Source organism: Lactuca serriola, chromosome 7 (assembly GCF_051521515.1).
Source record: "Lactuca serriola cultivar US96UC23 chromosome 7, Lser_US96UC23_V15, whole genome shotgun sequence".
NCBI lineage: Eukaryota > Viridiplantae > Streptophyta > Magnoliopsida > Asterales > Asteraceae > Lactuca > Lactuca serriola.
The window spans coordinates 150,828,965-150,899,567 of NC_136414.1; the positions used below are offsets into that span (position 1 = coordinate 150,828,965).

Genomic DNA, 70,603 nt, shown 5'->3' on the forward strand with positions numbered 1-70,603 from the left:
AAGGCATTTGTTGTTTTCTCTGAAAGTCATTGTTTCTTGTTACATGGCTTTTCTCAGAAGAGATCTCCGGTTCTTGGTAGACATCATGATGAATTTTACTTCATTCATTCACAACAACATCACAAGAATTCCACTGTTTTGGTTGTTTCCACCACAACTCCTTTATCTTCTTCAGCTATGGTTACTATTTCCCTTTGTAATGTTGTATCCAATGATACACATGTTTCTTTGTGGCATAAGAGACTTGGGAATTTGCCAATGTACATGCTTAAAACTTTTGATTTTGTGAATAAAGGGAATGTTGATAAAGATTTTGTTTGTGATGTTTGTCCCATGGCTAGACAGAAAAAATTACCCTTTGGTTATAGTTCAGTTAATACTACCTCTTCTTTTGATATGATTCATGTTGACACATGGGGTCCATATCATGTTCCAACTTATGATGGTTATTCTTACCTTTTAACCATTCCGGATGATTTTACTAGATAAACCTATACCCATTTATTGAGCACTAAAATAAATGTTTTCCAAGTTTTAAAAAGGATTTATTTCTATGGTGGAAACAAAATTTCATAAAAATATTAAGGTGATCAGATCTGATAATGCAATTGAGTTAGGCTCAAGTAAAGAAGCTTCTTCTTATATTCAAAATAAAGGAATTCTTCATTAAACAAGTTTCAGAGCCACTCCTCAACAGAATGGAATAGTAGAGCGAAAACATAAACACCTTCTAGAAACAACTAGAGCCTTGATGTTTTAATGAAATTTTCCTCTCAAATCGTGGGGAGATTGTAACATATCTAAATAATAGATTTCCTACCAAAATTCTTAAAGGAAAAACTCATGTTTACATGCTTCATGGAACTAAACCAAATTATGAACATCTAAAGGCTTTTTAATGTCTGGCTTTGCAAGCACTTTGAAGGAAAATAGGGATAAATTTCAACCTAGAACTGCCCCTTAATTTTTTGTCGGATACCCTTTTGGAAAGAAAGCTTATAAGCTTTATGATATTAAAACACACAAAGTCATTTTTTCAAGAGATATTCATTTTGATGAAAAATATCTTTCCATTTCACTCATAAACATCTGACTATTTGTATTTGTTTCATATTCAATACATTTCTTGTGATCATGATTCAGATTCCCAAGTTACTCTCTAAAATTACTCAAATACCCCTTCTTTCAATAATCCAGAATCGCCCGATTCACAAGAAACCACTTCTTCACAACATTCCAATTCTTCAACTTAAAATGTTAATCAACCCATTTGACAAGGTCTGAAAGGGTTCATGGCCCTCCTGCTCATCTTCAAGATTTTATCTGTAATAGTGTTGTTTCAGTTGGATGTTTTCATACAGTTACTTCTATCTTACCAACCAATCATATTTGCTTAAATGCTCTCTCAATTCAAAGTAAGACTCTTATCACATCTGTTGACAAATTGAGTGAGCCATCTAGTTATGCATAAGCAATGAAGTTTCCAGAATTGAGAGAAGTTATGGCTAAAGAGTTTGATGCTCTTGAAGCTAATAATACTTGGATAATTACATATTTACCTCCAAGAAAGAAACCTATAAGTTTCAAATGGGTTTACAAGGTTAAATACAAAGCAAATGGTCAAGTTGAAAGATGCAAAGGACGACTCATTGTCAAAGGATGTACACAAAAGGCAGGAATTGATTTTACATAAATTTTTTCACCTGTTGTTAAAATGACCATAATAAAATCTTTAATTGCTACTTTTGTAAAAAGGGGGTGGAGTTTACATCAATTAGATGCCAATAATACATTTTTTCCATGGAGATCTTAATGAAGAAATTTACATGTCACCACCTCCTGGTCTCAAACTTGACAAACCTAATCAAGTTTGTAAGTTGCAGAAATCCTTATATGGTTTAAAGCAGGCCTCTAGACCGTGGTATGCAAAGTTGTCATCAACTCTTAAAGAAAAAGGTTATCAACACCCAAAGAATGATTATTTTCTTTTTCATAGAATATTGATAAATTATGTCACATATGTTGTTGTGTATTTGGATGACATAGTGGTCATTGGAAATAATCATGAAGAAGTTGAGCAATTGAAAAGCTTTCTTGATAACAAGTTGATGATAAAAGATTTAGGACTTCTGAATTTCTTTTTAGGAATTGAAGTTCTTTATTTTTCTTCAAGGGTAATTTTGACACAAAGGAAATTTACTTATGACATGTTGAAATAATTTCAATGTCATGGTAAAGCTATTTATCCATTACCCTCAAATTCAAAATTACTTCTTAGTGATGGAGAAGATTTGAGAATCCAGAGATGTATATAAAGCTTGTTGGAAAACTTAATTTTGTCACTAACACCAGATCTGATTTGGCTTTCACTGTTCAGTACCTAAGTCAATTCACGGCAGATCCTGGATTGCCTCATTTTGAAGCTGCAATGCATACTCTAAGACATGTAAAGGTATTGTCTTTAATAAGAAGGAAGATTTTAACCTCCAAGCTTATTATGATTCGGATTGGGCAACATGTCCTCAATCCAGAAGAAGCATTAGTGGATTCTTTGTACTTTTAGGAGGTAGTCCTATTTCTTGGAAGTAAAAGAAACAAGTATTTCTTTGTCTTCTACAAAAGTAGAATATAAAAGTATAAGAAGAATTACTATAAAATTAGCTTGGCTTTTAAGGTTATTAAATGAGTTATATGTTCCTAAAGTAACACTTATTCTAGTGAAGTGTGACAGCCAAGCAACCATTTACATTGTAAAGAACCCGATCTTCCATGAAAGAACTAAACACGTGGAAATCGACTGCCATTTCGTTTGGGAAATACTACAGGAAAGATGATTTCACTTTCATATGTTCCAATAAAGTTGCAATTGGCAAATCTCTTTACAATGAACTTATCAAGCAAGGCACATTATCGGTTGTTACGCAAATTGGGTGTTTCTTACCCTCTAATTTGAGAGGGGGGGGGGGGGGGGTTGGTATTATTTATAAGTTAGTTAGCTTACGTCATTTAGTTTGTTAGATAGTTGATGTCATCGAAGTTAGTTACAAGTTGTTAGTTGTTAGAGCCTTGTATATATTATGCATTCTACTGTGATCAATAATCAATGAAATATATTCAGAAACATTTCTCTCTTTCTTTCTTTCTTTCTCTCTCTCTCTCTCTCTCTCAATTCATAACATTTCGTCACATTATCAATTAGATGGTTTTTTACTTTACTTTTGTAATTGATGTCGACATTCGTTGTTTTGGATCTTCTGCAGTAAACGTAAATGCCTTCAACTGGTATGGGAGGAAAGCTTGCATATATTGATTTCCTTAGAAATAACCAGTTGGTAGTTAGGTAGTTAAACCTCCAACATGTTCCTTCTTTTTGCTGAACCTTAAAGTTTTCATAATCATATCGGATTTAAGTTAAGGTTTATTGATATATAGTGGAAACAAACAAGGTGTGGTGACTTATGTCGAGCAGGTTCTCTTATGATGTTAATGTCACCTCCTTCCCAAGCAGTAGATTCCGTTTGAATAGGGATAGTTGAATTTTTGCTCAACCCAAAAGATAATCATATTTAAGTTAAAAGATTATTAATTTCATACATAAAAGTTAAAATTTGGACAATTTATAAAGGCAACACTTGTTTCTTTCTTTGGACTATATGAACTGTTTCGACCAAATGACCAATTTACCCCTTTTTCATTTATGTTTGCTTAACGTTTAATTGAATTCATGTAATCATGATTTATGTAATTATGAAGGACTGGAGAAAAAGAATGACACTAAAAGGGTAAAATCCAACTTATTGACTTATATACCCTTTTGTTGAAAAGTTATAACAAAGCCAAACAAAAGTATATTTTGTAATCTTATTTATACATTATTAAATGAATTGTAATATAAAGTGATACATGACATTTTCTTCTTCACTTTTGTTTGTTTTATACATACATGTTTGAAAAATATTCCTTTGTTTGCATGTATTGTTGTGTTATTTTTTTTCAAGTAAAGTGGTTATAACATCAACACGAGATTCAGAATCATAGTTAGACATCATATAGAAATTCGGACCAAAATACCCCTATAAATGGATGATGTTGTATCATTAACAACTCACTTTATATTTAGATATTTCGTAAAGTATTATCATTTATAGCAGTGAAAATAGCTTTGCATTTGGATAACATTGCTACAATTAGATAGAGTTTTGAAAGTACACTGCTATAACCAAAATAGAAAAAAACTAAAGTAGGATGCTATAATAGAAAACAAATAAAAGTAGGCTGTTATTTTGCACCTTTTGTATGGTATGAATCTTACCTTACATGTTTGGTATTGAAACATGCATTGAAGAAACCCGAAAGGAGATTCAAAGTCCAATTGAAGTGGATGTTGAACTCAAGCGGAGACTCGGCCAGTTGACCGATCATTTGATTAAGAAACAAGCTCAGATCAGTGCAACGAGCTTTTAGCTGCTTTTTTTTAATAAGTGATGTCTGGATAAGTGGCTCTTAAAAATATTCAGGAAAATGAAGACTTAATTTGGCAAAATGGAAAAATAGTTGAGGACAAATTCGTAAAACGTTAAGACTTAATTTAATTTATTTATTTTTCTAGATATTTTTCAACATATACTTTGTACATGTCTATAAAACCATATGTGATATTGTTTTCTTTATTTAGGTGATGGGCCAAGAAGTGTAATTCCTTCGTCTGTCTTTCCAATACTGAACCATCAAGAATAAATTGCACATCAATACAAACCATATAAAATGGTAGGGACAAAAAAAGTGAAAACGTCCAAAATATTGTCTTCAAATTAAGAAAAAAGTAACCCATGATCTACCGATCACCCACTACTTAATTAATAATATAACATAAATACAAGGTTATGGTATTTTGATATTTTACATTTAACATCCAATTTTTAATGGAGTTACTCATAAAGAGATAACTATACTTGATTTTATATATCATTAACCAAAGTTATCCTTAATATGCATTTTTAAAAACAACATGGACCAATCTTGGAATTATTTCAAAATTAAATATTCAATCTAATATGAATAGGCCCAACCCGGACAAAAAGGGCACTGAAGATATATAAATAAAAGCCCAACTCCTTCTTCAACAAGTTTCGCGGTACTAATTTTGCCCCTTTCTACATCCTGCAACTTTGAAATTGAATTGAAAGCGGACATGGCGAAATCCGAACAATCATCATCATCATCATCATCTTCGATGGTAGATTCAGCTCCGCGGCCATGGGAGTCTTATAACACTGTTTATACTAACGCCAAAGCAGGTATTTCACCTCTCATCTTTCAATTATCCATAATTTCTCTTTGTATTCTAAATGCTTAAATCAATCTCTGCCAAAACCACTGAAATTACCTCCAATTAATTGAATTTCATCGCTGAATATTGAAGTTTTCATCAAGCTTCTAATTTATTTGTTATTGCGTAAACGTCTGAGCAGTCATGACAGTGCATCTTTCGCTAACTGAACTTTCATATTGATAGGTATGGAAGGAGTCGATAAGGAAAAAGTGCAAAGAATAGTGTATGAAATGAGCAAAGGTTCAAAGTATTTTGAGAATGAAGAAAGAAAAGAAGCTTATATGAAACAGAAGATCGAGAACATGCGTAATCATCTTGCAAATCTAAAAGCTACTGATATATCTCATTATCAGAGGGTAACTAACTGCAACAAAAACATTATCATACTGTATGCTCCTCTTTTATTCAAGAAGATGCATCGAACAAAACATTTTTGTATGAATTAAAGTAATCTCCTCCATGATTATGATAGGTTGCTGATAAACGGATTGCAGAATTAGATACTACACGTGATCTGTCAAGAATCTGGTTGCATGTAGACATGGATGCTTTTTATGCAGCTGTTGAGACCTTAAGCAACCCTTCATTAAAAGGAAAACCAATGGCTGTTGGCAGCATGTCCATGATCTCTACAGCTAATTACGAGGTTCCAAAACTCAAAAATTCCTTTTTCTTTTCATAATAAAATCCCCTCTTTCAAAACCCTAATTTCCACATTTTTCAGGCACGAAAGTTTGGTGTTCGAGCTGCAATGCCTGGTTTCATTGCAAGTAAATTATGTCCAGACTTGATATTTGTGCCTACAGATTTCAAGAAATACACATATTACAGTGACTTAACTAGAAAAGGTAACAATTCCATTGATTCATTATTTCATTTCACTCTAAATACTTTTCTTTCATGAAATATTTTATAAATTCTCCTCTGAAATCATCAGTCTATCATGAATATGATCCAAATTTCACTGCTGCAAGTCTTGATGAAGCATACTTAGATATCACAAAAGTCTGCAAGGAAAGGGATTTATCAGGTGGAGAAGTAAGTCAAATTTTTTTTCTTTCTTTTCATATATATTGAAAAAAAATACAAATTGTAAGTCTTTTTTTAATTTTCATATTTATAAAAAGGTTGCTGAAGAGCTTAGAGAAAATGTGTATAAAGCTACTGGATTAACATGTAGTGCTGGAGTTGCTCCAAATCGGTTACTTGCAAAAGTTTGCTCAGATATAAACAAACCAAACGGGCAGTTTGTTTTACCTAATGATCGGGTTGCTATAATGACATTTATATCCTCACTTCCTATACGAAAGGTACTGCATAATTACTTATATACCCTTTTACCCTAATTTCACTTTTTTTCTTACTTTGATTGGATCTTTAATCTTTTAGATTGGGGGAATTGGTAAAGTGACAGAAACTATCTTAAAAGATGTATTTGAGATCAAGACATGTGAAGATTTGTTGCAGAAAAGCTCCTTACTTTTTGCACTATTCTCTCCTTCATCTGCAGGTATTGTGTTTTTGAAGTTTTAATTTTTGTTGGTAAAAAGACGATACTACCCCTGATGGTTTTTGTACAATGTAGAGTTTTTTGTGTCTGTAGGGTTAGGACTTGGGGGAACAGAAGCACCGAATGTTAGATCACGAAAAAGTATGAGCAATGAGAGAACATTTTCTGCAACTAAAGACGAGGCCTTTTTTAATCAGAAATTAGGTGATTTATCTTTTATTATATTATCATTTATGAGAGTTTATATTTTATATTTCTTTACAGAATTTTATATTTGTTAAAATTCAATTTGCAGTTGAACTTTCGGAGATGCTTTCTGCTGACATGGAGAAAGAAGATCTACATGGAAAGACACTGACACTCAAACTAAAAACCGCATCATTTGAGGTACACAGTTTCTTCCTTTTTTGATAGAAGGGCATTTTCGTCTTTTTCAGGATAAAAATTTTGAAAATTTTAGGTGAGAACTCGAGCGATGACTTTGCAAAGTTATATAAGGTCAAGTAAAGATATACTGAAACATGCTTCAAAGCTTCTCAAGGCTGAACTTCCTGTATCACTTAGATTAATCGGTAATGTTTATTGTGTGAAAATTAAATAATAATATTTATTATCGATAATAAAGAAAATGTTTTTTTTTTTTTGTAGGATTACGTATGTCTCATTTCAATGAAGATAAAGGTGGTAGTGGTGTATCTGATCCTACACAAAGAACTCTTTTGAATTTTATAAAATCTGGAGAATCTAACAAGGAAACTGTAGTTGATGAAGAGAATTCAGATCCATGTTTTGAGCATTTTTCTGAAATTGATGATCAGAATATTTGCAGTTTAAATGATGATCATGAGAATTTACAAGTTATAGAAACATGTTGTTCAGATAATAATAATGAAACAGGGCCTTCATCATCATCATCATTGATGTGGTTGGATGATTATAAGTGTTTGGTATGTGGGATTGAATTGCCTCCAAGTTTTGTGGAAGAAAGACAAGAGCATTCTGATTTTCATCTTGCTCAAAAACTTCAACAAGAAGAAGAATCAGAACAAACTTACAAAAATCTTTCATTCAAACATAGGTATATTATATGTTATATTGTTACACAGAACAAAACAGAACAGAACAGGTTGTACTGTGTTTAGCTGTAGTTTGTTTGACTTGTGTTGTGTGTCAGGATGATGAGTCAGAAAGATGGTGGTGTTGAGAAAGGAAAAGGAAAGAAGAAGCAAAAACATGCTGTTACAAATGGTGACCATATTCCCATTGATGCATTTTTTACAAAAAGGAGTTAGAATTTATAGTATTTTATTTTATATTTATATGTAAAATAATCCAACAATTAATAATTTAACATGTGTATATCTTGTTCATAGTTAATGATTGTGATCATTGTTCCAAAAAGCACATGAAAATTTATGGTTACCAAGAGGAATAGATTGTGTAAAATTTTAACTTATGTAAGTGTGTTCTTTTTTTGACTTGATATTAAAAGATCGACTATGATTTTTTTTTTCTCGTATTGACTAGTTGTTTCTATTTCTGTTATCTTAATTGGTCTCTATCAAAGTTTAGATGTTAATTTTATAAAATGATAAAATGATGTATATATCATTAATAATACTTTCTAAATTTCTGACAATAAACTATCACTTAAAGAATGATTTTCTATTTTGTTGCGAATATCAATCTTTATCAACTTCATTGTTGAAAACACATGTTCCACATTTGTTGTTGCAACATGCAAGAATAATACAAACTATAGGAAAGAGTACAAAGCAAAAGACAATGCAGCCACAACTTAAGTTGTTTTTTTTTTTTTTTATAATTATCTTGTCGCTTGTAGGGAGACCCAATAATGTTTCAAAATCAAGAAACTATACTTGGAAAAAGTTGAAGCGTCACTAGACGCAGTCAACTGAAACATTCAAACAAATACAATATTCTTTTTTTGTAAGGCAGTTTGTTTCTTAAAAACATATATGATTGACTTTGTTTGGTAATTTGGTTCATCAAATTTTAACATATTTGGACGACAATATTGTGTGGATTTTCAACTTTGTGAAGATTTAGTCTTGATTTCCTATTCCACACTTTGAATCCAGATTTCACCAGAGAATCCAATCCACCTTGATTTTATATATTAGATTTGAATAGATAACAACATAAGCGGCATTTTATTTTATACTATATTCTCATCAATATTTATTACATCAAACCAAGATAGATTAAATCTTCGAGTTTTACCTCCAAAATGACGTGGAAAATCATGGTTTTGGGGTTGACAATATCTTTTTTGCAAGTATGCTCTTCTAATTTCATTTCTTTGATTCACATGATAATATTTCATACTTGGTCGTTCTATAAGATCAACATGTAGTGAATTTAAATCAAATTTCATGTACTTATGTCAAAAATATAAAAGTATCAACTTCTCATTAAAAAACAAGATAAATCTCACTACACAGATCCTATTGTTCTATTATTCTACCCTAACAAAGATCAAGAACAAAAAAACCCTAACTAAGAGTTCTAAGAGATAAAAAAACAGACAGAGCATCAGATAGATAGAGATGACAATCTCAACCCGAACCTACCAACCCAATCTAAACCCAACCCAATAAATAACAGGATGGGTTGAGATTTTAAACCCGTTTAACTAAATGGGTCAATCCATCTAACCTGTTTAATTAAATGGGTTGGATTAGGGTTGAAATTCCTAACCCGTTTACAACCCGTTAACCCATTTAAAACTTTTAAATATTTTTTAATTTTTATTTATTTGGTATTATTATTTAGTTGATCATTATATTTTGATTATTTTTATTTATCAAAAACCATGGATCAATAACCGTTACTAGAATTTGAGTTGGTAAAAGTAATAATCAAGTTACGTAGAATTTAATAATTAAATATTTATAATGTTTTATGATTATAAACACTTGATTTTTATTTGTGTTATGGGGTTATAAACTTATTGTTGTATTATTTTCAAACTTAACAATTATTATATTTTTTATATTGTATGTAATTTTATTTGATGTACTATTTTATTTATAAGGAGTTTTTTGTGAACATTGAAACGAGTTAATCCAGGTTTAATCTGTGTAATAAATAGGTTGGGTTGAGAAAATAATATACAGGTCAACCCGATTTCAACCTATTTACTAAAAATGTTGGGTTGGGTTAAGTTGCGAATTCTCAACCGGTTTACTTAAACATGTTGGGTTGAGTAAGGATTTCAAACTCATTTAATTAAACAGGTCAACACGTTTATGACCCAACCCATTGCCACCCCTATAGATAGATAGTATGGAAAGTATATTATGAGATCAAAATGAAAACCAAACTCTTTTTACTATATAGCATCTATGAATACATTATGCCTCACTATACATATGATTACAATCGTATCATTTAAGCGGGAATAGAGATGTCAAAAAGTCGTGTGAGACTCCGATCTTGTATGGGAGATATTTGTTTAATAAACCAGGGACGGGGCGAGGTGGGGACAATGTTAATCTCCGTTTTATTTTCGGGGGCGGGGGCGGGGGTGCGCAGTTCCGTCCCAAACCCCCAATGGAGGGCCCGTTAATATATATATATATATATATATATATATATATATATATATATATATATATATATATATATATATATATATATATATATATATATATATATAATAGCAATAATTGTGAGCTTTCAAATTAAACAAAATACCATGTTTGTAAATTGTTAGTATAACGTTGTGAGATGTTACAATATTTTTGTTTTTAACATGGAAAATTATGGTTTATATAACTATTTTTTAACAAAAAAAATAGTTTCTTTTAACCCAAAAAAGACAACAAAACAGAGGGAGAGGGGAGGACAGAAATTTCATGGGCGAGGACGGGACAGGGGAATAGAAAAATTTTGGGGATGAGGACGGGGGATCTAACTTTAGCCTCGTTTGTCTCCGTTAATCTCTAAGAGGGATACAAGTTTTTAAAGTTGCATCTCTACTTTGACAAAAATACCCAGCAGCCCCTCAACCTTTAGTGCCAAGTTCCAAAAATGTGCAACATTAGTCCCCAACAAACTTGCACTAACAAGATTAAGTAGGTAACATCCACACTTGTTAGGTGATTAAGATTGTAAGGAAATAGACATTATTTCTAACATGCTCATCTTTCATATATTGTTTTTTTTTTTCATTCTTTTCTAAATCTTGAACAAAAACATTATGGATTCTGATTTTTGACACAATCAATTCTGATTTTTTTTGTAACAAAGGACAATTGACAAATCTACATTCGAAGTACCAAAGAACTAAAGAAGTATCATTGTTTCATTAGCAAACAAATGAACAATCATTCAATCAATATTTTTGTTATGATTTATAGGCCTCAAGAATCAAAGACAAAACAACAATCACAATTTTCACAATCAATCTTAGTTTTTGATTCTTAATTCTTAGTGAGGCTCAAGACAAAGTGATAATTGACAATGAAAAACTTAGAGGGTGGAGGCTTGAACCATAGCATGTGTGCAATGTCGAAGTTGGAACAGCCGAAGGGAAGTCAGAGTTTCGATTGGCATTTCAATAGATTATAAAATACTTGGATTTAATAACCGCATAAAAACACAAAAGATGTATAAGAAACATTAAAAATATATTTTTTGTTTACCTAAAAACCTTGGTGTCCAAAAAAGTTTAGGATAATCATATTGTAACACAGAAAAAAATTAACTTAACCGGTGAAACCTGTTAAACCCGATCATAAAGATATAAACAGAACAAAAAAAGTTTGTTCCTTACATTAATTATGTAATGTATTTTTTTTTTAAAGCGACGAAAAAACAAGGATTCTATCACATGTACAAAAAGTCAACAATTCGACGTGACCTCTCGTTAGTGGTATGGAATTTATCTATACTTCCCATTTGATCACATTTATTCATGAAATCAATAAATAAATTAAAAAACACGTATTTTTTGTTTGGTGAAACTTATTATTATTTGTTAATACTGACAAAACAGCATATGCTTCACGAGGCAATTATTTATCTTTATTCACCTTGATTTTGGGGTCCCAAAAAAAAAGTCTCAAAAAGATTCTATCACATTCACAATCACATGTGCTTAATAAGATAAGATCTAGAGTATAGACCCCCATTCACTTCTGGATCTTAAAAACCCAACACTCAATGAAGACACTCATTATAATCTTTCTTCTTCCATGCATTTTGCTACTCCTAGGTTACTATGTGTGTTTTTTACGTGTTTTTGTAGGTGTATTTGCTCATTTTATCGATCTATCTTTAAAATATTTTTATTTTATGCAGTTCATGCCCAAGTCAATGATGATAGCTTTGACCCGTATGCAACGTTATTCAGTCCTTATACTAAACAAGAATGGCGATCTTATCAAGAAAAGAAGATCAATGAGGTAAATTAGTCGTTTTAAATAATCTTATTGAACTTTGGTTAATTCAAAATTTGTTATTAGGGACGAAAAACAGAGTTAACTTTCGAGGTAAGTTATGTAAATGGAACAAAAGTCAGAGGGGCAAAACTGTACATAAAGCAACTCACCTCCGATTTCCACTGGGGTTGTGGAATGACTCATAGAATCCTCAACAACACTGCTTACAAAAAATGGTTTGCTTCAAGATTCACAGCTGCAGATTTCCACAATGAGCTCAAATGGTATTGGACTGAAGCAACTCAGGGACAAGAAAACTACGCAGATCCAGACGCCATGATCAAATTTGCAGATGAACACGGGATAATCGTGAGAGGGCATACGATCTTATGGGACGATGTGAAATACAACCAAAAATGGGTGAGAAAATTATCACCTGAACAATTGTTGGAAGCAGCAAACAGAAGAGTTGATTCGGTGGTGAATCGATATAAGGGAAGGTTGATTGGTTGGGATGTGATGAACGAGAATCTGCATCATAACTTCTTCGAGAAGAGACTCGGGAAGAACGCGTCGTCGTTGTTTTTCAATCGAGTTCATAAAATTGATCCGAATGCGGTTTTGTTCATGAATGAATTTAACACCACTGAACATGTGAACGATGAATACGCTCCTCCTGTGAAATACTTGAGAAGGATGAAGAAGATTCAGTCGTTTCCGGGGAATAGCGAGGTCAAAATGGGGATAGGGTTGGAATCGCATTATGGGGCTGAGCCGATTGATTTTCATTATGTGAGAAGCTCGCTTGACTCGTTGAGTCAAACGGGTTTACCGATATGGTTGACTGAACTGGATGTTAAAATGGATCCAAACCTTAAAAATTGGAGTGGATTACAGGTGATTTATCTGGAGGAGATACTTCGGGAGTCGTTTTCACATGAAGCTGTGAAGGCGATGATTATATGGACAGGTGCGTCGATTGATGGATGTGATGTGATGTGTATGGCTGATGAGAATTTGGTGAATACGCCAATTGGGGATTTGATTGATGGGTTAATGGAAGAATGGAGAACTGGGGAGATTGAAGCTATGGCGGATTTTAATGGAAGCTGTCAAGTTTCGGTGTTTAATGGTGGGTATGAAGTCAAGGTGGTGGATCCTGTGAGTAATGCTTCTAGTCGCGTGAGTTTGAAGGTGGATAAAGTTAGCATTCCGGATAAAATGGTTCATGTTCAAATTATGGGCTAATTGAGACTAGATTTAATGATGTTATTTAATTTGTTCCTTTGGTTTTCAATTTTGGAGCATTTTTTGTGACAAGCATGTGTCAAAAGTTGTATTAAGATTATCTTGATTTGAATGAGATGAACGAAGGTATTATTTGATAGCATAATTACTTTTGAAAAACTCAAATTATATATTTTTGACAAAACTACAAATTTGGTCCTTGTGGTTTGTAAAAATCTTTGGATAGGGTCCAAAAAGTTTTCGGTTTGCATAGAAGGTCCAAAATCAAGATTTTTCTGAGTTTTTAGTCCCAAACTTAGGAAATTTTTGTATTTTTGGTCCATAGGGCACTTGAATTGACTGTTTTGCCCTTTAAATTTCTTTTTTGTATTTTTTATATTTTCCCATCTCTCTCTCTCTCTCTCTCTCTCTCTCTCTCTCTCTCTCTCTCTCTCTCTCTCTCTCTCTCTCTCTCTCTCTCTCTCTCTCTCTCTCTCTAAACATAAACACGCCTGCAACTCCAAATACACACACACAAGGAACTCGAACACATACCAACATCAAACCCATCACAAAATCCATAATAAAAATGAAGCGTAAACATTGATTACTATAAAAAATAGCTCCAGTCTTTCAAAATTAGTATCGATGCTCCATCAAAACTTCATCTCAAATCAGAAACAAAATTATTTAACATACTAATTCAATCAAAAAATTGTTTAACATATTTAACCCACAACAATCCAACACAAATATCATCCGAACACATAATTAACTGAAATCTGAAAAAACCCAAGATCACTTCAATGGAGAAAATCTTAAAAATTGGAACAAACCATAAAAAATCGCAGAATCAAGAACTACTTCACTTAAAACACGTCAAAGTTTCAAGATTTCTAAAAAGTATTGTCATAAGTATCATTCTGATTACTTAGAAGAAGAAAACGACGAACCTGTAGGCGAAGAACTCTTGAACCTATTTGATTTCAAACTTCAACCCTAAGACAATAAGATTAAAGCAAGTTACAAGAGTTCTGATGCTGGATTCGATCGTATTATCATATAGGGTTTGGGAAATCAGGTTTGTTCTATGTACTCTAGCTTAGGGAGATGGAATTGATCATAAAATTGGGAAGGTAAGATGAGCAGGAGAAAGATGAGTTGATGCATGTTAATTGGGAACTGAGGATGAACAAGGAGCGAGTCGATGTGTTTTTTTCATCATGTGCGTGAGTGTGTGAGGGGTGGAGGGTTCTACTGACGATGGGTATAAATAGGGGGTTGTAGTGGTGGTGGTGAAATTAGGATGTCGAACTAGACTCCGGAGAGGCCGTTGTTTCCTTCGGCGATGTCGTTGTTTACTCCGACGAGTCTCCGACAGCTCCCGAGCTTACATGGGATTTTTCCGATGAGTTTGATGGAGATTAAAATCAAGTCTTGGAGGTTTTCAAGGTTGCCAATGGAAAACGAGATTGGGATGAGAAGTTCTTGGGGGGAGGGGGTCGTGTGTGTGTGAGAGAGAAAGAGAGGGTGGAGGTAAGTGGGTGGGGGATAATTACTTTCTTTTCTTTTTATTTTTAAATTAAAATAGTATTTTAATAATTATAAAAATACAAAAACGAAAATAAAATGGCATAACCATCTTTTTATGTTTTTTTGGATCAAAAACCCAAAAAAAACCTTGATTTTGGATCTTCTATGCAAGCTGAAAACTTTTTGGACCCTATCAAAAGATTTTTGCAAACCAGAAGAACCAAATTTGCAGTTTTGTCTATATTTTTATATATATTATCATTCCCTAGTATTTCTATATGGAATTTCTTATTAAACAAGAAGATAATTTTTTTAAGAACTAAAACACATAGAATCCTAACAATCAAACAAAGATAATTTCAAACATGATATTCTTAATGGGTGATGGAATAATAATAATACATGACAAAATTTATATACTTGTACAAGTCTATTCAACTAACTACATAAGCAACACGTGACACGTGGCAGTTTATGTAGTTAAAGATGAAGATCTTCAATGTCGGTTAATGTAGGAGGTTTCTTGTTGGGCAAATTAATGACAAGCTGTCCACATGCACCACTTATATCTTGTCCCATTTGCTTTCTAACAGTAGTTCGTATATTATAACTACTCCTTAAAATTGTTTGAAACTTTGTGACTTTTTCATCTCCACTAGTCCCAAATTTACTAAGTGTCCCAATTGGATTAAAAGGTATCAAATTTATCACCTACAAAAAAAACAATCTTTAAACTTGAAGTTGTCAAAGAGTAACAACATATAGAGTATATTACATTTATGGTCCCTAAATATAGCTGACTTTTTCAAATTGCGTCCTTATTTGACTTTTTTTTTAACTTTTTTGGTCCATGACTATACTTTGGAACCAAAATTAGTCATTTTACTCAAAACAATAAACCCAAAACGTTACAAGAACCTCGAATAATGACAGAGATAGCAAGAGAAACTTTTTGAGACCAAAATTACATTTTTGGTCCCTAAGTATATCTGATTTTTGCAACTTTGGTCCCAAAAAGTTGTGTTGTAACACTTTTCGCCCTTATTTGATGTTCTTGTAACATTTTAGTACATTTTTCTAGTAAAATGACTATTTTTGGGCCTTGAGTACATCTGATTTTCACAATTTTGGTTCTGAAAATATAGTTATTTTGCCTGAAACAGGGACCAAAAACGTTAAATAAGAACCAAAATTGCAAGAGAAAAAGTTTTTGGGGCCAAAATTGAAAAAATCAGCAACACTCAGGGACCAAAATTGTAATTTACTCAAAAATTAAATTTGAATCTCACCACTTCAAATGTGTCAAGCAATCTACCAAGCTGGTGGGCATGCTGCTCCTCATCATTCACACCATCCAGCATTATGTACTCAATGAAAATCTTTTGCTGACTATAAAAGTAAATACCAGAAGGGTATTTTAGTAATTTTACACTTTGAGGAAATTAAAAAAAAAGAGCTACCTTTTCTTTTGATATTCTGCTAGAGAATTCATTAGTTTTTCTAAAGGAAAAGCCCGAGCTGCAGGCATTATCTGGCACCGAATATCTTGAACTGGTGCATGAAGAGACACTGCTAGGTTTATATTTTGTAAGTCACCATGAAGCTTGTTTATTGCATGAATTATTCCAACCTACAAGAAATTATCAGAATGATAGATATGAATCAAGAAATGTTCTTAAAAAGACTATATATTGAAGATGTAAAATGGAGCAAACAAAACAAACCGTTGAGACAGTAATTTTCTTGGGTGAAAGCTGAAAAGGGAATGCTGTCATTACTCGAATAGCTTCAACTAAAGCATTGTAGTTGTTTAATGGCTCTCCCATTCCCTGAATGATGATAATATCAGTTGTAGTGACATAAATTTCAAGGAAATCAAGTTTTTTTTTGAGGTATTTACCATGAAAACAACATTGCGAATGGGTGATAATCTAGAAGCATGTACTAATTGTTCTACAATCTCTCCTGTTGAGAGGTTGCTCTTGAATCCCATACTTCCAGTTGCACAGAATGTGCAGCCCATTTTGCATCCAACCTGTAGAAGAGAATGATTTGTGTTGAAGAATCAAGAAATTAAGTTTATTACAGATAGATATACAGCAAAGTGTCGCTTGAATCTATCAACCGAAGAACTCAAATCAGGAAAGAATTTCAGTTTGGAAGGAATGGATGGGGTAATGGTTTACCTGTGAGGATATGCATAAGGTAGATCTTGGACCACCAGGACGAGGCTTGCCTCCATATTTCCCTAAACGAGTATCGTATCTCATAATCACAGCTTCTACCGATGCTCCATTCTAGAAAGAACAAAAAGCGGAAAGAAAATGGTGTGAAACCAATGAAACGAGATTATTTATCGCATATTTACACAGTTTAAGATGTACAAATGCAGAATGAGGGAACATACCTGCAACTTGATGAGGAGCTTGGTGGTGACTTGATCAATGGAGTCGAGAACGGAGTCGACGACAGAAGTGCAGGGTTTGAACTTGGAAGAAAGTAACGAGTAAGCTGCGGAAGGCAATGAAGGAATCTCTCGCCATTCACAATTAGGATTCTGTACGACATATCTACAGAAGTAATTAATTAACCTAACCAATATATTAACCAAAAAAGATGAACAAAATCCAGAATTCGTAGGGAAGATGAGAATTTACTTCCAAATTGAAGGGATGAACTGAGTATTGATTCCAGCTTGATCGAATTCAGTTCTAATGAAGGCAGCATCGAACACAGATCGAAACGTCATAGCGAACCTCTTTCTGATTAGAATCAATTCAAGTTTGTTTACAAATTAGGGTTCCTGAAGGACGTATCAGGACCAGGAAACCTGCCCCTTTAACTTTGGTATTAAACACTAAACTTTTATGTTTTCCTATTGGACAACAACTCTTTGATTTTATTTCAATTCGACAACTATAGTTACATCTTGTTGCATTTAAGAAAAGTGAAAAGGAGAATTTGAATTTTTGTGCTTTGTAATAGAAAGAAGGTGTAAATATACAACAAGTTGTAACCATATTATTACGATTTTTTTTAAGGGTATGTTCGGCAAAACTAACCGGTAGTTGTTAGCTGTTAGCGTTTTGTTAAACGCTACGTGAAATAACTTTTAGATTTAGAGTATTTTATTTAAACTAAACACTAAAAACTTATTGTTTCAAACGAGACACTTATTCATAATGATCACAAAATACCTTCCATCTAAACTCCTAATGCATAAAGTCGGCATCTTTATGCATTTACATGACCTAGTGAGACCCAATAACCATTTTAATCCATTAAAACTCAACAAGAACATGCATGGACCATATCTAAGCATCAAACAAGCATTTTTATGAACTTATAACCTTAAATCTGCCAAGAGTGGCAACTCAAATGTAACACCCCATTTCCAAGACAAACCAAAAATCTGAAGATGGGTGTTAAGCATTATTTTATTTCGATATATGTATATATTTAAATAAGAGTTTAGTAAAAAGTGTGTAATTGGCATTATAATTTGTTTGGAGGTTTAAAGAGTGCTTCCAGAGTTCGTAGTGGGAAGAATATTTGAACATATGGCTAAGGGATAATCAATTGGGCTCGTTTTGTACTTATATTGGAAATATTTCGTAGAGGAAGGGCTATTTGGTAAATTTGGAGATAATTTGAAAGAATAATGAAATAAGAGGGTCCTTTGATACATTTTAGAAACTTAGCTTGAATGGAATTTTGGGTAAAGGGGTTATATGTGTAAGGTGACCAAACATCAAGGACTATTTATGCCTATCTGCGAAAATTAAGCATTTGGTCCCCCTGTAAGCGACAGAGAGTGAGGGAGGGAGCTGTCTCCTGCTCTTGTTGCTTCACCTGCATCATCGAGTTATATAAGGAACAAACCCTTAGATAGAATGAAGAATATGTATGTTCATTGGCGGCGAGAGAGGGTGAGAGACATCGAAGTTGTGAAGGAATGAGGTGAAAGAAGAAGAACTGTGAGGAAGGAGCTGCCATCGTTGGGCTTCTTCGCCAGTCAGAACTCTCACTAGAGCATTAGTTGAGAGAGAGAGAGGTGGGTGATTGTTTAGCAAGAACGGGATCATTCCTTCAGCTCAAAATTTGCTCGATACCGTGAAACTGGTGGGGTTGTTGTTTGCGTTATTCTCCAACATTGCGTGGACCTCCGAAAAATCCCGTATGTTCTCCAAAGCAATGAAGGTAGGTAAGACTCAATTCATCCTTTGATTTCTTATCTCCCATTGGTGAATTCGATTAGAGAGAGATTAATTGATGGGTTTAATCCTGTTTTCTTGGCCTAATGACTTTCTGGCGACTGTCGTGGGACCTCCAGCAACACAGTAGGGGAGAGGCAAGGTGCTAGTCTTCGATACTTCGATGGCCAGAAAGAAGGTGAGGAATCAATAACGGTCAGGGTGTGGGTCTGTGCGATTCTTAACTTGGTTGTGGAGGTTGCGGTTCTGATGAACGAGGATTCAACCACAATTGAGGAACTTCTCATGTGCGCCGCCTGGAAGCTAGGTATGCTAATTGAACTCCTGATGGGCTTTAATGGGTTGATGAGTATCATGGGCTAATGGGTTGATGCGTATCATGGGCTGGTGGCATGTAATTGACTATGCGAATTGGGCTTATTGAAGAACATAATTAATCTAAATGGGATTATAATCTATGGCTGTGAAATTTATTTGTAATTTAATGGAATGATAATTTGAAATATATGGATTGAATAAATGATTAAATGAAACACGTTTATAGATGAGACTTGAATTAAGCTCTAGCAAAAGTACGTGGGCTCAAATTATATCTAAATTGGATCGATAAATTATTTAACTATTTATTAGCTAATGGTCATATGAACTAAATGTACACGAGAATATTTGATGGGATTTGGAAGGGGAAATCGATCAAGGCGTTATTTATTAATAATGCAAATAAGTATGATACTAAGTAATATTAAGGAATATTTTTGAAGCATAAGCTAAGTATAAAATATTGATGTGGGTTGTAGGTGTTTAGGGAGCTGGACAGTCCATCTCAATCAGTTCAGTGGTTATTCGACAATTTCTACTTTAGGTGAGTTACCTTCCAGTAGTGGTGGGTCTACGGCCACAATGTCGGCCCACCAGTAGGAGTTGTATGTTAGATGATTGTCTTTGTGATATCAACTAGGCTTGCTTCTAGGCTTGCTACTACCTGAAATGTTATATGCTGGCATGATATGTTATATGTGATAGTAGTAGAGTTCAGTTGTTAGGACCGAAGGGTAGTTCAGGCATCCCAGATATGTCTAACAGTATGTGATGATATGTTTGTATGCTGGCATGATATGTTATATGTGATAGTGGTAGTAGGAGGGGAATATTCCTCAAGTTCGGTTGCTAGGACCGAAGGGTAGTTCGGACACCCTAGATATGTCTGAAAGTATGTTTATGTTATGGTATATGTGATAGTAGCAGTAGGGGTGAAATAGTCCCCGAGGGTCGGTTGTTAGGACCGACGGGTAGGTCAGCACCCCAGAATGGCTTGACATGGGTAGGTCAGCACCCCAGAATGGCTTGACACGGGTAGGTCGGCACCCCAGAATGGCCGTACCAGGAGACGGACACCCCAGAACTGTCCGACAGTATGTATGCTATGTGATTGTATGGTATGTGGTATGATGGGGGAACTCACTAAGCTTCGTGCTTACAGTTTTCAATTTTGGTTTCAGGTACTTCGTGTTTAATGGAATGGAGCCGGCATGATCGTAGCGCATCACACTATGGTTTTCCGCACATGAGATCTTTGAGATTACACTCTGATATTGTTTTATGACAACATGTTTGATTATTTCTACTTTGGTTTTCGACATGACATGATATTACAAATGTTTTATTACACTGTTGTTTTTATAATGACGTGTTTAAAAATGAAATTTTTGGCCTGTATTTGTGGGATGTTACAAGTTGGTATCAGAGCCTTGGTTTGAGGGATTCGGGCACACTCTCGGGTGTGTCTGAACTCAAACTAAGGACTTGGTATGAAAATTTTCAAAAAAATAAAATCATTTTATAAAAGAAGTTTGAAAAGAGAAAAGAACTTTGAAGAGAACAAGGTGTGTGATGCGTGCAATCAGTCGAGCTCAAGTAAGTCTTCCCCAAGATATCCATACTTGTTATGAGATGTTATGATATGATATGATTATGAGAACTGCATGCTAGATTAGGGATAAGGATCTAAGGAGGATGCCTTATATGCCTATTGTATGTGTTTGTAGACTTGCATGTTAGTACTGATCAGTCAGTAATAGGATAGCCTATTTAGGTTATTCCTGATTGTATGATCCTTTGAATAGCATGTACAGATTCCTGATTAGAGGATAGAATGATTTGATTGGTATGATGGTTAGATTTTCCATTGTCGGAATGTTGCTTGCTTTGTGCTTTGTGGGACTCTTAGTCATGTGAGTTAGCTATTAAGTGAATATGCTAAGTCACATGTGGCACAGGCTGGATAATCTCAGAGTGATAGATTCGACCCTATTGCGCAGCTCTCGTTTGAGTCTAGCCGTTATAGGGATGAGTCTGATACTTGAAGAATTATCTGATCTCTGTTGCATATGACTATATTCATTAGGTAGCTATTTGACATTACTGGGGAATCTTTCAGCAGCTGAGGACTGGGTGAGTTCGGGAACCTAGGGAAGCCTAGGATATATTTCAGTGAGTTAGTAGTGAGGCTCAGTTAGACTTTGGTGTACCATTTGAGGAAGTGGCTCGGAGGATCCGGGAGGATTGCTGAGGAAAGTATGGATAGGTGTGGAAGGTAGTATTGGGCCCGTATTACTGAAAGCACATGATCCATACTCGAATTAGTGAGAGTCTTGGAGAATCTAAGAAGCTTCAGGGAAGAGTTTGTGACCCAGTTTGGGGACAGAGGATGTTCCAGTTGTTGCAGCTTAGCCATTGGCAAGCGAGCTAGTGAGCGTGACAGGGTGTCAGACCCTGAATGATATGATTTCCAAGAGTTGCAGATGCGGGATCGATTTGCGAGCACCCTGGAAAGAAAGGTGCATGCTAGGTGCGTATAGTAGAGGGTTCTGGGAAGAGACCCATAACTTCTGATCATCGGGTGAAAGGCCAGCAGGGCCTGAGTCCGTGTAGCATGTACGAGAAAGTACATGAGGGAGTTTGTCACTCCAAGGGTTTAGGCTGCTACAGGGTAGCAGGATTGGTCATGTCAGCAGAAGGGGGTCAGTATTCCTCCAGATGTTGCGGGTATGTCATCTTCTATGATATTAGGTGGATGTTTGGAATATGTACCGCTTTGGAATTGTGAGTGAGTTTGGATAAGTCAGATCTCGGGTCAGTTTCCTGCTAGTGTTTGGGTTATCAAGGATCATATATGCCATCCTTCATGCCGAAAAGTCCTTGATGAACCCATAGAGGGATGCATCTTGCGGAGCAAGTTCCGCGTGTACCGTTATCATCCGGATCTTTGTCGAGATCTATGCAGGAGTATTATTTAGAGGATACTCGATCAGGGTTGGAGTGATTGTTCTCCAATGAAGTCAGCGTTCAGAGGTTTTATCATTGTTCAGGTATGGTTGGTAATTGTTTATGGATGAACTTTGGAGTTCAAGGCACTACCGTTGCTAGGACATAACTGGTGACAGGAAGAGGGTAGTGTCAGTCGCAGGTGTTAGATGCATAAGTGGTTGGTCACTGAATGTTCAAGAGAATTGTGTTTTCGCATGGGCTGTGTTCGGTTAGAGTTCGGTAGTACTGCAAGATTGAAATGAGAACGAGGATTCGTCAGCCAGAGTGAAGATTGAGACCTTCAATTGACAACATGTTAGATGGATCGAGGTGTCAGACTGGATCAGATGTCAAGGGTACTCATCGAGATTTCCAAGGATGTGAGATCTCAAGGTTTAATCGGTGATTAAACGCTAGCATTGGCAGGCACATGTTGTCATCAGTGGGATATTAGCAAGCGAGAAGGATGGGAAATCCTTCAATTCTTGCGTGTAGTGAAGACTTAGTCGAATCTAAGTGGGGGAGAGACTTTTTATAAAGTCTCCAAATGTGAGTTCTGGTTGCGCGGGGTGCAATTTCTTGGGCACCTTGTCAACCAGAAGGGTATTCTAGTTGATCCAGCCAAGATAGAGGTCGTGATGCAGTGGGAGATTCCAAGGTCTCCATCTGAGATTTGGAGTATCCTGGGTCTAGCAGGTTACTACCGGAGACTTACATGGGACTTCTCCGAGATTGTGGTTCCTTTGACCCGACTGACCAAGAAATCGGTGGCCTTTCGCTGGGGGCCTGAGCAGCAGGTAGCCTTCGAGACTCTCAGAAAGCGGCTGTGCGGGGCACCGATTCTCACCCTGCCAGAGCGTGTAGATGATTTCATGGTTTGCTATGACGCTTTGATCACGAGCGTGGGTGCGGTACTGATACAGTGGGGTCACGTGATAACAGGTTTCGGGAACCAGGTTAGAGTTCCAGTTAGGATTCAAGTTTAGTTGTGTGTTAGGTCGAGTGCGTGTTCGACCGATATGGAAAGTGTTGTAAGACTACGGGGGTAGCCGTAGCATTCACTAGCAGTCAGATAGTTGGGAAAGTGTTGTAAGACTACGGGGGTAGCCGTAGCATTCACTAGCAGTCAGATAGTATGGAAAGTGTTGTAAGACTATGGGGGTAGCCGTAGCATTCACTAGTGGTCAGTTAGCATGGGAAGTGTTGTAAGACTGCGGGTGTAGCCGTAGCATTCACTAGCAGTCAGATAGTGATAGAGTGTTGTGAGACTGTGGGTGTAGCCGCATCATTCGCTAGGTTAGTGAATAAGTGTGATCGCGTTGTTAGGACGCAGAAGGAACAGTAGTACCCACCAGTTCGGGTGTGGCAATAAGGATAAGGAAATCCACGGATTGGATTTCGGAATTAGCCAGATGAATTAGATCTGGTTGAGCCAGTGATAGGACTGTAGGAGCGCCACTACAGTTATGGGATCAGGGATAGCAATGGACTGCTTAAGGACGTGTGAGATATGGCTATCATTGGTCAGGTAGCAACAACTTTTAGTCTGGGATTTGATGATGACGGGATTCGACGCATGGACCCGATCGGTTAGATCAGAAAGTAGTAGAGTCACAGTGGCATGACAACTAGTGGCAACTAGTTCCAAGAAGGATTTCGTTCAGGAGTCGTGTGAGGCGACTAAGTAGGGAGTCCGTTGGCTATGCAGCCGGGTGGAAACCCAGTATTTCAGAGGATTGGCAAGCGAATTAAGACCAGGAGGTCTTGGTAGCTTTTGGTAAGCAGTTATGTAGAAGCGTATACTGCTTTCAAGCAGTTTAGTGTTCGGGCAGTTTCAACGTTTGGGCAGTGATAGTATGAGTGTTTTATTTGCATATGCGCACGGAATAGCTGGTTTATTGGGGAGTGACAAGTTACCCACAACGGGAATAGCCGAGCCTTAACCGAGAATAAGTGATCTGCAGAGGTAATTGGGTTTGTGACCCAGGTTTATGGTGGGAACCACATGTTATCAGAAGTTAAGTAGTTAGTTGAGGGATGAACAGACTAGATTCATCAATAATGATGCAGTATGAGTGGTCTATCGGGGATCAAGCCATCTCAAGACAGCAGATTTCAGATGGAGTCAATGTGAATTTGTTGCGACGAATACGTTCACCTGTGGATTTTAGGGCATTTGTGAAGATTAGTCACGGTTACCCTGGGAGGGGCTAGGGTGTGCGCGGGATGGTGACCATGTTACTAGAAGTGGTTGGGTATATAAGGAATGGTAAGGAATGATTTCGAGGACGAAATCTAATTTAAGTGGGGGAGAGCTGTAACACCCCATTTCCAAGACAAACCAAAAATCTGAAGATGGGTGTTAAGCATTATTTTATTTCGATATATGTATATATTTAAATAAGAGTTTAGTAAAAAGTGTGTAATTGGCATTATAATTTGTTTGGAGGTCTAAAGAGTGCTTCCAGGGTTCGTAGTGGGAAGAATATTTAAACATATGGCTAAGGGATAATCAATTGGGCTCGTTTTGTACTTATATTGGAAATATTTCGTAGAGGAAGGGCTATTTGGTAAATTTGGAGATAATTTGAAAGAATTATGAAATAAGAGGGTCCTTTGATACATTTTAGAAACTTAGCAAAGGGGTTATATGTGTAAGGTGACCAAACATCAAGGACTATTTATGCCTATCTTCAAAAATTAAGCATTTGGTCCCCCTGTAAGCGACAGAGCGTGAGGGAGGGAGCTGTCTCCTGCTCTTGTTGCTTCACCTGCATCATCAAGTTATATAAGGAACAAACCCTTAGATAGAATGAAGAATATGTATGTTCACTGGCGGCGAGAGAGGGTGAGAGACATCGAAGTTGTGAAGGAATGAGGTGAAAGAAGAAGAACTGTGAGGAAGGAGCTGCCATCGTTGGGCTTCTTCGCCAGTCAGAACTCTCACTAGAGCATTAGTTGAGAGAGAGAGAGAGAGGTGGGTGATTGTTTAGCAAGAACGGGATCATTCCTTCAGCTCAAAATCTGCTCGATACCGTGAACCAGGTGGGGTTGTTGTTTGCGTTATTCTCCAACATTGCATGGACCTCCGACAAATCCCGTATGTTCTCCAAAGCAGTGAAGGTAGGTAAGACTCAATTTATCATTTGATTTCTTATCTCCCATTGGTGAATTCGATTAGAGAGAGATTAATTGATGGGTTTAATCCCGTTTTCTTGGCCTAATGACTTTCTGGCGACTGTCTTGGGACCTCCAGCAACACAGTAGAGGAGAGGCAAGGTGCTAGTCTTCGATACTTCGATGGCCAGAAAGAAGGTGAGGAATCAATAACGGTCAGGGTGTGGGTCTGTGCGATTCTTAACTTGGTTGTGGAGGTTGCGGTTCTGATGAACGAGGATTCAACCACAATTGAGGAACTTCTCTTGTACGCCGCCTGGAAGCTAGGTACGCTAATTGAACTCCTGATGGGCTTTAATGGGTTGATGAGTATCATGGGCTAATGGGTTGATGCGTATCATGGGCTGGTGGCGTGTAATTGACTATGCGAATTAGGCTTATTGAAGAACATAATTAATCTAAATGGGATTATAATCTATGGCTGTGAAATTTATTTGTAATTTAATGGAATGATAATTTAAAATATATGGATTGAATAAATGATTAAATGAAACACGTTTATAGATGAGACTTGAATTAAGCTCTAGCAAAAGTACGTGGGCTCAAATTATATCTAAATTGGATCGATAAATTATTTAACTATTTATTAGCTAATGGTCATATGAACTAAATGCACACGAGAATATTTGATGGGATTTGGAAGGGGAAGTCGATCAAGGCGTTATTTATTAATAATGCAAATAAGTATGATACTAAGTAATACTAAGGAATATTTTTGAAGAATAAGCTAAGTATAAAATATTGATGTGGGTTGTAGGTGTTTAGGGAGCTGGACAGTCCATCTCAATCAGTTCAGTGGTTATTCGGCAATTTCTACTTTAGGTGAGTTACCTTCCAGTAGTGGTGGGTCTACGGCCACAATGTCGGCCCACCAGTAGGAGTCGTATGTTAGATGATTTTCTTTGTGATATCATCTAGGCTTGCTTCTAGGCTTGCTACTACCTGATATGTTATATGTTGGCATGATATGTTATATGTGATAGTAGTAGAGTTCGGTTGTTAGGACCGAAGGGTAGTTCAGGCACCCCATATATGTCTAACAGTATGTGATGATATGTTTGTATGCTGGCATGATATGTTATATGTGATAATGGTAGTAGGAGGGGAATATTCCTCAAGTTCGGTTGCTAGGACCGAAGGGTAGTTCGGACACCCTAGATATGTCTGAAAGTATGTTTATGTTATGGTATATGTGATAGTAGCAGTAGGGGTGAAATTGTTGGATTAGTGTCTAAGTCCATAACTATTTTGGTATGTACTTGACCCGATGGAGCATGGTCCTTTTGGGTTGCCTTCACCAAAGCAACTTGATTGGAGAAATAAATAGAGAGAGAGAGAGAGGTTATTATGATTTATTAATATGTTATAAGAATAATATATTAAAGGAGAAATCATATTTGTTTAATTAATATTGGTCAATAATTAATTAAGAATTAATTTTGTGATCAAGTGTAATTAATTAAACTAGAGGGGCTGAATTGTAATTATGTGATAGTTACAAAATAAGGTAAGGATTATCTTAAATATAGGGTGAATGAATTTAAGGAGATAATGCCTTAGAATTCAACCAGGATAAGGGTTTCTAAGACTTATCTTATGGTTGCTTGGTGGGCAAGCAACTAGATAAGGATAAGGACTAAAACCCTAATCTTTACACCTATATAAACCCCCTAAGGCTCATGAATTCGTCTAACCCTTCCCAAGAAGTCCTAAGGACGAATTCCTACCTCTTTCCTCTCTCTTTATACCTTCTCCATTTGCTCTTGGTGTTTGTAAGCCATTAGAGGAGTGACACTTGTGACTCTAAGCATTCCAAAGTCAATTCAAAGAGGAATTGGGATTGCTATTACTACATAACAATCAAGGTAATATCATAAACCTAATTATATGTTAATATTGATTTCCATATGCTAGAATTAGGGTTTATAGTCTTGGATTCAAAGCATGTACAATAGAGAAACCTAGATCCAAGCATTAGGGTTTGTATGAGCACATAGGATGTCTTATGACCAAAACCCATCAGAAATAGTCCCCGAGGGTCGGTTGTTAGGACCGACGGGTAGGTCAGCACCCCAGAATGGCTTGACACGGGTAGGTCGGCACCCCAGAATGGCCTCACCGGGTAGGTCGGCACCCCAGAATGGCCGTACCGGGAGACGGACACCCCAGAACTGTCCGACAGTATGTATGTTATGTGATTGTATGGTATGTGGTATGATGGGGGAACTCACTAAGCTTCGTGCTTACGGTTTTCAATTTTGGTTTTAGGTACTTCGTGTTTAAAGGAAAGGAGTCGGCTTGATCGCAGCGCATCACACTATGGTTTTCCGCACATGAGATCTTTGAGATTACACTCTGATATTGTTTTATGACAACATGTTTGATTATTTCTACTTTGGTTTTGGACATGACATGATATTACAAATGTTTTATTACACTGTTGGTTTTATAATGACGTGTTTAAAAATGAAATTTTTGGCCTGTATTTTTTGGATGTTACATCAAAGCTTCTGAAGTGGTGTCAAACTACTAGATCTTGCTCATGAGGTCAAAATGGAACCAAAAACCATAAAATCATAGATCTCAACTTCTAATGATCAAGCTAAGAATGTAACACCCTGTTCGGAAAAGCGTTCATTTATGGATCCAGAAGTCAAGGTTAGGGGCATTTTGGTCATATATGGGCTTGAGTTGTTATTTGAGAGGTTTTGGGTCAGGGTGTATCGCTGGAAGCGTAGGGCTTCTCGCCACCTTTCCATGGATATAAAGTTCGTCGGAAACGGACCTAGAATGAAGGAGTTATGACACTTTGAATATTTTGACAATAATGGCCCTTATGGAGAAAAGTTCGCATGGAAGGCCATGCACGTATTTTGGAGCACTAGTGGGTACGCCCAACGTAAGCTGGGTTATGCCCAACGTAGTGGAGCAAATGATCGCGGGTGCGGAGAGGCGTACGCCTAGCGTACGGGAGGTACGCCCAACGTACGCTCGGATCCTCAAACCCCTATTTTAAGGGAGTGCCACTATATAAAGAACATGATGGCTCCAACCCTAGCCCCTTATCAGCCTCCCCAACTCCAGAGAAACCCTAGAATGCCCCAACCTTTCATTTTGTGAATCTTGACCTTGGGAAGCTCATTTTGGTGGTTTTAAGCTTGGAATAAAAAAGAAGAAGATTTACAAGGAGGAACCTTGGAAGCTGGAGCTTATATCTGAGATAGCATCATCTTTTGGAACTCTTTGAAGGTATAAAACTCACAACTTTACTTAAGGGTGTTTAGATATAGTATGGTTTAGTTTTTGGTCCAAGGGTGAAAGCCTTATGGCTTCAATCCGATTTCCAGACCAAGGGTTGCCTCCCTTGGTGCTAAATGACTCCCTGGAACAGAAAGTTGATATCTTGATGGTCCAAATGAGTTCATGCATGAGTTAAGACCTTTTTCCATGGAAATAGATTATGGTTTTGGAGTTGGATCTTATGTGAGTCATGGAAGCCATAAAGTAAGCAAGTTTATGGTTTAAGACATGAAATAAGACTTGGATCTGAGTTTGTAGCCTCTGAAAATATTAAGCACATAATAGAGAAAGGAATTAGCAGGGTGTTACGTTGAGCAGTGGCGGAGCTTTGAAGTTTGGATTGGGGGGGAGGGCGAAAATAGAATTTGTATAAAAATTGAAGAACATGGGGGGCCAAAGTCAAACTTTATAGTTTTTGGTCATAATATGTAACTCTTTTAATACTTATGGACTAATTATTAAAAAAAATAGGGGGGCCACAACCCCTTGGCCATATATAAGCTCCGCCAATGACGCTGAGCGTACGAGTAGGTACGCCCAGCGTACTCGTCATCAAGCCTGTACGCTAAGCGTACATTGGAGTACGCCCCGCGTAACGCTGCCAGTTTGGGTTTCGAGCATTTGGGCCTCGGTGTGGGCTATGTTTTGGACTATAGGTCTTTGGACCTTAGTGGTCCATCAGGAGTTAGTGATTATAGGCCAAGTATATGTGTTGGGCTTAGGGTAAGGCCTAATAAAGGAATTTCGGCCCAATGTAGCAAATTAGGCCAATAGTGGGCTTAGGAAGCCTATCTAGTGATTGGGCCTTTAGAAGTCAGATTATGGGTCAAGGACATTTTTTTGGGCTTAATTAGGGCCCATATGAGAAGTTAGGCCTAATTTAGAAAATTGGGCCATTAGTGGGCCTTTAGTGGGCCATTAGTGGACTTAGAAAGAATTAAAGGGTTTGGGCCTTAGTTATGACCCACACCATAGCAGGGGTAAAATAGTCATTTTACCTATAGAAGGATCCTCATTTTGATTAAGTGTTTTATTGGTCATGATAGCTGGAGAGCAGCCGGGACAGCAGTCAGGGATCTTTCACTCAGATTTTCAGCAGTCAGTTCTTCGAGGTGAGTTTCCTTTCAGTAGGAACGGGTCTACGGCCACAATGCCGACCCATTTAGATAGCAGTAGTTCCGGACTGCAGTCTGATGCTGGGGTGGTCCCGAGAAGTAGTTCAGTATGCTTGATGTCTTTATGATCCAAGCATGTCTATGTGTTATGTGTTCTGGACTGCGGTCCGATGCAATATGCAGTATATGTGTTGTTGTTATATGTTATGATTATGCTATGCTATGTTCAGTTAGTTCCGGTCTTCGGTCCGATGCAGTGGGCAAGACCCTAGTTAGTTCCGGACTTCGGTCCAATGCAGTGGGCAAGGCCCTAGTTAGTTCCGGACTTCGCTCCGATGCAGTGGGCAAGGCCCTAGTTAGTTCCAGACTTCGGTCTGATCATTGGCGGAGCTTTATAAGGGCAAGGGGGTTGTGCCCCCCCCCCCTCGATTTTTTGTTTATAAATAGTCCTTATAGTTTCATTTTATACATTTTAGGCCCAAAAATATAAAATTTTTGTTGTGGCCCCCATGTTTACCAATTTTTATACATATTATATTTTCGCCCCCCCCCCCCCCCCCCGAATCAAACATTGAAGCTCCGCCCCTGGGTCTGATGCAATAGGCAAGGCCATAGTCAGTTCTGGACTTCGGTCTGATGCAGTGGGCAAGACCCTAGTCAGTTCCGGACTTCGGTCCGATGCAGTAGGCAAGGCCCAATATGTGCTTTATATGTTATTGCATGGTATGTGGTAGTTTGGGGGAGCTCACTAAGTTTCGTGCTTACAGTTTCAGTTTTGGTTTCAGGTACTTCAGCTAGCAAGGGGAAGGGCTCGGGATGATGGCATGACACACACCACAGATTTAGCCTGAGAGTTAGACTCTGATATTTTTGGCATAATCTTGACATCAGTTTTGATATGAGACATATTTTATGACATTTGAGATACATGACTTATGGTTTTCTTATATGATATTCAGATATTATGGTTTTAGGAATGTTTTCAAATGAATTTTTTTGGCTTGTATTTTTGGGATGTTACAAAGAACTTTTTACCTTCAATGAGCTGAAAATGCAACAAAGAGTCTAGATCCACAAGCCTTTCCTTGAACCACCACCTTGTACCAAGCTTCCACTTCTTGAGTTATGCTAGAATCCACCAAAAATGCACATACAAGGCTCACAACACTCTTGGATGAAGCTATAGCTCGAGATTTAGGGTTTAAGACACTGGAGGATGAAAAATAGGTGTATACCCTAGACTTAAGGTGCTTAAATAGTGAGTCAACCCTTAAAATTAGGGTTTTGGGGATCCTGAACGTACGATGGGCGTACTTCCTGTACGCTGGGCGTACGTCTCCCAAACTCGTGTTTTACTTATCCAACGCTACGTTAGGCATACCCCAGCTTATGGTGGGCACACTCATGCGCATGCCACCTTGCATGCATGGGACCGCCTCGCCAATTATTTCCATTATGGACCAAAATTGCCAATAACTTCAAAATACCATAACTCCCTCATCATAGGCCCATTTCCAACGAACCTTATATCCATGAAAAGGTGGCGAGAAGCCCTACGCTCCTAACAACACACCCAAGCCTTAAAACCTCCCGAACAAAACCCTAAATTCATAAAAGATTGAGATATCAAATTATGATTATACCATTGGCTTCGGAAGACACAATCGAATACTTTGATCATTTATACCATGGCACCCACATCCGACATGGGCCAAAAACAAGTCCTAAGCCTTGAGGCAACTAATGCCTATGTCGCAGCCCCAAGCAACGGAGCAAATCCGAAACCGAGCGTTACAGTTTACTAAATGGTTGTAATGACCTCTCAAAAAAGTTTTTCACCTTCAGTGGTAAAAGAAAGATTGTTAAGATTAGGATTTTATGTATGAATGGTTTTGATTTTGCAAAATTCGGACCAAGATTTTAAAATCATATCAAAATGACATAATTATAAGTATAAAGCATAAAATAATACATCTCCGTCAATGAACTTATCATTCAAAAATTATAGAAGGTTTAAAACATTAGTTATAACACATATCGACAATATCATGTACTCAACACAACCACATTAGGTTACATAAACATTTGTAGTAAAAACATATTAGTAACGACTTTGTATGTGCTTTGACATCACACATATTTTGACAACAACTTTAGGCAGTAAAGGATACCAATATAAAAGTCACAAACAATTGCAGTAAAAACGTACTTTCTAGTGTTACCTTCTTTTCTTTTCCTATACGTGTTTTGTGTGTTATTTGAAAACTACATATATTTAGGAAATGTATATATTTTTCTTGATGTTATATACATATTAATATGAGTAGCGTTTAGGAATAGTGTCAGGTATTATCATGTGTGGTTTAAGTTTTCCTTTTGCTGGATTGGTTTTTTTTTTATTTTCGGTTGGTTTGGAGCCAACATCAGTTGCTTTCTCGCATGTTGGCCATTTGTTTCAGTTTCCTTCGTCTATATTTCCTCCCGTGTACATACATGCTTCACATATTGAAAGATTTTTATCTCCAAGAGTCATTATAGAATGATATTTGTTAATATCGTATGATCTAATCGGGTCACATCTTATAACAAGTTATTACTAATTGATTATTTATTAAAGTGATTTGATTATTAATAAAAATTATCAACGCTTATGTTTTAGTTGGAGAATTATTATTTTATGAAAATAATATTTTAACAATTAATTGAGATTATTAATTCTAGGATATAATAATAAAAGAGAATAAAAAAACTAGCAATATTCATAAGTCATGAATATATAAGTAATGTACAATTAAATGAACACTTTGAGTAACCATTTAGTTGGACTTGTAACTAGCTAATTTGTAAGAAAATGTGCAACATACTCTTGGTCTTAACTTCTTTTCAAAACCTCCAACCTCCACTAGAGGTTGAGTTTGTGTATTATCTTTCTTATTCCTTTACACCATGCTTGTCACAAGGTGTCATACTTTCATTTAATGACTATCTTTGACTTGGTTCATTAGTGGAAGTATATAAGGAGAACATGAGGCAAAAACTAGTAAGTTTTTCACACTCTTTGATCTAATTTAGAGCTGCCACATTCATGGTTTTGAAGTCCTTTTTACCTCTCCTTGCAATTTGATGCTAGAATTAAGAGTTTATATGTAGCTTCTCTTTAAGATTTATTTGGTATAAACTTTAATGTCTGAAACCAACATATATATATATATATATATATATATATATATATATATATATATATATATATATATATATATATATGAAGAGTAACATCTAATGGTGGTATTTCAAAGGTCTTTCTGTGGTTTATTTAATCTTGCAATGCTTTACAAAAGATCATTGATTAGTTAAAAAAAAGTTTTAAGTTTATTCTAATTTTAAAAGGTATGTTGCTGTTATTAATGTTTTTGAGAAAAAGATTATGAATAAAGGGAAAATGACTTAAATAGGTAATTAAGTTTCAAATTTATATAAAAGGGATTTTCGAATATGTGCCCTAAGGGCACATATAAGAAGTATTAATTAATCATAATTATTACCATAACTAAATGTGAAATGCATTAATTATGGAGATTATTAATGAATTTTATATTTAATTATGGTAATATTTCTTATAAATAATATGTTTAACATTTAATTATGGTAATAATTATGTTTAATTAATACTTCTTATATGTACGCTTAGGACACATATTAGAAAATCCCTATATAAAAAATACTATCAAAGTTTACTCTGTTTAACAAATACCCTTAAACTTAACAAACCGTTCAAGAATACCGGATGATTAATTTACTAAATGAGTTGACTTTTTACTTAACACGCTGACTGCTTAGTTGGCATAAAACTTGCCATGTAGGTTTAAATGAGTTTGCTTTGTTGGCAAATTTGTTGTTTGAAGTGGCAGCCGAACTTTATCAAGAATCAAACAAACTCCTCTTTTCTTTCTTCCTTTTCTTATTCGACAAACTCCAAAGCAAAAACCAATTGTCCTTCACTTTTCTTTGATTTTGTTCCTGATGTACACCGAATTTCACACACAAAAAACTTTGGATGATTTCTACTTCCTTATTCTTCCTTGTTCTACCTGAAAATAAGATCACGAAATCAAATATCCTTCTTTCTGGTTCTTATTTATTCTTTCTGTTGTGTGTTGTGTGTTACACAAGCATGTGCATTTATGAAGTTTATGTTTTGCACAATCTACCCAAAGGATGTGCATTTGGTTAAATTTCCAATAGTCAAATGCTTAGAAAGCTTATCATCAATATATGAAAATCTATATAAGCATACCCATTTATCTTGTATGTCCCATTTCTTTCATTTAACTGTTGGAATAACTACAGGTAAATCATACTGATTACCCACTAGTCCTTGTGAAATCTCACCAATATTTAAAAAAGTACCTCACTATTTCAAGAATTGAGCATATACTTTTCAAAATTAAAACTACCTTAAAGGGCAAATCATTCGTGCAACATGTACTTTATTAGTGATTGAATTGAGTAGCTAACATCGTTTGGGTAAACATGTGTGTCATCCTGTGAAATTATGGCCAAACAGTTTATATGTATCACATTGTCACAAAGATGACTAAACTAACCTTGATGCAATTCTTCATTCATCAGAGGTGAAGGATGAAAAAACGAATTTTCATTTACAGACATCTGTCATGCTTTTCAAATGTGATTTGATAATTTTATTAAAAACTTTATGCACGCGTTCTATTTAAACTCGTGAAGGGATTATAGTAAGTCAAAGCTCTTGATTGTGATGCTGTTGTTACTTTCTTTATTGATTTTCTTGAATTTTGATGACCTTATGTGGTTTATCTCCTTTTCATTTAACAAAATATCTTTTCCTAAATTGTTTTATTGAAAAAATGTAATTTATTTTAATAATAGTTTTTTTGAATCATATTTAATTTATCAAATGGAATAGTAAAGCGAGTAAATGCATTTTTTTTTAAGATGACATACCTTAAAAAACAATTAAAAAAAAACGTCCTAAGCACGGACATATCTCCTAGTTTTTGATTAAAAATGGCCATTTAAAGCCACAACCTTTGTAAAAAATATACAAAAACTTTTTGAAATACTAAATGTTTTAGAATAAACTTATCTTAAAAGGTTAAATGTAATAAATAAAAATATAGTGTTAATTACCATATCTCTTTCTATGAAAATTTTGTCATTGTTTTCTTAACTTATTCCAAGCGATATTAATTATATCCTTTTCTTTCACCATGATTCGTACATTTCTATGCATTTTGTTTTCCTTCACGTCTTTACGTTCGTCTCTACTCTCTACTCTCTATGCCAACAAGAAGCACATCATGTGTTCATAACAAACGATCTTTAAATCCTCTGCAAAAAACCCTAATCTGGTCTCGAAGATGTCAAGCCGCCGGGAAGAAGATCACACCCACGACCACTTCTTCAAACTCATTCTAATCGGCGACTCCCATGTCGGAAAATCCAACTTACTCTCCAGATTCTGCGACAACAAATTCACCCTCGAGTTCAACTCCACCATCGGAGTCGAGTTCGCCACCAAAACCCTCCACATCGACGGAAAGCACATCATGGTTCAAATCTGGGACACTTCCGGCCACAAGAAAGTTCGAGCCATCACCGACGCCTACTACCGTGGTGCAACCGGTGCACTCCTGGTCTACGATGTTACTAAACATATCACATTTGTAAACATACAACGATGGTTAGCAGATTTGAGGAACCATGCAGATCCGAATATGGTTTTGATGTTGATCGGAAATAAATCCGATGTTAGACACTCGGTTACTGTTTTGACGGAGGTCGGAAAGTCATTTGCTGAGAAAGAATCTTTGTATTTTATTGAGACATCTGCTTTGAGAGATACGAATGTGGAGAAAGCGTTTACTGAAATTGTTGATCGAATGTATCAGACTCAAATTTGTAGGACGAAAGCTATGGAAGTTCAAGAAACAACGTCGCTTTCTAGAAGTAAGAACCATTTTTGTCATAATTACTATTGCAACAATAGAATGATTTGGGAGAGTTTTGTTCCATTAACGTTGATCGATTATTGCAGGTGTATCTATATCAAGTGGAAACAACGAACCTGCACACTACAAACTGAAGCTCGAATCATTCTCTCTTTTGTTTGAAGCTGGAATAGTAAAGTATGAATCCGATGTTTTTGAAGCTAGCGGATACAAATGGTTAGTTTTTCTTTCTCATTGAATTATGATTGTATATAAGTGGATGGACAATTTTATATGTTGATAATAGTCCCTAGAGACTATATATATATAAATACAATGATTATAACCAAACGTCGTACATAATGAGATATTCGAGGATCAAAATTTTTCAGGAAACTAGAACTATATCCAAAAGGAAACGAGGAAGAATACATAAACGATCATATTTCTCTTTATCTTGTCATATGTGACACACAAAGCCTTGAAAGAGGGTGGGAGGTTTATGTGTACTTCAAAATCTTGATTTACGATCATATACGCCACAACTATCTAACCATTCAAGGTACAAGGTTTGTACTTTGAGACCAAACAATGGGGTTTTAGGGTTTATGTTGTTGTATATGGTTATAGGTGGGGATGGGAAACGTACGAGGTTCCATGAGAAGAAAACGAGATGGGGCTTCAGGAAACTCATGTCACTAGATTCGTTTAAGGAGGCTGAAAACGGTTACCTTTTTGGGGATTCATGTGAGTTTGGAGCCGAGGTTTTTGTTGTCCCAAAATATGCGCAAAAAGATCAATGTTTGTCGATGATCAAGCCGCCAATAACGATGAATACACACATTTGGACAATTGCTAATTTTTCGGCTTTAAAAGATGAAGCGTTGTACTCTGAGGATTTCAAAGTTGGCCAAGTGAAATGGTACGTGCGTTTCTTTTCATAACTCGTTAGTTTTTGCTCTGATACATAATGTCATTGTTGATTTGAATATGTGTGAAACAGGAAATTGTCGTTGTATCCTAAAGGATCCAAAACAGGGAAAAACACAAATCTTTCAATCTTTCTAAGACCACATGATGTTGGATCTGGTTCTGGTTCTGGATCGGATGAGTGGAGAGTTTATGCAAAATTCAAGATTCGGGTAAAAACCCATGAATTCGGCAGTACCCATGAAAGTAAAGGTATAAGATTATACATAAACTTCTCTCATTTGAAGCTAAAAACTTCATTTTTCATCACTAAATCTTGTTGATGTTGCTATCTATATGTATGCTTATCTTGATGGAGTCTATACATTGCAGAAGCTGACCATTGGTTTTGCAAAACATCTGATGGTTGGGGGTTCCCTTGTTTTATGCTGTTAAGCGATCTTCATGACTCCAAAAAGGGTTTCTTGTGGAACGACACTTTGGTTGTTGAAGCACAAATCTTAATTGTGGGCATCCTAAAAAATCTCGTCTAAATTAGGTTATATACAATTATCTAACAATTTGAGTTCCAGTCTCGTTTTTCGTTTCTAAGGATGTAATAAAATGGTAAATATTTCATTTGTTGAGTATGTTTGTTATTATTTTCGAACGTATTTATAATTTCATGAATATATGGACATTTATGTGGATTATACTCGTACATTTTTTGTTTGTAACATTGTTTTGAATGCCAAAATATAGAGGTTAGCAAAAACAAAACCTCAAACTAAAAACTGCAAAAAAAACTAAGGGCATGTTTGAGTTAGTTTTTTTAGCATAAAAGTAATTATTAAGAAAAGTGTTTATTAGCTTATGGCATTTAGAAAAAGCTGATTTTAAAAAGTGTTTGGATAAGAAAAGCTGCTTTTTAACCGTAATTTTCCGATGTGTTGCGGTTTTATGCGGTCTAACTACACCAATATATATATATATATATATATATATATATATATATATATATATATATATATATATATATATATATATATATATATAGACAAAACTGCAAATTTGGTCCTTGTGGTTTTCAAAAACCTTTGGATGGGGTCCAAAAAGTTTCCAACTTGCATGGAAGATCCAAAATCAAGGTTTTTCTGGGTTTTTGGTCCAAAAAAAACTTAAAAAGACGATTATGCCCTTTTATTTTCTTTTTTGTATTTTTTATAACTATTCTAATGTTGTTTTAATTAAAAAATAAAGAAAAAAGAAAAAAAGTATCCCCCACCCTCTCTGTCTGTCTCTCTCTCTTCGTCTTTTTCTCTCTCTCTCTCTCTCCTGAATGCCATCTCTCGAAAGAAAATTGATATTCAAAATTGAACCACCTGTGGATTCATTCTCGCCGCCACCGAAACCATCGGAGCCGTCAATAACCCTACTTTCGGAATTGTAACTCCATCTTAATCGATGCATTTCATCTTCGTTATACCCCTCTTCAACGACCACTGCACATTTGCATTTCCGACACCCAAAACTCCAACTCTAATCTTCTCCACTTTCTTCCTGTCCCTCTCTCATCTCGTTCTCCATCTGAAATGGGTGTTCGTTACAAAACGCGATCAAAGGTGCTCGTTGAAGGTCGTGGGGAGAATGTGTGGCATAGATCTATGCCCTCAAACCTGCATCTGAGTGTATTGAGAGCTCCGCGACCAGTGGTATTCATCTTTTCTCGCAAGGCGTTGCCGCCGGTGGTGCAGAGAGAATAGATATGAGCTCGTTTTATCTATAAATTCGATCCACTTTAATTTCAAGCACCTTCTGAATCTCTCCTCTTTGATTGACGACCTCTGTATGAACTTTTGTTTCAGTTCAGATTGGGACTATAAATCAACACCTCAAGGCTTGGAGCAGGTGGGTAAGAACCTCGAGGTGGAGCCAACAAATTTTTGGTGGTTGTATTGACCAGTGGGATGGTGAGGTTTGATTTTCATTTGTTGAAGGTTTGATTTTGATTTCCACTTATGATATGATCAAGAAGAAGAAGTGGGTATCGTATTTTTTTCTTTTTCCCAAACCTTCTTCAATGGACCGACAATTGATTTTGATCCAGTTGAAGAACGAATTACACTTCAGAACAATCTTAATTATAATTTATTTCCATATTAATTGTGCAGAAAGAGAAAGTTAGTGATCCATAGAAACAAAGACGTGAGAGAGAGAGAGAGAGACGAAGCGAGAGAGAGAGAGAGAGAGGGTGGGGTGGGGATACTTTTTTTCTTTTTTCTTTATTTTTTAATTAAAACAACATTAGAATAGTTATAAAAAATACAAAAAAGAAAATAAAAGGGCATAATCGTCTTTTTAAGTTTTTTTGGACCAAAAACCCAGAAAAACCTTGATTTTGGACCTTCCATGCAAGTTGGAAACTTTTTGGACCCCATCCAAAGGTTTTTGAAAACCACAAGGACCAAATTTGCAGTTTTGTCATATATATACACTAGCCGTTTACCCGCACAAAGCGACGGGTGCGGATCAACAAAATGACATAAAAAATTTGTTAAACAAAATGACGAACAAATAGAGATTTCTTATACCTGGGCTAGGATTAAACGTAAAACATTTTTGGGCTTATTCGATTTTAACATAAAGAAAAACAAAAGAGAAGGTAGCGAGCATGAGAGAGAACCAAGGTTTTGCGGTCAATGGCAAGGCATTCATGATAGACGAATGCTAGATCAATGCGTCTCTTCCAGTTTATATGAAATGTTTTATAACGCGTACATCATATTAGACCGATTCAAATGGATATGAAGAACACTTGGTCAAACTTTGACCCATTCAAAATCTTATCATCATCTTATTTGACTTTTTCATTATTATTGACAGATTCAGTATTTAGCGATTCAATTGGATATGAGGAACACTTGGTCAAATTTTGACCCATTCAAAATCTTATCATCATCATCTTATTTGATTTTTTCATAAATGTTGACCGGATAAGATTTAGTATTTACCGATTCAATTGGATATGAGGAACACTTGGTCAAACTTTGACCCATTCAAAATCTTATCATCATCATCTTATTTGACTTTTTCATAAATATTGACCGGATAAGATTTAGTATTTACCGATTCAATTGGATATGAGGAACACTTGGTTAAACTTTGACACATTCAAAATCTTATCATCATCATCTTATTTGACTTTTTCATATTTAACACATTCAATTTGAAGATAAGCTTAGAAGACCTATTCAAAATCTGTCTTTGACCGGATAAGATTTATTATTCTCCGATGCATAAAATTATTGTATATGATGCTTAAAAGTTTGTACCTCTTAAAATTCCGCAAAATCTTGTAAATGCTTTTTAGGGTATATATATATATATATATATATATATATATATATATATATATATATATATATATATATATATAGTTCGGATCCTGTAGGAACCCAAAAATTAGTAGGAACCGCAAACAATATTCTCTACCAATCATTTCGTCAATGACACAAACATCAAACTCATTTAGTTGGTTGTGACGTGTTCGCACGAGACGCACGTCCATGAAACATAATACAACCTCGAGGGAATAATCATGTGCGACGAACGTCTATGGAACGTTATTTAAATGCATTTTTCTTTTCTTTTTCGTTTATTTTGGTCCATGGAACATCATTTAAATGGAACATATACGAACTCGGGCTAATACCTTGAAAAGATTAATATACATGGGGCCCAGCTTGCTCCGCTTCCTGAATTGGATGACACATTTCCAAGATGACACCTTTAGGAGTATCATATCTCCAACCTAAAATTCCAAGTCTGGTCAGCGTCTATCTACGTAACTTTTCTATCGGCTTTGAGTTGTCTGAAGTCTGTTGCAAACCTGCTGAATCAATTACATCGTCTTGAGTACCCCATGACCCGCTAACCGACCTCTCCCAAACATATCGAGGTCCTACACTTACTCCCATAGAGCATCTCAAAAGGAGGTCGATCAATGTTGGCGTGATAACTGTTGTTATACAAAAATTCCACCAAAGAAATATGGGTTAATATTATAAAAGCCCTAAATTTTTAACGCGTAATTGGAAAAAGCCTTGATATTTTTTTTATTATTGTTGTGGTCATAGCTTTCTCGCAGAATTATCACTCTAGCCCACTTAACGAGTTTCATGGTTAAGTTGGTTAACTTTTTTGCAAAATTAGTCCTAAAAAGTTCAAATTTAGTCCCTGAGGTTTGAAAAAAATTACACCACATGGTTTTTTAACTTTATTTTTCGTTTTTTGTATACTTTATTTATTCTCGGTTTTTTTTATAAATATATGTACATTTTTTATTTTCATTTTACATATATACTTTATTTATTTTCATTTTTTAACTTTATTTTTCAACAATTTTTTTTTAACTTTTTTACCTTTTGTTTTCTATTTTTTAGTGTATATATAGAGTATATTAGAGTTTTTTTTAGATTTTTTCATATTTCTTTTCGTATTATATTTTTTTTTTCACCTTTTTATTTTTTTATTTTTTTCTATTTTTTTTACTTGTGGTTTTTCTAATATTTTTTCTAAGTTTTTTCATATTACAATTTTTGTTTTCTATTTTTTTTCCTATTTTAGTTATTTATGGTTTTTCTAATGTTTTTATTTACTTTGATTCAAGTAAACGAACTTGATTCAATATAATTACTATAACAAGTTTTTTTTTTATAAAGATGACTATTATTATTTTTTTTCTTTTTTTTAGTCTATTATCAAATTGAAAAATATTATCTTGAATTTAATCTATTGATATCACATATAGAAATATGATTTAATTTGCAAGTTATATAACACATTGAAACACTAATTCTTAGTAAACAAACTATTTTTTTTTTAATTTTCATTTTTTCATAACATAAATATAATAGCACTAAAGAAAAAAAAGAAAAAAAAAAGAAAATAAGTTGGACCGAAATTACAAATATAAACATAACTACTTTATTTACTTGAATAAAAATAAAAAACAATTACAAAAACTATAAATTATCAAAATTGTAATATACTAATATATTAATACATTTTATATTTTTTGAAAAATGTCAATAAAAAGATAAAAATACAAAAAAAAAAACAAATAATTGGAAAACAAATAAGAAAAAAAAATAAAAAATTAAAAAGATGAAAAAAATAAAATATAATACGAAAAGAAATATGCAAAATCCTAAAAAAACTCTAATATACTCTATACATACACTAAAAAATAGAAAACAAAAGGTAAAAATGTTTTAAAAAATTGTTGAAAAATAAAGTTAAAAAATGAAAATAAGTAAAATATATATATAAAAAAAGAAAATAAAAAATGTACATATTTTTATAAAAAAACCAAAAATAAATAAAGTATACAAAAAACGAAAAATAAAGTTAAAAAACCATGTGGTATAATTGTTTTGAAACCTCAGGGACTAAATTTGAACTTTTTAGGACTAATTTTGCAAAAAAGTTAACCAACTTAACCATGAAACTCGTTAAGTGGGCTAGAGTGATAAGTTTGCGAAAAAGTTGTGGTCACAACAATAATAAAAAAAAATATCAGGGCTTTTTCCAATCACGTGTTAAAAATTTAGGGCTTTTATAATATTAACCCAAAGAAATATACATATCCCAACTACCACCAAAATCCAAAACACATGTCCCGCAACATATCTTCCAAAGTCTGGATAGTCCGCTCACTCTGACCATCAGAGTACGGGTGGAAGGTCGTGTTGAAATACAAACAGGTAACCAACTCCTCATGGAATCTCTTCCAGAACCTGGAAATACCGAACATCCCTATCAGAGACCACATAAACCAGCACCCCATGACGTGCTACCACCTCCCAAATGTAGATATCGGTTAGTTTTTCCACCGAAATACTCTCCTAAATCAGAATGAAATGTGTGTTCTTGGCAACCGATCCACAATGACCCATATCGAATCCACTATACACGTCGTCCGGGGTAACTTTGTGATGAAATTCATCATAATCTCTTCCCATTTCCAAACAGGAACTCCCGACAGCTCTACTTTCTTGTGAGGTCGTTGACGCTCAGACTTGACTTTTCTGCAAGTCAAACACCTCTCCACATATCATAATATGATTACTAAAACCAAACAATGATCATTCCAAAATAAACTTCAGTTATAGCTATATAGATAACTTTTCTAATGTATTATGATCATTGAATGTTGATCACTCGATTGCAACATTTTCTTCTTGTTCTTGAATCTTGATTGAAGCTCTTTTCTTCTTGCTCTTGAGTCTTAATTGTAGAATATCGATTTCAAATATCACAAAGTCGATTATATTGGGAGTCAACTGTAATTGGTCATTTGGATTAGGAGTTGAACTGGGAAGTTGAAGCGGAACGTCTAACAATCTAACTCCTCGATTTATCTACGTGAAGATTGATAAATGTATTATAAATTATCAATAATTAATTTATATTTCAAAATTTTAGACCGGGTGAGTCATAAACAGATCGAATCGATAGTGATCCATATCCGACCCTTTTAATAAAAGGGGTAACGGGTAATGAGTAAACGAATCATAAAATATGATCCAAACTCATTAATTTTGCATGAGTTTGTAACGGATCGGGGTCAAAACCCGCTTCATTGTTAGGTTTAGTAAAAATACATCCATTGGATTTAATCAACAAAGACATCATTATAAAGCGAAGTTTAGTAGGAACTAAGGACACCATCATCTTCGACTCCACTAAATCATATTTCCCTTCGAGTAAGTATTCTTTCCTTTTTTATTTATCTATCAAGAAATTAATCTTAAATTATGTTAACTCGATATAAACAACACATACATTACAACTACTAATATTTTATGGTATTATAGTTATATTTTGAATTGCTTTTAAACCACTAATTCACATAACTATCAATCTTTGCTGAAAAATCCTCCCTGATAAATCAAAATCTTTTTGCCACATGTCTTCTTCTCCTTCATTTGGACACATGTCATTTTCTAAATTTTTTGAATTTTGTATTTTCCACTTGTCATTTTATTGTATTTTTCATTTTATTAAATTAAAATTACATATTTAATATGTAAGGTAATATATATGTAAGATATTTATTAGACAAAATTTATATATGTAATGTATTCAATGTATTAAAACCTCATTAATTTAATAATTTAAATTTTTTCTCAATTTTCTTATAAATTCAAATTTCTCAAATTATTAAAATTTAATATTTAACTTTTTTTTTAAATAAACTCATGTAATACATTGGTCTCACACCTAGTCAATGGAATATATCTAGAGATTTTACAATTTTCTTTATATATATCTAAATCATAATCATATATCTAAATCATAATCATAGCCATTAGCCAAATACATGGGACCTTTGTCATTTTAATGGTACCCAACAATTCACAATACCATCTACCTTTCTTTTCTTCTCTCAAACCACCATTATCACCCCAAAATAGTCATAGATTTTAGGAGGAAATATTGAAACCAAGTATTTCATTAATTCCAACATAATTCAATTCTCTATAATTTTGCAACAAATCATGAGAATTTCTCGGATTTCAAATCCAATTCCCATCAAATCCTATCAAATCCACAAGGGAAAATGACTTATTAAGGTAACTAACTATTTCAATTGTTCATATATAGGTAATGTTCTTTTTTTTGTACACATTAAGGTAACTAACTTGTTGTGTTTGTTCACATTTAGGTAATATGACCGGCTATCACCTGTTTTTGCTTATGTGGCATCCACCTGGCATTTGACTTGAATTCATTGCACCTACGTGGCATGGTGCATATATGGGAAAATGACTTATTAAGGTAACTAACTATTTCAGTTGTCCATATATAGGTAATGTTCTTTTTTTTTGTACACATTAAGGTAACTAACTTGTTCTGTTTGTTCATATTTAGGTAATATGACCGGCTATCACCTGTTTTTGCTTATGTGGCATCCACCTGGCATTTGACTTGAATACGTTGCATCTACGTGGCATCCACCTGGCATATGACTTGTTTTGTTTCTTCTTCCTCATCTTATTCTTCAAAACGACAAGATAAATTTCAAGCTGATCATCTATGTGATTGTGGCTTACCATCTCGTGTGAAGATTTCAAGAACTCCTGACAACCCAGGAATAAAATTTAGAGTTTGTCAAAACTCGATGGTAAATCAATATTGTTGAATATGTTGCAGGAGTTCTTGAAATCTTCACACAAGAAGGTAAACCGCAATCACATGGATGATCAGCTTGAAATTCATCTTATCATTTTGAAGAATAAGATGAGGAAGAAGAAGCCATCGTCGATCGATCTAGGGTTTAGAATTAGGGGTGGAATCGTATGACACAGTTATAGTGTAATCGAATGAAGACAATATATGCACCATGCCACGTAGGTACAACGTATTCAAGTCATATGCTAGGTGGATGCCACATAAGCAAAAACAGTTGATAACCGGTCATATTACCTAAATATGAACAAACAGAACAAGTTAGTTACCTTAATGTGTACAAAAAAAAGAACATTACCTATATATGGACAACTGAAATAGTTAGTTACCTTAATAAGTCATTTTCCCATATATGCACCATGCCACGTAGGTGCAACGAATTCAAGTCAAATGCCAGGTGGATGCCACATAAGCAAAAACAGGTGATAGCCGGTCATATTACCTAAATGTGAACAAACACAACAAGTTAGTTACCTTAATGTGTACAAAAAAAAGAACATTACCTATATATGGACAATTGAAATAGTTAATTACCTTAATAAGTCATTTTCCCAATCCACAAACCAAACAACAAAAAGAATATATATTTTATACATGTTTTAAAAAGGTTTTCTAAAGTATTTGTCTTTATCCATTTTGGTCACGAGAAAAATTGTACTTTATGACCGAAGTTGAATAGTTGGTTCTCCAATTAATTTCAATGGAGCATAGAAGGATCATAGACCTGATGAAGTGAACAACGTTTCTTCAACCAAAACCCTCCAATTTATTTCTCGAAACAATTTCTACTATGGCGCATCGAGAATCGATGATGATTAAACTCCTTCTAGGGTTTATGCTACTGAGCTGCATACATCATGAATCCGCAATTGGTAGGTTTGTAGTTGAAAAAAACAGCTTAACAGTTACTTCTCCTGAATCCATCAAAGGAAATCACGACAGTGCCATTGGCAACTTCGGAATTCCTCAGTACGGCGGTAGTATGGCCGGAACAGTCGATTACCCGAAAGAAAACAAAAAAGGTTGTCGAAAGTTCGACGAATTCGGGATTTCTTTCAAAGCAAATCCCGGCGCATTGCCTAAATTTGTTCTTCTCGATCGTGGAGGTTTGTTGATAATTTATTTAAGTTTGAAGATCTTAGTTTATGATTTGTTTTTGGTGATACGACAAATACGAATTTGGGATTCAGCTAATTTTATAATCAAGTGTCGCAATCTAAATCATTTCATTGTTTATTTGATTGATTTCGTAATCTCCTTCAAATTTTTGTTTGTTATCCAGATTGTTTTTTTGCTTTGAAAGTATGGAACGCCCAAAACGCTGGTGCATCAGCTGTTCTTGTTGCAGACGACATTGACGAACCACTAATCACCATGGATAGACCTGAAGAAGATGGTTCCTCTTCAAAATACATAGAAAACATAACAATCCCATCAGCATTAATCTCCAATAACTTCGGTGAAACCCTGAAAAAAGCAATCAGTAACGGCGACATGGTAAACCTAAATCTTGATTGGAGAGAATCCGTTCCACATCCAGATGATCGAGTCGAATATGAACTATGGACAAATAGCAACGATGAATGTGGAGTTAAATGCGACATGTTAATGGAGTTTGTGAAGAGTTTCAAAGGGGCAGCACAAATTCTTGAGAAGGGTGGATATTCCCTTTTTACCCCTCATTATATAACATGGTATTGTCCTCAAGCGTTTACCATTAGTAAACAGTGTAAATCACAGTGTATCAATCATGGAAGGTATTGTGCACCTGATCCTGAACAGGATTTTAGCACAGGGTATGAAGGAAAAGATGTGGTTATTGAAAATTTGAGACAATTGTGTGTGTTTAAAGTGGCAAATGAGAGTAGAAAAGCATGGATTTGGTGGGATTATGTTACAGATTTTCAAATAAGGTGTCCCATGAAAGAGAAGAAGTATAATAAAGAGTGTGCTGATGAGGTCATCAAATCCCTAGGTAAATCTTTATTTCAATATCTGTTTAGGGTTTAGGGTTTAGGGTTTATTCATAGTAATGTGTTTTTTTTTGTGTGTGAATGTGTAGGACTTGATTTGGGAAAGATTGAGAAATGTATGGGAGACCCTAATGCGGATTCTGATAATATTGTCCTTAAAGAAGAACAAGATGCTCAAGTATGTTTTTTTTAATATATATTTTTAGACATTAATATAATGTTCTTTTGAGCATTGATTGGTTTTGGGAATATAATTAATGGAGTACTATGGAATTTTCAGATTGGGAAGGGGTCAAGAGGTGATGTGACCATATTGCCCACACTTGTGGTTAATAATAGACAATACCGAGGTTAGTTTTTACATTTACTGATGGAATGGAATAGAATGAAGGAATGGAATCAACCATTCCATTCCATTACTTACATTACTCAATCTTTGTTCACAGGAAAGTTAGAAAAAGGTGCTGTTTTGAAGGCCATTTGCTCTGGTTTTGAAGAAACAACCGAGCCTGCTGTTTGTCTTAGTGATGGTAAAACCCTAAATCTATAATCTTCATTTTTATTTTATTTTATTTTTTAAAATATTCAAGAATTCTTATTTACTAAAAAATATATATATAAAAAGGTGTGGAAACAAACGAGTGCTTGGAGAATAATGGTGGTTGCTGGCATGATAAATCCGCCAATGTCACTGCATGCAAGGTACCCTTTTTTTTTTATATATCTCATAACTCACAAATTTATAAAAAAAAAAAATCTTATATATTTTTATAAATTTTATACAGGATACATTTCGTGGGAGAGTTTGTGAGTGTCCTTTGGTTGATGGAGTACAATTCAAAGGAGATGGGTATACCTCATGTGTAGGTATTATACTAATACTTTCACTTTTTGAGTCAAGAATATAAAAATTAGTTTTCAAGGGTATTTTGGTAATTAAGTGTATGTTTTTTTGTAGCAAGTGGGCCAGGGCATTGTAAGATCAATAATGGAGGATGTTGGCATGAAAGCCGAAATGGTGATTCATTCTCAGCTTGTCTGGTTTGTGCTCTCTTTTGCTTTAGACTTTTTGGTATGAATATGATGGAATGGAATCACAAAAGTATGGAATGGAATCATGGATTCTTGTAACAGGATAATGAAAACGGGAAATGTGCATGTCCTTCTGGGTTTAAAGGCGATGGTGTGAAAAGTTGTGAAGGTAAATAAATTTTATATTTTTGACATAATGAAATGGTGGGAAGGGTTTTAGAAGGGTAATTTGGTAAATAAGATGAAATTATGGAACACAGATGTTGATGAATGTAAAGAGAAGAAAGCATGTCAATGTCCAGAATGCAGTTGCAAGAATACATGGGGAAGCTATGAGTGTAGTTGCAGTGGTGATTTTCTTTATTATAAAGACCATGATACCTGCATAAGTATGTTTTTTTCATTTTTTTTTATTTTTTTTTCAGTATTTATTATTATTATTATTATAAAATGTAAATGATGATTTGTTGCAGGTAAGACAGCTGGCAAAGGTAAATCTTCATGGGCTGCCATGTGGATTATTTTCTTGAGCTTAGCAATGGCTGCAGGTGGAGCATATCTCGTATACAAGTATAGATGGAGGGTAAGTTGGTCTTTTCACCTTTTTCTTTTTCAAAATGGTAAAAAAAAGTATATTGGTTTAATCACTAAATGACCATTTTACCCTTACATTAAGTCATTTGTCCATATTAAGTAAAAAAGAAATAAACCCTAAATCGATTAAATGATAAATTATGTTATGTATTGCCCTTTTTCTTGAAATTAAATGACATTTATCTCTCATTTTTTCAGTCATACATGGATTCAGAGATCAGAGCTATCATGGCACAATACATGCCTCTTGACAACCAAAGTGGAGTGGTGAATCATGTAAACGAGAATCATGCGTGAAAAGACATAATTATCCCTTGAAGAGTTTACACACATCTTTATATAGACTAGTGTAGAACTGTAGAAAACTTGGTCTGTGTCCAATTTGAATTAGATTTAGACACTTAGGGCTATTTTCAATGATAAGGATGACAAGGGCATTCATGTCTTTTGCACATATGACAGAGATCAAATGTGAGCCCTAGTTGTTTGTTCCTCGTTTATCAAAAAATGTTAAAAATACCAAGTAAAACAACATGAGAATTGAGAAGAACAAATTGACAATATTGCCTTTATCAAGAAATGTTCAACACTCTGTTTGCAACAAATTAGCAAACATTTTTTCATACAAAAACTAATTAAAGAAAAAGCTCATGTCCATAAACATTTAAGACACCATGTTCATGAAAAAAAAAACCATGAAGGTTGAACATAGAAGCATATATCTTGTTATGGACTCAAAAAATTGAATAAAAAAAAAGCAAAATATAGAATCATGGAATCATGTATTATCTTGGTGAAGGAAGAGTTATATCAAGTCCAATGTCCATACCATTGTACGCAAGAGGAGCATACATCCATAGATCATCAGAGCTCAAAAGCTGCAAACAAACATAACATCATTAGCTTCAATCTTCAATCTTCAATCTCAATTCATGATTTGAAATTCCTTTTAATATTGTTGTTTGTGTTTGTTTAATGTCTACTAACCTTGATTTGGAGTTGCAAAAATTTAACATATTGAACAGCTTCCTCAAGCATCGTGCTTATGTCAACCTTCATTAACCAAAAAAACGAAATATTAAAACCTTTTTTTTTTTTCGTGAAAATGTAGTAAAAAAATATAACTTAAAAAAAGATAATTTAAAAAACAATTACGTACCTTTGTACCATTAGGAACAAGACTCTGTAATATTCTCAACCTTTCATTGATTCTCTCTCTTCTTTTCTACAAAAGATAAAAAGAAATTACTTTGTCAGCAAAAAGGTAATTCTTCTGAATGACATAAGAGCCCAAAACCCAGTATCCAGATATCTGTATTGGAACTGAAACTCCTACACTGTAACCAGCATACCTTTGCGTAGACACTTTGACTATCGGTTGCTGAGCCATTACTTGCTCTTTTCTTGCCACTTGAATTCGCCATTGGAACCCCTTGTGGTCTTGGGCTTAAATCTTGCAATCTATTCGAGTCATCATCTGAGTCATTCATGCTTGTAAACTTTGTCTTCTTCCAACCCATTTGAACCTACAAATCATTAAAAAAAAAAAAAAAAAAAAAAACTTCATCAAAACCAATTACATTTTTAGATTTAGTAAGTTGTATAAACAAAATTTGATCTATGTTAAACATACATCATCGAAGCTATAAGAGCGTTTCCTAGAACTTGGTGTCATGTTATCAAACTCAGTTGCTTCCTCTCCTTCCATTTTTGAGAAAAAAGGAATGACGGAAATACCCCTTTTGTTGTTGCCACCTGAAGAGGAGATTGAGAGGTAGCTTTCCCCGCTTGAAGTGGGAAAAAGAAGACTATTGGTGTTTGCATTGTCTGAAATGGATATTGAAGCTTCGTAATCATCTTTCATGGTGGATTCATGGTGTGATTGTGACCAAAATGCAGAAGAAGAGGAAGAAGAATCTTCAAAGGTGGAAGTTTTAGGTGATTTAGTTGAAAAGTTACCAAGTAATTGTGCCATGAAATCAGCTTCTTCACTAACATATGTTCCACTAAAGTAGTTCCTTTCTCCTTCCAAAAGAGTAGACACAGATTCCATTTTTTTTTTTTTTGTATAGTTGAAAATAGAAATAGAAATGAAAGAATAAATGTTTGGAGTTATCTGTCAAATCACAAGTGTCAAGAGAAGCTATTTATGGATGGGTTATGTGTCAGTTGATTGGTTTAGTTTGTTTAATCACCATATTATATTCATATTAAAATAGAAGAATTTGATTATGTCATAAACAATCATTAGAATGTTTGTTTAGGTGCTAATACAGCTAACGTGACCTTTCATAGGGTTTGAATCAGATTAATCAACATGCTGACAGGGATACGTGTCAGAAGGGGCATCATTGAGAATTGAGAAGGGGATAATCGTCAATTGTTTATCTAAAAACTTCATTCTTCATTTCAAGACACAGAAGAGATATGAAGACAAATGTGTAGCTACTAGATTACACTTATTGTCATCTTAAATTCCTGAAGCAATGATCAAAATCTTCCTACATTTGGCTAATTGTTAGATAAAAACCGATAAAACTCAGATTATCTACCAAATGAATTTCTCATTGCAACATTTGATCGATTTAGTTCTTAATTTTCCAAATGATTTATATTCCAATACTCTGTATATGATTAAAATGTAGTTACAAATATGTGTTAACGATTTTGAAACTGAAAGAGGTTAACTACAGATTTCAATGATAACAACACAATCAACTTGCATATTGATGACGTACGACAGTCTTATACTGAAACTATAAATTAAATTTGACGAAGGCAAAGAGAGATTTTCAATGAGCTGTAGAGATCTCTCAGGTTTTTTGTATAAAAAAAATATCTGAAAAAAGAAGAAACTCGTAATTGTTGGTGACGAAAGAAGAAAAACACACCAGTCACTGAAGAAGGAGGTGCGAAACCGCGTTCCGAGATATTCCCGGCGATGTTGTCGCATGTTGAATAAGGAACATAAATATATTTCTTCTCCTTCTTCTTCTTCTACGTGTTCGTGTAGTGATTTAGGTGAAGTCATGGAGCAAAACCCTGGATAGATCTGGCATTGATAGTGATGGAACTTAATTGTTTAGGAAACATATGCCGGCCATTTGCACGATCTCCGATTTTAAACTAATATTGCGAAGACGAAAGAGGCATAAATTATATACGATAGATTGATTCTGAATATGAAGAACTCCATTAAAGGGTTGTGATTGCACGTTTTCGTGGGTTTTAGAGGAGAAAGCTTCCATGGGAGTTGTTAGGAACTCTGCCATTCTTTTTCTTTTGAATATTGGGGTGTTCGGGATTACGTATGAATTCAACGCGAATTTTATATTATAAGGTATTAATTTAATATTATAATTTGTGAATTTAGTTTTAATATGTGAATTAATTGAGTTATTATATTGGCATTATTCATACTCTCATACTGGCAGTTATTCTTTAATTTATATATTTCAATCATTAAAATCGTTTACATATTGATTAATAATTTTTATTTAAGATGTTTTTAGTTAATGAACTTCTATTTTTGTTCTTGATAATCCAATCAATTATTGGTGTAAAAATATGCCCTCAATCAATGGTGGCCATTTGAGGTTTATTGGTGATTTGTTAATCCGTTTTTTTTTTTTTTTTGCATATTGTGAGCAAACAGAAATGGAGATAATTTGTACACAACAATTTTTCTCCATACACAACAATTGGTGTTTTAAAATGTTATATTGTATAATTCTATAATGCATAAATTGTTGTGTATGCTAAAAAACTTTTGTGTACGAATCACTTCCCAACAGAAATCTATGAATAATGTTTTGGTTTTGGTTTTGTCCAACTATGGATCTCAAAGGGAATGTAATTGGATAGGTTGACCTAAAATGTCTCATGATCGATCGATGTTGGCTATTTGAGTTTAATTGAAGCAAGTGAAAGAAATTGGGGTTGAAGCTTGGAAATCGAAGATGTTCTTGATATTTAGTTAGGTTTTGTAATGTTTAGATATTTCTCTCAAATACACCTAAATTGTGTGTACAAATCAATTTTATTAAAGGATGTGAAAATCAAGCTATTTCTAGCCCCAAACATCTCGCTATAAATGTGACTATCTCCTCTTCTTCAAAATGTTAACTACTTATTGTCAAGATCATCTTTCGTTATTACATCGCTATCCCATCATTTCGGTTATTTGTCTTTCAAAGTGGGTTATACTTATGTTTCATCTTTCATTTTTATTTTATTTTTATCTTTTAATACAAATAATAAAATAAAAAGAAGAGAAAAGAAAGCGAAAAAGAGTCCTGCAATGAGACCATTTTATGGTCACACCGCATTGGATGTTGGATAAGTATAACACTCATCCTCAATGTTGAATGTCAAAATAATATGTTAGGCTGCAAAACAAAATGAAGCATACATGGGTTAAACATCTTTCAAAAATAATATATAAACGTACACAATATAGTATAACACCATTTCCTCTTTAAAACTTCTTTAAACTTTATAAAAGGAAAACATTGCATAATAAATCATACATCGTAATAAACTTAAGTCGAAAACAAACAATGTATATATAGTGAATGTAGTGCATAACATGGACATCCATACCCAAATCCATGAGTATTGTGCAACTCAAAATAATTGTATGTCTCTTAAGAGACTCTAAATGGTTAGCTCTATGGCTACCCCATGTTGGGGAGTTTTAAGTCAGTTGCTCATCATTTTCTTAAATGAAAGAAAATATAAATTAAATGATTAATGGTGAATTAGACCAACACCACAACCGCTCACACACATCACACACACTCAATTTATTTTCCTTTTCTTTTATATGTCATATTCTATGTTTTCATTGAATTTTGTAATTTGGACATCAAATATTATCTAAATAAAATTAATAAAAAATAATAATTTTTGAAAAAAAATGTTCTCTTTAAACAGAGCATAATATCCATATAATTCATATTTCATGTTAATTTTTTATTTATAATAAATAGTTGGTTTAAATTGGGTTGTTAATGGGGGTGAAAATTTTATTGGATTGAGTTATATAGGTGAAAGAAAGAGAAAATATTTTTTTTAATAGAAAATATGGATTAACTTGGGTTGCTAATGGGAATAGTCTAAGGGATTCAAGTATATGTCTTTTGTCTTTTAAAAGAAGCAGTGGTCCATCTCCACGAATTTAGTGGTTAAATAGAGTTTGTTGTCATAGCTAACACGACGCAGACCAAGTAAACAACTAAACAAGGCTCAAACATCATACACTAGGTAACATGTGAACAATCACACATGTGCCACACGATGGCTTTGCAAGATCCAACATGTGAAGGTCTTCTAGAATGACACACAACTTTTTATTGTTATGTGGATATCCAAGTCTATTTTTAAGTGTCCGGACCACACAATCTCTTGATTCATACCCAACTATATCGATGAATGCAACATAAAGCATCTTAGATAATGTTAAATCATTTTAAAGATGTCTCCGTTTTCAAAATTTATTCAATTCTTTAGAATGTTTACTTTTTAAATGTACAAATAGTTTATAAAATAACAAGTAATACATATTATATCATATTACAAACACAAAAGGGAAATTAAGACATCATAGAGGGAATGTGCTCAAAATACTTTGTATTCATCTAGGTAGCTTGTGCATCAACTCTCTTTACCGTCTTAGTGTGTTCATTGATCACCTATAAGCCATAACAATCAAGCACAAGACTTACTAAACTCTACAAGCAAAGCTACCCAAGAATTATGTATAGGCTTTCATCTTCTTGCTTCTAATAATGCCTCATTATACAACTGTTAGCTAGTGCTTTTGTTCTAATACTAGTCAATGGCTAAAGGCATTTTTAAATTTGTTTCTGAAGTTACATATCTTTCTGACTTTCTATATTTTTATATAAGTTTTATAAGCACAAAATGAAAAAGAAAGCTAAAAAAACAGAAAAAGTGGTTGTAAGTTGTAACAATTAAATGGAATAAACATAAAAGAAAGAGACCCTAACATATAATGTGCAACTTTAACAAAACAGTATTATACTTCTAATATATCTGTCCACAAAACAAACAATGTGCAAGTGCAATCAATCCTTTCATTTTTCATAATCATCCAAATTATAATATCATCCATCATGAGATGAAACACAGACAACCAAAACCCTCTAAAATTATCCTCACTGTTCCTCCTCCTGGCCCACCACCTCTTCCCCAAACCCTCGTTGTGCAATTCTGTAATACAGAATTCCCATTGTCGCTAAACACGCCCTGCATCCAAATTATATTATTATAATGATTATAATTTATAAAAATTTAAATGAAGAGATCTAATTATTATCTTACATGATTGCTATAACCAGAAGTATTTTTCTTGGATCCATCCTTGAAGGCCTATGGTGGGGCCTATGAGTCTGAGTCTCATCTGTATTTCCATCTTTTCTAGGAGGTGCAGTCACTGGTAAAGTTGGCAATGCACTTGACCAAAATGGTATCAATGACCGAAGAAACTTATGCCGAAATGTCCCTACAAATTACAAAATTTTATTTTTTGATATAGTGAAAAAGACTAAAATGCCCTTGGTATTTAAAAGATCCAGCTTTCTCACCTCTCCTAGTGTACTTCTTCCGATTAGCATCTTCATCATCTGCATAATAAGAAACCTCAGAGTTTTGCCTTTCTACTTGTTGTGCACTCTTTCTTGTTGTAGCCCCAGGCTGCATTAGAATTGGAATTGGAATTGGAATTGGATTCTTAAAGATGGAAATGGAAAGCTTAAGATAAAGTACTTACAACAACAGAAGTTGGGCTTCTTGAGTGATTTGCTGAATTGGGAACATCAATCTCCACAATGTCTATGCTTGAAGGTTTAGAAGAAGAAGAAGAACCATTCACAGAGGAGGGATCTTTTGTCAAAGGCTCTGAGGATATAGCAGGAATTGGGAATGAAACTGGATTGTTTCCAAACACATTCTTCTCCATTCCAGTCTGCATAACATAACAAGATCAATACTTATGTGAAGAAGAATATCTTGAAAAAAGAAAAAACCAAACATATACTTCTTGTGAAATTGGATTACCTGAATAATTGCTTCCTTCAACTGTGAATGTAAACGTGACCCTGAATCTTTGATGCTTTTAGGAGGCCATATCTGCGAAGAAAGTGTAATAGTTGGTGATTAGTAAAATATAGACAGGTAATAGTAATGGTAATGCAGTATACAAGTATACAAGTAGAGCTTACTGAAGTTGAACATTGAGGACAAACATATCCAGCCGGAGCAGTGTGTGGAGGGTAGCTTTTAATATTTGAAACTAAGCAACTAGTGTGTATGATATCTGAGAAAAAGAAAGAAATTACATAAGATGGAGTAATTTCAACATTTTATGAAACTAAAAAAACAAAATGATGCAGTTTTCTTGAGTGTAGAATAGCATACGCAGGCATCCCAGACGTGTAGTTTGAGAGCCACCACCTTCTTCAAGCACAGCTTGACAATGGCAGCACTTTGTGGGCCAGTCATACTCTCCATCAATTACCCATTCTGAGTATGTACGAACCTAAGAAATCAACTAAATGGTCTCAAATGATATCTATGAAAAGGTGATCATCTTGATAGATAGAAACAACTGCTATGTAGGAGATATTACAACGTACCACACAAATTTGGTGCTCTGGAAAACAGATGCATTCTCCACAAACTGGAACCTTGTGCACGAAGCAGTACAATTTAGTTGCCTGTGAGCAACAAATCCGGTTTGGTTAGTGCTCGAGTTTAACAATAAACATGATAAATTACACTCAGCATACTCCCGTCGTCAACTGAGGTCAACTTTCATGGTGAATCGAACAAAGTTACTTGATCGAGTATTTAGATCTAAAAGGATTACACACTCTTCTAGAAGAAATAAATCTATGCGAATTGGGATCTAAGATCCCAGATTCGCAGCAATGGCGACACAAATTTGTTAGCTCGATCTGATCTGAGAGCTCTAATCATTAGTGAGCATGTTCGACGAATTCAATTGCCCAAATTAAAACCTAGCATTAGGTATATAAACCTATAAATTACGTTGAGATAAAAGAGGAAGAAATTAGCACATACCTTTCGGCACTTGCAGACCACCATCGCATTAACTATAAGTTGTTTACAGCTGAAAACCTAAAATTGAAACATCAATTTTAGTATTGAGTATGATTTCGATTTGAATAGACGCAAACTTTCTTAATACGGTATGGTTTTCGGTGGAGTATTTTAGGGTTTTAAGTAGATAAAAATTGAAGATCCGTGCAAGAGATCTTTAAAAAAGGATGATGAGGAGATCAATTAGAGATGTTGAATAGTATATCTGGTGCTTTGATTCAATGTTCTAAGGATTTGGATTTCTGAGATGATCTTTCATGATCAGAAGTAATTCGGTTCTCAGGGTAGCGTTAATATCAGAGATGGGTTTCGGTTTGCGACACGGAGGAAATAATAGTGTGCGACTTGGCGCACCACGCACCTGGATCTTGGAACACTTTTTAGTTGGGTCATTGGCTCGGAATTTTATATGTTTTAAAATAATTATTAATTATGTAGGTTTCTTTTAATTTTTTTTATAAATAAAATTATGAATTAAGTCTCTCGTTGTCTCACTTTATATGACTCGACAGGGCTTTAGAGAATAATAGGTTGTAATTAGAGATGGCAACCGGGGCGGGTTTTACAGGGGACCCCAATCCCTATTCTCATCCCCGAATCCTCATTTCAATCCTCATTCCCATCCCCACCGGGGAATATAAATAAACCCCCATCTCCACCCCCAACGGGGAATCGGGGATTTCTTTTTCTCTTTTAATATGAAAAAATTTATGTAAAGAAAACATCTAAATTTCAATTTTACCAGCATAAGTTTAAAGATTTTACAAAATATAAAAAAATATATAGATTGCATAAAAAATATAAATAAATTTTCTACCATATTTAAATATATACATGAGAAATCAAGTAGAAAAAATTATCAGAGTGATATTTGAGGTAAAATAAATGAACAAAATACAAAAAAAAAAAAATCATACATGAGTTTAAGTAAGATAAAAAGAAAAACAAAGTATAATTTCAACCAAAAATTACTAATGAGTTAGGTTACTTGGATAAAATTCTATGTATTGTAAATTGTACTATAAATATATGTTTTGTATTACTTTTATATATTAATATATATCGGGGGCGGGTCCAGGGTCGGGGATTAGGGGTGTCCCCATCCCCATCCCCCTCCCCACTTTTTTTATTCGGGGATTCCCCATCCCCGGTCAACTTGGGGATTCCCCGGTCAAAACGGGTGCGGGTTTCGGGTTCCCCATCGGGTATGGGGCTTTTTGCCATCCCTAGTTGTAATTATATCATATGCTATTCTAACATTCAAATTTTCAAGTCAAATTTTTTTTATTTTTAAATCCACATAAAATCAGTTTTCATTAAAATCATCCCAGAATAGTCATAATGTCAAATATAATTTCACATCAAAATATCAGAGTGTCCCAAAATATTCAGTAACAAAATCTCCAAACGAATGTGTACAATCAAGTGTTCGTTTTTTCGCGATCCTTAGAAGTACCTAAAACACATTAATCAACAACTGTAAGCACAAAGCTTAGTGAATTCCTCAAGATATCACATACAACACACCACATACGACAACTATGGGTTATCAGCAACCCTGGAGACTACTCGAAGTTTCAACACATATAAACAACACATACACAATAATAGCACTTAAACCCAGCTCATCACACACACACACACACACACACACACACACACACACACACACATATATATATATATATATATATATATATATATATATATATATTCAACCCTACAGGTAAGAATAAGTGAGAAAATTCACTTGAACTAATAATTGATAGAATTCACACCTGAACTGCCGAAACTAGACTCCGCCTAATTAAATACATCAATTAACCCTAATTAATAATTAAAGTATTTTCACACACACTACTAAGCCCAAGTCAAGTCTAGTCCACACTTAGAGTAAAAGACCATTTTATCATTCACAAATCCCTCGCCGTCCACCTAATACTCAATTGTTCAAATTCCACAAAAGTCAACAAAGTCAACTTGGGCAGTATGTTCGGCGTACATGACTCTATGTTGGGCGTAGAGTGCATCACCAAAAAACGGACTCACATAAGGTTATGCGGGGCGTCGCCAAGCGTACATGCAACGTGCGCACGTTGTTCTCATATTCTGCATGCAAACGTCTTAATCTATAAAGACATCCATTCCAAACACATATATGGCTCCTAAAGAATGTCTTAATCCATAAAGTCTCCAACTTTATGCCTCTGCATGGCTACAAGGAGCTAAACCCCAAAACCCATAACTTTTACTTCATAAAAAACCCCCACAACTCTTGCATGGAAGAAAGGAAATGGCCAAGATAGCATTTTTAGGACTCAAGACATCTTAGAATGCCTGAAAGGACGACTTAATAGCTCTGGAGTACTCAATACTCACAAAGATCCAAGCTTTGGGATAAAAAAACCAAAATGAAGACTAACCAAGATCTATTTAAATAAGATCCAAGTTTCAAACTTTATACCTTGAAAAGGTGCACAAGAGAATGATCTTCCTAGCACCAAATACTCAAGATTCACTTTCCAAGCTTCAAATCTCTCATACGCAAGCTAGGGTTTCGTCCTAGGGTTTTGAGGGAGTGGAGGTTGGATGAGAGAATGTCCAAATGAGGGATAAGATGAATAAATAGGGGTCACACCCTGAAATTTAGGGTTTGGAAACAACATGAGTATGCCCATGTACGCCCAACGTACTCACACTATGTAACGCCCGTAGATCCGGGTTAGTCAATTTAGAGGCAATAGGGGTCGAAAACGACTTTTCGACAAAAGATTATTTAGAATAAATAATCTTAACCAAGTTGTAGAATATGTCACAAGGTTTCCATACATATAAAGAACGCCGAAATCCGAGTTATAACGAAGAAGTTATGACCCGTCGAAGTTTCGCGACCGAACCGACACGATACCGGGAAGCGTAAATAGTGAATTTACGATAGAGCGGGATTTAGCCTTAGCGATCTAAATGAAAGTCATAGAATATGTTAAACTAAGAACATCGATAAAAAGAACACCCAAATCTGACTTCGTATGAAGAAGTTATGATTTTTCAAAGTTTCGGACTAGCAGTGTACAGCCCGAAATTCGAATATCAGATCGAGCGGTTTTTAGCCGACACGACCTGAACGAGAATCGAAGATCTCGTTAAGAGTAGCGTAACAAGAAAAAGATGGGCGAAAACGGATGTCGGATGAAGAAGTTATGAGGATTTAACGGACCAATCCTGTCCCGACCCGTTAATAATATAAAACTTAAAATCGAGCCAAAATTAGCCGACAGAGCGAAAGTTGTAGCGTACGTTCCCGCCTTCGCGTGGATATAAAGAACGTCGAAAACGGAGCTCGTATGCGAAAGTTACGAATTTTTAAAGTTTGTAGTCAAATTTGCGAAGCCTGTTGCTCTATTGATGACGTGGCAAAATCCTGGTCGTCGCTTGCTGATCACGGCTCGCTTCGGATGAAAGACACGTCGCCTCTCGGACGCCCAGCGTTCTCCATACGCGCCGCGTGCGAGGACGGAACGCCCCGCGTACTTCAGCCTCCTGCGGTCTAGCTTGAGCCACGTCGCGCCCTTCGGAGGATGCCACCTGCTGATCTTATCCAAGCCATTACGCCCAGCGTAGGTCCGAGGTACGGCCAGCGTACCAAGGCCTCGCAGGCTATAAAAAGGCAGCGAAGGCAGCTTCATTTCTCACCCATTTTTCACTTCTCTCTCTACAACCCCAACCCCCCCCCCCTCTAAACCCTAGGAAAACCCCCTAGCTCCCGAGAGAAGCCCCGAGGCTTCCGGAGTCCCGAGAAAAAGGAGTCTTTCGGTTTCGAAACGCTGCTCCAATTAAGTTCTGGTTTTCGATAAAATTCGCTGTAAGTGTGCTACGCTTACGCAATTTTAATATAGCTTTCAAATAATTATAGGAATGTTATTAGGTCCTTAAAATAATTATTTGGGCTATTATTATGAGTTATATTGAGCGTTATTAACGCTTAATAATAGTCAGACTAATTAATTTGTCGTGGTTATCGTTAGACTAAACCCTAGTGGTATTGGTACTAGGTTTTATCGAAGGAATATCGTTTTGAGAGTATCGAAGCGCTGTCCGAGTGCTGAGTCACCACCTACTCAGGTGAGTGCATAGTCCCTTTCATCTTACACATAGATATGAAGTATTTTATATAAACTACGTGCTATGTGTGCATATTATCTGAATACTTGCTGTCTATGCTGGATGAACATTTTATACATGTTTTAAAGAATTTAAATTGTATACGTATTTTATATATACGAATATGTTGGGTATGAGATGGGTAGATGAATGATGAGAGATAGAAGATGAAGTGAGTATACATTGGCAGCTATAGACTTAGTGTCTATGGGACAAACAACGGTAGCTATGGACTTAGTACCTGTTAGACGCTGGTAGCTATGGATTTAGTACCTGTTAGGAATTGGTAGCTATGGACTTAGTACCTATTATACACTGGTAGCTATGGATTTAGTACCCGATGAGTAGGATATAACAGCTATGGATTTAGTGCTTTACGAACGAACATCGGCAGCTATGGATTTAGTGCCAATCCTATAACCCTGGAAGTAAGGGACTTCGGAATAAATGAATGCAGGATAGATGACTCTTAGGTTAAATCCTTAAGAGTAAAGAAGATAATGGGGATGAGTAATTGGGTTAATTGTTTGATGATTGAACATAATAATTATATTATTGTGGGTTGAAAACCCTATGTACTCACCAGGTTTCCCAACCTGACCCACTCAGTTTATTTATATCACAGGTGACGATATGAAGTGACATTACACTGAGAGATTTAAAGAGATGTAGATTACTAGTGTAAATAATTGTAAGTTCTGTTTATGCTTATGTTTCTGTATTAACGATGACATCCCAAACGTTTTAAAATGAAATAAATACGTTTCTTCGAAAATGTTTTAATAACGTGTTTACCATGTTTTTCTGGGAACAAATTCCGCAATTTTTTTATGAAATGAAGTACTCTGATTTTTATAAAGCATAAACAAAATCGGTCTTTTCTGGCTGTGAAAATTGGGGATGTCACACACTATGACTTCGTCCCAAATTGTTTGACTTACGCTTGATGTTTCCCTAGTACGCCCAGTGTACGGACTTAATATGAAAAATAAAAAAAAAATACAAGGGCTGAAATGAAAAATACTTGTAACGGGTGTTACAAGTATGCATGGGGATTATTTCATACCTTGGTGTATCGCATGATGTAACACCCCAAAATCTCAATAAAAAAATTCATTTTTAATTAAGAAATTCATTTCCATAAGTTATAAAATTCCAATCACAATTGTTTTCAAAATTCATAACATCAGATAAATTATTCATAAAATCAAAGTGTCCCCAAACAAAACGCCAGAGATTGCATGTCGTGCCATCACGCCGGGCCCTTGCCCTTAGATCTTGAAGTACCTTAAACAACCAACAAACTGTAAGTTAATGTTTGGTGAGTTCCCCAGAGCATACCCCACATAAACCACATAATCATAAAATCCATATCAATCATATAAGCTACATAAGTCATTCCTACAAACATATAAGGATGCCTTGGAAACCCTCCAGGGTCTTACTCCGGGTGTCATGGGAACCCCCACATGGTCTTAGCCGAATGCCTCGGGAACCCCCCGAGGTATTGACCAAGGATGTCATGGAAACCCTCCAAGGTCTTACACCCTAGTGCCTCGGGAACCCCCCGAGGTCTTTTTCTTAGGATGCCAAGGAAACCCTCCAAGGTCTTACACCCAAGTGCCTCAGGACCCCCCCCCCCCCCCCCCGAGGTCTTTCATGCAAGTATCACAAAACAACTAACATACCACATAGCATATAACCAACTAGTATACCACATATCATTACATTAACTAGTGTGCCACATATCACAAAATGGGTCGGGCTTGGTGCCTTCAACCCATTGGTATGGTGAGGAGACTCACCTCTGTCTCCTGAACTCGAAAGTTGCTCACCTGACAGTCCGAAACCACCCGTGCTTAACAATAATGCCATTAAACCAAAATTAGGATTAAGTAAAATCTAATTAAAGAGCCCAATTACCTAAGCCCAAATCCTTCCATAATGGTCCAAGAGTCTTTCATTTGCTAATGGGCCCAAAGTCCATGTCCAAAGCTATTAATGGGCCACATGGCCTAATAAGGCTCAACCAAAACAATCATGGCCCAAAATAGATTAATTGGGCCACTAACCCCAAAATATGACCAGACACGAAGCCCAAAACCCAATGGGGTGCGTACGCCCAGCGTACCACTCCAATACGCTCAACGTACTAGTGCCTTAGTCAGTACGCGCTGCGTACATGCCACTACGCGCGGCGTACAAGTTGGACATGCACAAATGACCATTAAGCTCTTAATGCTTGGAATATTGATGTGAAGATTTAGATCTGAGTCCATTAATATGTTCTAAGGCATAAAGTTGGCAACGTTATTCCCTTGCATGCTCCATATGTTCTCAACAACCCCTTATAACCCATTAAGACCTTTCCACGGGTCTTAACTCTTGCATGAGATCAAAACACCCATCAATACTGCATTTTTATGGTATGAATGAACTAAGGGACCTCAGATCTACTCTTCCTATGTAACTTCCCAAAAATCATGACCAAATATTTCTTTTAAAAACATTATTGTCCCATAAATATTAAAACATTTCAATCATACTAAAAGGATTTTATAACGAATCAGAGTATCTTTTCAAAACACTTGTCCATTTTATCAGAGTAAACATCCCAGACTAAATAATAATGGTGTGTGCCATGCGATCACCCCGAGCTCTTCCCTCCGCTACCGGAAATACCTGAAACCAAAGCTGAAAACCGTAAGCACGAAGCTTAGTGAGTTCCCTAATCTACCACATACCATACTCAATCACATACTACAAACACTAGGCCTCTCCCGCTACATCGGGCCCTGCCCGACTCCGAACGAATCAGGCATCAAGCCCCGCCTAGCTTCGAGCCCCGCTTGGTATACAGATCTGTCTCCCTTAGGCCCCGCCTGTTTTCGGGCCTCGCCCGCTACATGCATACATACAATCGAATAGCATACTAGAAGTCTATAACATACATAAACGTACTCTAACTGTACCCTGATCTAAGGCCTCGCCTAACTTAGGCCCCGCCCCTGGTTTGCTACTGAATTAGTGGAACCCCGTCCATATTCCTACTAGTAGTGAGATACGGGCCCCCTCCCATACCCACATCCTTCTTATCACGGGTCTCGCCCCTACTCTGCTAATATCGAGACATGGAACCCCATCCATACTCAGCTAGTGATGAGATACAGGACCTCCCCCACACTCACCTCCCTACCAGGCACATACTAGTATCACAGAGACACAAGTATAATCGAACATACAACATAAGAATCTTCCTCGGGATTTCCCCGACATCGGACCCTCGGTCCGGAACCTATCGTACCGACACATGCAAGAATCACAAAGACCTATAGCATCCTAACCTTCCTCGAGCCTCGCCCGGCATCGGGTCGTAACCCGGAACATATAACCATAAGTGCCTAGGGCTAACCCCCCAGGTCTTCATTCTATACATAAACATAAACATGAACATAATCATAATGGGCCGGCATTGTGGCGGTAGACCCATGCACACAGTGAGGAGACTCACCTCGCACTGCTGGAAACTCGCTGAACACTTCTGACTGCCAACCGGCAACTTCTGAACCGCTGACCCTTCGGCTTCCCGAACTATCAATACCCAAAATAACATTTAGACCACAATACTCCTAAAAGTCAACCTGGTCAAACTTGGTCAAAGTCAACGGTCAAAGTCAACCTCCAGTTGACTTGACTCGTCGAGTTGGTCTACCAACTCATCGAGTCCATACTCCTCCAACCCCATACAACCTCGACTCCACTCGTCGAGTCTAGCAAGAACTCGATGGGTTCTCCTTCAACCATACAATCAGGACCATCTTCATCCGACTCGCCGAGTTCGACCTTGAACTCGTCGAGTTCATCATCCACGTAAGAATGTGTCTAGGTTGTGACTCTCCGAGTTGTATGAAAAACTTGTGGAGTCCATCTTCATAGAATAAGGAAATTTCCTTAAACTCGTTGAGTACGATGAACCTCATGACCATTATGGACTTAGACTGGCCGAGTCCCTAACCACTCAACTCATACCCTTTAACAGAAGGGTTTTGGGGCAATAACTGGCCTGACTCGCCGAGTCCCACAAGTGACTCGTTGAGTCTCTCTATTTCCAACTCTATTCAAATGATTTCAAACAAGCTCAAGGCATCCAAGATCCAGATCTAGCCTCCTAGGGTCAAGATATCACACAAAGCCATTACCTTTGCACCCATACATGGCCCTTTTTGCTCAAAAGGCCAAAACAACTCCTTAAACTTAAAGATAGAAATTGTGATATTTGCATTCTAAAATTCAATTCTGATTACACCATCCTTTTTCGTAATTCAAATTGTGAGCAAAGGCAAAGGTCTAAACATTTGATACTATGATTACGGTATCCCTTTTCATAGTTCTAAAATTATTTAGACACACATGTGAGCTATCTAAGGAAAGGTGTATGATTTTGGGAAGCTTAGATAAAGTATTATCAAAGCATCTCGTATCATAAATCTGAACTTTGGTAAGAAATTCAATAAAATATTGATTTCTAGAATTCCACCTGATTTTTGGATACATGTCAAAGCTAGTGGGAGCATAAGTGTTATGTTAATAAGGATATAATTATCATGTTAGTGGGAGCATGATTATTATGTTAAGTTTTGCAAGTTAGCAATGTTAATTATAGAAAACAAAAGGGTCAATTTGCAAAGTTTCAGGGTTTGAAAAGTTGTTTTGCTATAATTAAGGGAGAGGAAATTATACTTCATCCCAATTCTAAAAGCTTGGATTGAGATTTTAATCAAAGTTAGTCAGGTATATATATGAATGTTATGTTGGAATGGTTCATGATAAGGAAATTATGTATATAGAAATGTTAATTGCGTTCTCAAAATTCGATTATGATTACGACATCCCTCTCCATAGTCCGAATTGTGAGAACATGGCAAATATAAACATTATAACAAGTATCATGTCTTTATGTGAGACATTATGAATCGTATCCCATATGCTTCGGGTATTGGATCGATTGCATATGCTATAATATTTCTATGTGTTCTGAATTTTCCAAATGCCTATGGCATTAAGAGGGAAAAGGGACCAGAACTGTATATGACTAAAATGATTAAGCAGTTGTCGAGGACAATCTGATGTATACCAAAGATTGGTTAATCATGGATAGTTGGAAGTATAGTGTAATTTTGGAAGGACCATATAGACATATTTTGAAAAGAGGCAACTCTTGTTCATAAGTGATAGTCAAAATGGGAATATGGAAATGTTTCCATGGGTGGAAGTTATACCTTAAATATGTGTAAGATTAGAAAACTTAATGCAAGAAGGATGTTCAAAGGAATGTACTTTGAATATGAGACTTCTTTTCCATGGAATTTCTCTCCATTGGAATACTTTGTAATGTTTGTTGCCAAGTCATTGTGACTTTTGTGCATGGTCATTACAAGACGATCATTGCATATAAGTTTAGAATCTAACAGATTTCAGTAAATGGTAAAGAATCTTGTATTCTTACATTTATCATAAGGATTTGGAACTATGAAATAAGCATCATTGAAATGTTTTCAATTGATCTATTCCACAAAGAAAGGACCATAGGTAAACATAGTGTGCATGCTTGGAGCATGGCATAACTATTGTTTTAATTCAAGTATAAAGTTGATTATTCGAAACATTATACAATGAATAACGAGTAATCAATATGACACTCAAAGTTTTGGGGCCATATATGATTAGTATTATTCTTGTGTTTCACTTTTCATGTTTTGACTTCCGGAATAACTAGGTTATTCAAACCATCAACAGTCGATCATACTTTGGAAGTAGGTATTGAGGCAAGACTGTCATGAATGGGTCTGTAGTTTGTCTAGGTGTTTTAGACATAGCTGCAGTATTCATTAGTGCTCCTGGAATAAGATTCGAGTATTGGACTAAACCCATGCTCATTTGAATCACATCATGGATTTTACCACGAGTGATCATGAGATGATAATATCTTATATTCTTGAAATAGAGAGATATGAGTTGCAGTCTACAAGTCGATTGCACATTGATAATGTGAAAACGCACCAATAACTTGGTGTTATAAAACACATTGTTGTGCATGATTTGATGAGTAGATAGAGAAAGCATATGAGTCGAATTTTATCCATTCCTTTTACCCTTGGAGAGGTAAGAGAGATATATGTTGGCCCCTCGATGATTTAGTGATGACAACCCTAAATGCTTGGTCGGGCCTGGACTGATTTGATTTGTTCAATTAGTTGGTCATCATAAATCGGAAATCGGGAAACAACAAATGGACAAAGAGAATGATTATAATCCATGTCTCAGTCCATATGATATCTAGAATGAAGAAATATATGATCCCTTATCTAATGGACATGTCATTGACTAGATCAAAGTTCGACAGCGGCTTTAAGAGCTACGATTGCTAGTCAGGTTTTGGAGTCTTACTTGCAATAATAGTTTTAGACTTATCCAAGTGGGGGACTATTGGATTAGATGTCTAAGCCCATAACTACTATTGGTATGTACTAGACCCGAGAGTAGCATGGTCCATTTGGGTTGCATAACTCCAGGACAATTTGTTAGGATGGACACTCTTGAGAAAATGTTATATATGATTTATTAATATATTATAAGTTCTAATATATTAATATGAAATCATATGTTTAATTAGTATTGATCAAGAATTAATTTAGTGATCAAAAGAGACTAGTTAAATCTATGGGGACTAATTATGGTAATTAGTTATATTTATATGTGTTGGGCTTATGATTCATGTTTGACCAAGTTTATGTATAGACACATAAAGAGTTGGCCCACATGAACCATGGATCATAGAACCCATGGGCATGGATTTGGGTTATACCCATGACCCTTGGAATCCTACATATGCTTCATAACCTAAAAACACCTACTTGTAGTTCTTGGAGTTCTTGGAGGTGTTTTTGGTGCATAAAGATTCTCTCTCAAGAGCCACCTTTGTCCTAGGTGAGTTGTGAGCCATTTGAGGCATTCATACTTTTAGTGTTAAGCTCTTAAGGCCAAATACAACAATGTTTCAAGCTACATAAGAGGTATGTCATCCTAACTAGTATTTCATATTATTTATGTCAATTGCATGGTAGTTATAGGCTTAATGCTTTAGAAATAACATTACATGTATAATTAGAGAAAACATAGATCCAAGGCATTTAGGGTTGTATGTGCATCATAGGATGTTGTAGTATACAAAACCCATCACCATGAACACAAATGGGACAAATAAGCAAACCATAGCTCAATCTAATGAATAATATGGCAAGATTAAAACTTTATACCTCCAGAAGCTCCTCAAGGTGAACTAGATGCAGGATCTTGAAGCTCAATTCCACACCAAGCTTGCTCACTAACTTCTTCTTCTTGAATGATCTCTAAAATGGCCACAAATACACTCTTTAAGCTCAAGAACACTCTCACAAGTAAAATCTGAGGTAAAAGGGCGAAATGAGGCTATGGAGGTTGATTAGGGTTTCGTCCAAGAGGCTTAAGGATGTTTAAATAGGTGTCAAGTCCGAGAATTAGGGTTTTTCTCTTCTGCCGCGTACACCTCGCGTACGCGACCACCCTCCGCGATCATTCATCCTTAGTACGCTAAACGTACTCCTAGAGTACGCCCCACATACTAAGGGAAAATTATGCTATATTTTTCACTTCAAGGGTATAAATGGTAGTTACCTGATTTTGAGTGTTACAACTCTCCCCCACTTGAACTAGACTTCATCCTCGAAGTTCGCAGACGCAAAGAGATATGGGTAATGCTCTCGCATCTCATCTTCCGGATCCCATGTCCATTCGGAGCCTATTCAGTTCTGCCATTTCACCTACACTAGCTTCACCTCCCTGTTACGAAGAACCTTAGTTTTTCTATCCAGAACCGCGGTGGTTTTCTCAATGTAGTCCAAGCTCTCATCTACTTGAATGTTGTCCAGAGATATGTTTGCAGCCTTGTTAGTGACACACTTCCGAAGCTGGGTCACATGGAATGTGTTATAATATGACTCAGGTCATCCGGGAGGTCCAGTCGATAAACAACCCTGTTGACTCAGGCAGAAATCCTGAATGGACCAATAAATTAGGGTCCCAACTTGCCCCTCTTTTGAAACCCAATGACACCATTCCATGGTGACACTTTCATCAAAACGAAATCTCCCACCTGAAACTCGAGATCTGATCGGTGCCAGTCAGCATAACTTTTTCTGACGGCTCTGTGCGACTCGCAATCTGTCACGCACCTACTGAATCAACTCGGTAGTCTTGAGCACCACTTCGGTGCTTCCCATGACTCGATGCCCTACCTCGCCCCAGCACACAAGAGTCCTATACCTCCAACCGTACAACATCTTAAATGGGGGTCGGTCGATACTAGCATGATAACTATTGGTTCCTGTTACTTGGTAAGGGCCTTCCCAATTGGGATCTAGCTTCTTTTGGCCTTCTTGTTTGCTGGCCTCATTTTTTATTAGAACGAAAATCACCAATTTTAAATTGGTTATGTTTTACTTTGTTGTTATGGTATCATTTTGTCAATGTTTTATATCTAGCGTTCCTTAAAGAAGCCAACTCTCGTTGTTCTTCTAGTCAATCAAGATTGAGGCTTAGGTTTACGTCATTTGTGGTTAGGTCAAATTTATTGACGCGATAAGTTGGTAAGCCAATCTCGGGTGGAAGAACAGCTTCTAAGCCATAAACTAGGCTAAAGGGCGTGCAATCGGTTCCAGTTCGATATGCCCAAAGAAAGTTTGACAATTCTTCGATCCATTTTCCTTTAGCCTTATCGAGTCTTGCTTTCAAGCCTTGTAATATGGTCCGATTTGTTACCTCAGTTTGTCCATTTGCCTGTGGGTGAGCAACATACATGAAATTTTGCTTGATTTAAGTTCTTCGCACAATTATCTAAAAGGGTTGTTGGAAAACTGCCTCTCGTTGTCGTTGATGATTATTCATGGAATTCCGAAGCGACAAACAATATTGCGCCAAACGAACTGCAATACCTTTTGACCGGTGATTGTTGCTACCGGCTCAACTTCTACCCATTTTGTAAAATAGTCTATGGAGACTATCACTATGTCGATTCCTTATTGGTAAAAGGGTCATGGGCTTGAGATGCTTGTTAGTTCACATTGAGGTTGTCGTATCGTTGGTGCATGTTGCTGACAATTCTGGCATGTTTCCACAATTCTTGTGGTATTTTGATACATCATAGGCCAATAGTACCCAAGCCTTGAGACCTTTTGAACGATGCTTCGAGCTCTTGCATGTGTACCACAAGACCCGAAGTGTGCTTCACGTAAAACATAGTTTGCCTGTTTGGGTCCAACGCATCTTAACCACGGGCTCAAATATCCTTTTTCGATAAAGCACACTCTGTTTGATTGAATATTGGGGGGCTTTGATCCTTATTTTCCTTGCT

At 35.6% G+C, this 70,603-nt stretch overlaps 7 protein-coding genes across 13 annotated transcripts; 4 read left to right on the forward strand and 3 right to left on the reverse strand.

Annotated features, from left to right (window-relative positions):
• The first annotated feature begins 5,090 nt into the window (after positions 1–5,090).
• LOC145062594 (DNA/RNA polymerases superfamily protein) lies at positions 5,091–8,214 on the forward strand. 2 transcript variants are annotated; one of them, XM_079010175.1, is made up of 12 exons: positions 5,091–5,297; positions 5,516–5,688; positions 5,805–5,978; positions 6,057–6,180; positions 6,270–6,370; positions 6,460–6,642; positions 6,722–6,842; positions 6,918–7,046; positions 7,138–7,229; positions 7,303–7,414; positions 7,491–7,920; positions 8,017–8,214. In XM_079010175.1, the coding sequence occupies exons 1-12, from the start codon at positions 5,192–5,194 to the stop codon at positions 8,132–8,134; spliced, it is 1,863 nt and encodes a 620-aa protein (XP_078866301.1). In that variant the 5' UTR covers positions 5,091–5,191; the 3' UTR covers positions 8,135–8,214. The 2 variants fall into 2 exon arrangements, with proteins under 2 accessions (XP_078866301.1, XP_078866302.1); XM_079010176.1 differs by lacking the exon at positions 5,091–5,297 and having other exon boundaries at positions 5,585–5,720.
• Positions 8,215–11,931: 3,717 nt separating this feature from the next.
• On the forward strand, positions 11,932–13,643 carry LOC145062345 (endo-1,4-beta-xylanase 5-like). 2 transcript variants are annotated; one of them, XM_079009960.1, is made up of 3 exons: positions 11,932–12,084; positions 12,171–12,274; positions 12,335–13,643. In XM_079009960.1, the coding sequence occupies exons 1-3, from the start codon at positions 12,033–12,035 to the stop codon at positions 13,496–13,498; spliced, it is 1,320 nt and encodes a 439-aa protein (XP_078866086.1). In that variant the 5' UTR covers positions 11,932–12,032; the 3' UTR covers positions 13,499–13,643. The 2 variants fall into 2 exon arrangements, with proteins under 2 accessions (XP_078866086.1, XP_078866087.1); XM_079009961.1 differs by having other exon boundaries at positions 11,953–12,092.
• A 1,721-nt stretch (positions 13,644–15,364) lies between these two features.
• LOC145063379 (Radical SAM superfamily protein) lies at positions 15,365–17,860 on the reverse strand. Its single transcript, XM_079010985.1, has 8 exons — positions 17,668–17,860; positions 17,418–17,580; positions 17,197–17,307; positions 16,911–17,045; positions 16,735–16,839; positions 16,471–16,640; positions 16,300–16,399; positions 15,365–15,721 (listed from the first exon to the last, which is right to left on the reverse strand). Exons 1-8 carry the CDS (start codon positions 17,757–17,759, stop codon positions 15,491–15,493), a joined length of 1,107 nt encoding a protein of 368 aa, XP_078867111.1. The 5' UTR covers positions 17,760–17,860; the 3' UTR covers positions 15,365–15,490.
• Positions 17,861–35,389: 17,529 nt separating this feature from the next.
• On the forward strand, positions 35,390–37,710 carry LOC145063520 (uncharacterized). The gene is made up of 6 exons (XM_079011119.1): positions 35,390–36,107; positions 36,196–36,325; positions 36,481–36,650; positions 36,719–37,010; positions 37,092–37,270; positions 37,391–37,710. The coding sequence occupies exons 1-6, from the start codon at positions 35,519–35,521 to the stop codon at positions 37,549–37,551; spliced, it is 1,521 nt and encodes a 506-aa protein (XP_078867245.1). The 5' UTR covers positions 35,390–35,518; the 3' UTR covers positions 37,552–37,710.
• Positions 37,711–45,908: 8,198 nt separating this feature from the next.
• Positions 45,909–49,303, forward strand: LOC145062378 (vacuolar-sorting receptor 1-like). The gene is made up of 12 exons (XM_079009988.1): positions 45,909–46,356; positions 46,533–47,225; positions 47,313–47,401; positions 47,504–47,573; positions 47,670–47,753; positions 47,849–47,925; positions 48,009–48,090; positions 48,182–48,264; positions 48,358–48,424; positions 48,516–48,644; positions 48,729–48,838; positions 49,048–49,303. Exons 1-12 carry the CDS (start codon positions 46,041–46,043, stop codon positions 49,144–49,146), a joined length of 1,899 nt encoding a protein of 632 aa, XP_078866114.1. The 5' UTR covers positions 45,909–46,040; the 3' UTR covers positions 49,147–49,303.
• Positions 49,304–49,488: 185 nt separating this feature from the next.
• LOC145062380 (transcription factor bHLH84-like) lies at positions 49,489–52,143 on the reverse strand. Of its 5 annotated transcripts, XM_079009993.1 has the most exons (7): positions 51,741–52,142; positions 50,809–50,874; positions 50,483–50,676; positions 50,202–50,375; positions 50,009–50,074; positions 49,837–49,902; positions 49,489–49,727 (listed from the first exon to the last, which is right to left on the reverse strand). In XM_079009993.1, the coding sequence occupies exons 2-7, from the start codon at positions 50,822–50,824 to the stop codon at positions 49,635–49,637; spliced, it is 609 nt and encodes a 202-aa protein (XP_078866119.1). In that variant the 5' UTR covers positions 50,825–50,874; positions 51,741–52,142; the 3' UTR covers positions 49,489–49,634. The 5 variants fall into 5 exon arrangements, with proteins under 5 accessions (XP_078866119.1, XP_078866118.1, XP_078866117.1 ...); XM_079009992.1 differs by having other exon boundaries at positions 50,809–52,143; XM_079009991.1 differs by having other exon boundaries at positions 50,483–50,874.
• Positions 52,144–54,874: 2,731 nt separating this feature from the next.
• On the reverse strand, positions 54,875–57,366 carry LOC145062379 (uncharacterized). Its single transcript, XM_079009989.1, has 9 exons — positions 56,956–57,366; positions 56,508–56,588; positions 56,290–56,410; positions 56,094–56,188; positions 55,930–56,001; positions 55,643–55,837; positions 55,458–55,566; positions 55,195–55,375; positions 54,875–55,119 (listed from the first exon to the last, which is right to left on the reverse strand). Exons 1-9 carry the CDS (start codon positions 56,977–56,979, stop codon positions 55,029–55,031), a joined length of 969 nt encoding a protein of 322 aa, XP_078866115.1. The 5' UTR covers positions 56,980–57,366; the 3' UTR covers positions 54,875–55,028.
• Positions 57,367–70,603: the final 13,237 nt, after the last annotated feature.

Excerpts from the sequence above, each read along its gene's own strand:
- LOC145062594 (XM_079010175.1), top strand. The coding sequence starts at position 5,192 with ATGGCGAAATCCGAACAATCATCATCATCATCATCATCTTCGATGGTA. Across the intron at positions 6,181-6,269 it reads CAGTGACTTAACTAGAAAAG|TCTATCATGAATATGATCCA; the intron begins GTAACAATTCCA and ends TGAAATCATCAG. Across the intron at positions 6,643-6,721 it reads CCTCACTTCCTATACGAAAG|ATTGGGGGAATTGGTAAAGT; the intron begins GTACTGCATAAT and ends TTAATCTTTTAG.
- LOC145062345 (XM_079009960.1), top strand. The coding sequence starts at position 12,033 with ATGAAGACACTCATTATAATCTTTCTTCTTCCATGCATTTTGCTACTC. Across the intron at positions 12,085-12,170 it reads ATGCATTTTGCTACTCCTAG|TTCATGCCCAAGTCAATGAT; the intron begins GTTACTATGTGT and ends TATTTTATGCAG. Across the intron at positions 12,275-12,334 it reads AAGAAAAGAAGATCAATGAG|GGACGAAAAACAGAGTTAAC; the intron begins GTAAATTAGTCG and ends ATTTGTTATTAG.
- LOC145063379 (XM_079010985.1), bottom strand. The coding sequence starts at position 17,759 with ATGACGTTTCGATCTGTGTTCGATGCTGCCTTCATTAGAACTGAATTC. Across the intron at positions 17,581-17,667 it reads TTCATCCCTTCAATTTGGAA|ATATGTCGTACAGAATCCTA; the intron begins GTAAATTCTCAT and ends TTACTTCTGTAG. Across the intron at positions 17,046-17,196 it reads CCTTATGCATATCCTCACAG|GTTGGATGCAAAATGGGCTG; the intron begins GTAAACCATTAC and ends TCTCTTCTACAG.
- LOC145063520 (XM_079011119.1), top strand. The coding sequence starts at position 35,519 with ATGTCAAGCCGCCGGGAAGAAGATCACACCCACGACCACTTCTTCAAA. Across the intron at positions 36,108-36,195 it reads AACAACGTCGCTTTCTAGAA|GTGTATCTATATCAAGTGGA; the intron begins GTAAGAACCATT and ends CGATTATTGCAG. Across the intron at positions 37,011-37,091 it reads AAAGTTGGCCAAGTGAAATG|GAAATTGTCGTTGTATCCTA; the intron begins GTACGTGCGTTT and ends TGTGTGAAACAG.
- LOC145062378 (XM_079009988.1), top strand. The coding sequence starts at position 46,041 with ATGGCGCATCGAGAATCGATGATGATTAAACTCCTTCTAGGGTTTATG. Across the intron at positions 46,357-46,532 it reads TGTTCTTCTCGATCGTGGAG|ATTGTTTTTTTGCTTTGAAA; the intron begins GTTTGTTGATAA and ends TTTGTTATCCAG. Across the intron at positions 48,091-48,181 it reads TGGGTATACCTCATGTGTAG|CAAGTGGGCCAGGGCATTGT; the intron begins GTATTATACTAA and ends GTTTTTTTGTAG.
- LOC145062380 (XM_079009990.1), bottom strand. The coding sequence starts at position 50,902 with ATGGAATCTGTGTCTACTCTTTTGGAAGGAGAAAGGAACTACTTTAGT. Across the intron at positions 50,075-50,201 it reads GTCAAAGTGTCTACGCAAAG|AAAAGAAGAGAGAGAATCAA; the intron begins GTATGCTGGTTA and ends TATCTTTTGTAG. Across the intron at positions 49,903-50,008 it reads TTGTTCCTAATGGTACAAAG|GTTGACATAAGCACGATGCT; the intron begins GTACGTAATTGT and ends TGGTTAATGAAG.
- LOC145062379 (XM_079009989.1), bottom strand. The coding sequence starts at position 56,979 with ATGGTGGTCTGCAAGTGCCGAAAG. Across the intron at positions 56,411-56,507 it reads CAGAGCACCAAATTTGTGTG|GTTCGTACATACTCAGAATG; the intron begins GTACGTTGTAAT and ends TTGATTTCTTAG. Across the intron at positions 55,376-55,457 it reads GAAGAAGTACACTAGGAGAG|GGACATTTCGGCATAAGTTT; the intron begins GTGAGAAAGCTG and ends TGTAATTTGTAG.